Genomic DNA, 72,089 nt, shown 5'->3' with positions numbered 1-72,089 from the left:
AACTACATGCAGATTTTGTAAATAGCCAAAAAGTAGTAAACTCATTCAAAATGTAAATTTTTCAAAAGTGTAAGTTACCTTTGTGATTCGGTCCATATAGGGACAGGTTTACCAGAAAGAAATAGCAAATCTGCACCCATACCGAGTTCCTTTAATGGTGGGAAATGTACTACTTTTTGGAATTCACAAACATTGGCAGACGCAGAGTTGGAAATGTGCTCTAGGCTCAGATTTCCATTCTGAAGAATACTAGGGATGCTAAGGAGACAGGAAATAAACTATAGTAACAATCATATTTATGAAATTCAAAACAATGTTTTAACCTCATAGCTGCTATGGAACGTCCAGCTCCAGTGCTGGACGTTCCATTGCGCAGGTGCAGTTCGAACGTTCAACGGCCGACGGCAGCACTACGGCGGTAGTGGTGCCGCCGGCCGGTGAACGTGCGCAGCACCTAAGGGGTTAATATCCAAAGTTATAAATATGTTATCTACAAACATAAAATGCAATGGGAGGTGATCAAATGTGACATTAAGGCAAACAAGGTGATACATTTGACTTAAAAGTGCAATTGTTGTATCACAATCAAATCAGCTACAATACAGCCCAACACATTTACAATGGTTTAAATGCAAAGTAAGGTCTGTATGTAATGTTGACATTGCAATTATTTTTAATAAGTAGGATCATCATCATGATGAATATATATGTGCACCAGAGATGTTACTTGTAGGAAATTGGGTTATTGGTTGGGGGGGGGGGCGTGAAAGCCTACTCAAGCATCAACCACAATCCTTATCAGGGTGAAGTCACAAGCAAACCCCAAAAGTTCACCTATGCTCAATCCTCTGGTACCTTGGCACAGAGCAATCAGGCTCAACTTAGAGGCAATGTGTAAAGTATTTGTGCAACACTTCAAATAGTAATAAAATGAAAACACTACACAAAAAGTATTCCACACACATTTTAATAAATAATGCAATGCCAAAATGACCAAATCCAATCAATAGGTCCGGAGATATGCAACTTTAAAGATTTAAGTTGAAATAGCATCAAAAAGCCCAAAGCGCCACTCACGGCTTTCTGGTCGTGTAACACCGGTAAAAAGTCACAAGTTCAAGCAGACTACAATTGAGCATGGACCTATCGGTCCACCACAAAGAGTCTAATTCACTGTGAAGTCGGCTACGAGGATCAGGGAAGCATCATGGACAGTCGTCGATGTAGCACGAAGAGCAGGCCTCGCATTGAAGATGAACATCACTGAAGTGCTAAGATCCTGCTGTCTTCACAAGCAGTCGGGCCTCTGCTTTGTGAGTTTGTCCACTTGTTTCTCAAATGTGCAGAAAGCCGTGCAATGTTGTCTGAGGCATAGAAACTGGCCTACGGGGAGTTTTTATCTGAGAGAGCTAGGATGAAAGTTGTCAAATTGGAGGCAGCTGTTATTATCTGTATCTGTATAAAATACCTCTGTTCTTAAAGTGCCCCTCTCTGGGTAAATCCTTAGGTCTAGAGTAGCCAGATTAGGATGCCCAATTGTTGTAGTGAACTTCAAGTGAGGGTCGAGGGCATTCAGTTACTCGGAGAAAATTTGCACTTCACCTTCCGTGCCTTTCCAAATAAGAAGAATACCATTGATATAAGCCTCATCCATATGATTATATGCTCTTTGTAGATGAGCCCAGTCTCAAAAGAATGTATGTACAAGTGGTTAACAGACAAAATATTGACTACAAAATATCGAATGGACATAATATCGAGTACAAAATATAGGCTGGACAGAATTCTGAATGGACAGAATATAGACATCAAAAATTTCGTTTTGAAGGTAAGTAATGTAATATCGAATTTTAAAATATAAATAGTCAAAATATTGAAGTACATAATATAGGTTAATAAAAATATCAAACATTTAATAATATCGAATTTTTTATATTGTATTTTATGTGTTAAAAGTGTTTATTTATGTTATAATGTAATTTTAATAATTAATTTAATGTTATTTAAATTTTGCGTAATTTAATTCTGTAGCGGGTTGTGGGTTTATAGTGGAATAGGGTGGGAAGTAATTTAATTATAATTAATTAAATATGTAAATGTATTTCTTGGTATTTGTTTATAATTAATTGTTAATTACTTTTTATTTTGAAATTAATTAATTTTTAATTGCCAATTAATTTTACTTAATTGATTGATTGATAATTATGTCACTTTAACTAATTTAATTTCTGTAGCGGGTTGTAGGTTTATAGGGGAATAGGGTGGGAAGTAATTTAATTATAATTAATTAAATATGTTAATTTATGTAGTGTTATTTATTTATAATTAATTGTTAAATAATTGTTATTTGGTAATTAATTACATTTTAATTGAGAATTAATTTTATTAAATTGATTAATTGATAATTATGTTAATTTTACTAATTTATTTCTGTAGTGGGTTGTGGGTTTATAGGGGAATAGGGTGGGAAGTAATTTAATTATAACTAATTACTTATGTTCTTTTTTATGGTATTTATTAGATTTTAATTGTTAAGTAACTTTTATATTACTAGTTAATTAATTGTTAATTTGTAATTCATTAGTATTAATAGATGACTAATTGTAATGATTAAATTAAATTAGTATTTGTAATTAATTAATTATTATATTATATTACATTGGTAATTACTTTTAATAATTTTTTTATAGATATTAATATATATATATTTTTAAATAATATATGAAGTATCTACGTTCCCTACTGTTGCACTCACTGGAGTGGGAATAGTAATTTGTACCCCTACGCTATCCAACCCTTTCCCTACTGTTGCACTCTCTGGAGTGGGAATAGTAATTTTTACCCCTACGCTATCCAACGCTTTCCCTACTGTTGCACTCTCTGGAGTGGGAATAGTAATTTGTACCCCTACTCTATCCAACGCTTTCCCTACTGTTGCACTCTCTGGAGTGGGAATAGTAATTTTCACCCCTACGCTATCCAACGCTTTCCCTACTGTTGCACCCACTGGAGTGGGAATAGTAATTTTTACCCCTACGCTAGCCAACGCTTTCCTTACTGTTGCACTCGCTGGAGTGTGAATAGTAATTTTTACCCCTAGGCTATCCAACCCTTTACCTACTATTGCACTCTGGAGTGGGAATAGTAATTTTTACCTCTACGCTATTCAACGCCTTACCTACTGTTGCACTTTATGGAGTGGGAATAGTAATTTTTACCCCTACGCTATCCATCGCTTTCCCTACTGTTGCACTCTTTGGAGTGGGAATAGTAATTTTTACCCCTACGCTATCCAACACTTTCCCTACTGTTTCACTCTCTGGAGTGGGAATAGTAATTTTCACCCCTACGCTATCCAACGCTTTCCCTACTGTTGCACCCACTGGAGTGGGAATAGTAATTTTTACCCCTACGCTATCCAACGCTTTCCTTACTGTTGCACTCGCTGGAGTGGGAATAGTAATTTTTACCCCTACGCTATCCAACGCTTTCCCTACTGTTGCACTCTCTGGAGTGGGAATAGTATTTTTTACCCCTACGCTATCCAACGCTTTCCTTACTGTTTCACTCTCTGGAGTGAGAATAGTAATTTTTACCCCTACGCTATCCAACGCTTTCCCTACTGTTGCGCTCTCTGGAGTGGGAATAGTAATTTTTACCACTACGCTATCCAACCCTTTCCCTACTGTTGCACTCTCTGGAGTGGGAATAGTAATTTTTACCTCTACGCTATCCAATGCCTTACCTACTGTTGCTCTTTCTAGAGTGGGAATAGTGATTTTTACCCCTACGCTATCCAACGCTTTCCCTGTTGTTGCACTCTTTGGAGTGGGAATAGTAATTTTTACCCCTACGCTATCCAACGCTTTCCAAACTGTTTCACTCTGTGGAGTGGAAATAGTAATTTTTACCCCTACGCTATCCAATGCTTTCCCTACTGTTGCACTCTCTGGAGTGGGAATAGTAATTTTTACCACTACGCTATCCAACCCTTTCCTTACTGTTGCACTCTCTGGAGTGAGAATAGTAATTTTTACCCCTACGCTATCCAACGCTTTCCCTACTGTTGCACTCTCTGGAGTGGGAATAGTAATTTTTACCACTACGCTATCCAACCCTTTCCTTACTGTTGCACTCTCTGGAGTGAGAATAGTAATTTTTACCCCTACGCTATCCAACGCTTTCCCTACTGTTGCACTCTCTGGAGTGAGAATAGTAATTTTTACCCCTACGCTATCCAACGCTTTCCCTACTGTTGCACTCTCTGGAGTGAGAATAGTAATTTTTACCCCTACGCTATCCAACGCTTTCCCTACTGTTGCACTCTCTGGAGTGGGAATAGTAATTTTTACCACTACGCTATCCAACCCTTTCCCTACTGTTGCACTCTCTGGAGTGGGAATAGTAATTTTTACATCTACGCTATCCAACGCCTTATCTACTGTTGCACTCTCTGGAGTGGGAATAGTAATTTTTACACTTCTGCTATCCTACGGTAATAATATTGGATATTTTTTAATTATATTATGTTACTATATATATATATATATATATATATATATATATATGTTTTAACAGATATGATTGTAAAAAAATTTTTTTATAACTTTAAATAATTATTTAATTATTATAAGGTAATTCAAGTATTTTTAAGTATATTTTAGTAATTAAATTTTTATATTAATTTAATTTAACATTGTTTTTAATAAAGTCAATATTTTTACAAACTATATTTTTGTAAACGATAGTTTTCACTCGATATTTTTTAACTTACTTGTTTGTAGATACAAAGTCGATATTCTGTCTGTCGATATTTTTTTGCCAATATTTTTGCTAGTCGATATTATGTCCCTCGATATTATGTCAGTGATCCTGTACAAGCAGGTGAAGCTAGAAGTGAATGTACTATCTCATGGAAGTACTATGGTCTGTAAGAAGAATTCTCCCTCATATTCCAAGAAGTTCTGAGTTTGAGCCAAACTTGCGCAAATGAATTCTTGAATGGTAATGGAATTCCATGGAGCACCTCTGAGGAGTTTTCCAATACACAGTAAAGTAGATTCTTTCAGGATATTGATATATAAATAAAGACTCAACATCAGAGCTTACCAACATTTCTTAGTTGAGATTAAATTAAATATTCTTCGGAAGATTAGGTACCTCCCTTGTGTCTTTTATAAAAGACGACATTTGTTGTACTAAAGGTCTAAAAAAACGAAGTAAAAAAATGGTGACAATGGTTTCCATATACAATTTATACCAGAAACAATAAGATGCCGTGGAAGGAAATACATGCTCTTGTGTATATTCTGGAGTGTAGAAAAGTATGAGACCTTTGATTGATTATTGAGTAAGAACACTGCCTCCTCTTTAGTAATCCAGTAGTTATTAAGATTGCTGCTTACCAGGAAGGCAATTTCCTCCATGACATCTGGTGGAAGGTCCTTCTTAAGACATTTGTTATTGTGCTCATAATTAAGAGGTTGCAGACATTCCATATGATACATCTCCTTAGGAAGGTGAACCACAGCTCAGCCTTTGTCAGCAGGGTTGATATCAATTTAGGTATCAACTGACAGCTGTTGAAGGGCTTCGCTCTCTCCTCCCTACTGATATTTTTGGATATCTATTTATATATTTGGGCATATCATGTGTAAGGCTCATATGATGCTTTCCTATGTTAGCTGAATGTTGTAGGTCTGAAATGCAGTTCCACAGAAAATCTTGCTTTAGAATTAAAAGTTGAATTTCATTTGTGCTGTGGAATTTGTTCTTGCTCACGTTTTGTTTTGCAGGTGAAAGAAATTATCATGTTGGTTAGAATAATGCCTTTGTTTTACTAGTCAGGCAAGGAGAGAAATTACAATCATGTGGCTTAAGTCGATAAAGGAAGGTCATTGTGCCTCACACAGGAGAAGGTCTGGGAACCAAGGACAAAATGTATCAAGGAAAGAACACCAGTGTCCCGTGGAAAAACACCTTCAGGATTGTACCCGGAGCAGATGTCATGACTCAAACTGGATTCCGGGAATATTTCCTATGAATAATGTGTTGTTGCAAGTAGGGAAAATGCCCACTTTTCTTTTTGCCTTCAGCAAAAGAGCATCTTAGACCAAACTCTGTCTCTGTAGCTTTATGCTACACGACCCATTGATTGTGGAGAGACTTCTTAGACTCTAAATGCTGACACCTTTTATCTTTCTTCCTGAAAATGCTAAAGTAGGGATGTCATCTTAGCACTAGAGTAGGGATAGATGTAATGCTTTTTACTCACCAACCCTCGATATAAGGGAACTTGGACATTCTTATCTTCTGCAGCCTCCTTCTTGTACTAATAGTATTACTCATGTTGCATCGTCTAAATTGGATATGCAGATTTGGCTACATGCTAATTCCAATGTATTTCTACACCCTTATATTGAGGTTGTCTTTATGTTTAATTATTTTTGGCATTGTGATAAATCAACTAACCTTACGTAGTCACCTGTGGTTACTGTGTGTCCAAGAGGAATAATAATTTGTTGATTGGTCACCTAATAACTTTTCTCCCCTTTATACTTTCATGCTGTGAAAAAGAACTGTTGAATTGTGAATCTAGAGCAGGTTTAAAACATGTGCGCCAGACTCCTTCACAGCAAACAGTTGATGAATTGAAAACCACAACTCAGGAGGATTGTGGCTGCCTGGATGAGTAATTGGGGACCAGGGGTTGTGAAAGACAATGTGGGCTTGTGCACTTTTTGTTTTCCCTTCTATTTTGGTCCTCTGCTATATCCTAAGGGTGGGGGTAAAACCTGATGTGATACTGAAGGGCATGCATCAGATGTATTTCCACCTGTGATGTTAAAGTAACCCAGTCATGATGGGGAAATGTGATGTGAGAACAATTTAGACCAACCCCTAAACCCTACCGTCATACCAAGAGTAGGCGGTAGAGAACACAGGTATGTGCATGGTGACAGGACAGCTCTGAGTTGGCGTAAAAGAAACTTTAGGAAATAAAAAGGTCTGAAATACCGTAAACACAGATAGGAGAAACCCTGCCCAAACATCAGTTAGGGTGACTTTTTGGAAAATGTTATCATAATACTTAACTGGGCATTCTCTGTTTCCTGATAAGCATCTGTGGCAACATCCCACGGAACCTAGAAGAAAAAACAAAAACAAAGATATTGCAAGAGACAGTAACTTACCTTCACCCTGACTTGCATCCACGTAAAATGAGATTCAAGGATTTAATTTACCTACCGCCATTTAAATTGGGGTTTTCTATCTTACTAATGTATTTTCAATAAAAATCCATTGTTCTCATATCAGAAAAGTCTCCTAAGACTTACTTACAACTGTTCCTCCACAGTGTGATATGATAAGATCGCAAGATTTCTAATAGAGTGCAGAGTCACCTACTGCTCGTGCAAATGGTAGCTTCCTTCATCGTTCTTTTTGTTTTTTCAACTAGGCTATTGGTCTTTGCACAATAAAGTCATGTTTTAATATGTGGTATAGACAATCCATTTAAAAATTGTTCCACTTCATCTGACAAAACTGCACACCATTGTCAGTGTCAATGACAATAGTGCCTTGAATTCCCTCATTAGAAAATGTGTCCATCACGAATCCTAAAAGATTTTTTGGTGTTGAGGCTAACTTGGTAGTAATACAGTGAGAGTGGAAGTCTACTAATAAAACTATGTATTTGTTAGGAATTCTTGGCAGGGTAATGGGGGCCTACAATATCTAACAGTAACTTATCCCATAGCCTAGGGAGTACTTTTTTGCCTATTATGGATTAGAGCGCTGTTGAAGTATTGGTATTTGAGTAAAACAAACTAAGATAAGAGTGTATGTTGGATAGAAATAACACCCTGTGAAACACATGTTGGCTTGGCTTCATTAAAATAAAGACCTGATTGTACCGTTCCAGTCTATTCTATTGGCAATATTGATATGGAATGATTTTAAATGTATGTCTTAAAAAAATGTGATATCACTCGGGCAAACAAGTGATTTTGAATTTCATATTTGATTCCAGGAGTGGATATTGGAAGAATAAATCTGTAAGCCATGTGAAAAGATCTGTTTCTTTTTGTTGTTTTTAATAGATTTGCTCTCTCTAGATAGAAGGGAGATGCTTTATATCTATGTGAGTATTTATATATGTAATTAGAATATATTTTCTTTCATATTTTTTAGAACTAACATAGGTCATTTCTATTTTCTATTCATTTGTGATATTGATAAGAAAGTCTATTCCCCTTTTGTGTCTAATTAATTCTACAATGTAGGTAAGACAGATTACTGACCTCTGAGGGTTATAGCAGGCGTGCAGGGCCAACAAGCCAACTTAAACTGCTTATATTACAAGCCCATTCAAAATAGTTTCTTTGCTCCAATACAACGTAGGGTATTCTTCTAAACTCCTTTCCTACTCATCTGTATTGATTACATGGATATTAACAGTTAAAACAGCTTCTTCTGGCAAAATCATTCTCCATGCACAATCATCCACAGGCATGAAAGACAATCAATCAGCTGCATATTTTCTAGCGCCCAGAACATATTGTACTTCAGAATTATAACCCTGAAGGCCTAAACTCATATGGTGATCCAGGGAGTGGCATCAACACCCTATAATACCCTAGAATTTAAATAGTGGATTGTCCAGAACTGAGCTTTCATTTTCGCTGTGGTGCAGTTGCCTTCAGCACCTAATAGAGATCTGGTTGCAAAAGCTATTTTCCTCATTGCCCCTTCTACGTTTTAGGTTAACGAAGCTCCAAGGTCTTTGTTTCTGACATCAGTGGTGAGTATGGTTTTAAATTTAATACAGAATTTTCTAATGTTAGGGCATTGACGACAGTGTTTCTTGCACTCTTGGTTCCACCCAAAGGTAACACCTTTCATAAGTAATGATATGAAAGGATATATTTAGTCAGCAATATTCTTGACCTATTTAGATATATATTCCACGAGACCTAAATATGATTTAAGTTCTGCTTTGTAGGTGGAAGATGGTGCTAGCTTTGCAGAATCAACACAGTTGTATTTTGGTTTCTTCTCCTACAATAGTATGCCCAAGGATCACAACATTTCCCACAGTGTGCAGAGTCACCGACTGCCAGTGCGAACTGGATAGCTTCCTTTATCATTACGTTTGTTCTTTCAAGTAGGCTATTGTCCTTTGGGCAATAAAGTGATGCTTTAATATGTGTTATAGCCAATTCATTTAAAAATTGTTTTATTTCATCTGAAACAAACCCCACACCATTGTCAATGACAATATTGCTTTGAATTCCCTCATTAGAAAATGTGTCCATCAGGAATCCTAAAAGTGTTTTGGTGTTGAGGTTATTTGCTGACCTGATAGTGACACAGTGAGAATGGTAATCTACTAATAAAAACATATATTTGTTAGGAGTTCTTGGCGATTAATGGGGGCTAAAAGAACTAACAGTAACTTATCCCAAAGCTAAGGGAGTACTTTTACAGGAGAAAGTGGTGCTCTACGGATTGACTTGTTTTGTCACTCACACCACAAGAATAGCAATATCTCACTTTGTTTTCTAAATTAGAATCCATGTTGGAAGCCCAGTTTTCAGCTCTAACCTCGATTTTTGTAATATTTATTCTCATATGGCCTTCATGGGTGATATCCATGAAATAGTTGATTGCCTACAACTAACCACTGTTGCTTAGTTGCCCTCTGCAGATCTGGATGCAAAAGCTACTTTCCTCTCTGTCCATTCTATGTTTTAGGGTAAGAGAGCTGAAAAGTCTTTGGTACTGGCATCAGTTGTGAGTATGGTTTTAAAGTTAATACTCAATTTTCCGATAATAGGGCATTGACAATAGTGTTTCTTGCACAAATGTAATTTACTATTCTAACTCCCCTGGGGCGTTGCTTTGGGGGATGCATTGTAACAGTAAAAGATTTTGCATAGTAAAAAATACGGGGTAATGGCATGTGTTGTAACGCATTCGTGGTAAAAGATGTTTACCTTCTTGCACTCTTGGTTCCACTCAAAGGTCATACCTTTCATAAGTAATGATATTAAAGTGTATACATAGTCAACCTATTTAGACATTTATTCCACTAGACCTAATCATGATTTAAGTTCTTCTTTGTGGGTGGATTCAATTGATGTTACTAAAATTTTTCTCTTTTCCATCTTAGGGGTCAATTCCGATCTCGTTTGGAAAGCATACCGAACGACACGATTCGGACATGCTTTCTTTACGACTTGGAACGACGGTGTCCGACTGAACGAATATGATACATTTGTGTGCATCCGGATACGATTCGATCGGGCTCCCATTGGCTTCAATGGGAGCCTGTGTTCTGAAAGAGAACACAGGCTCCCAATGAAGAAAGGGATGGCTGGAGAAAACCTTTCACCCTATGAAGGGCACCCCATGGTGCCTGCCACACTGTGCATGGTTGGAAAGGGGGGCCCTTGGGTACCCACACGGCCTGATCCGCGCCCGATCTGGAGGCCCCTAGGTGAGGATGAGTCTGCTACGGGCCCCCAAAGACTGATTCTGGCAGGCTTTTAATTCCGGGCAAACTGAAATGGAAAGGCTGTCCGAATCGTTCATCATACTTGCTCACTCGAATACCAAGTCCATAGAGCTGTACGCATCGGCTCCGGAAAGGCTTGATCCCTCTGAATGCCTTTCAGAACTGATTCGGTCAGCGCTAAGGGTTTCCAGGCATCGTACTTGGTCATTCGGAACTGGGAACATTAGGTCCGAAACAAGGGGCTCCAGATCAGTTTAGGGAAAGCTGAATCCGATTTGGAGCCCTTCCGACCGAGATCGGATCGTCCCCTTAATGTTGAATCCTGCCTTCTTGAAAGAACTTCTCTCAAAGTGTTATTGTGTTCTTTCTCCAAGTCACCATATACCAGAATGTTGTTCTAGAAACACATCATATTTTCCAGGTCTTACAAACTATTTAGAATCACTCTTTGTAATATAGCAGCCACAGAAGCTTATCCAAAAAGCACTGTACAAAATCTGTATGCCCTAATAGGCTTGGTAACAGATGTGAGGAACTCAGTTTCAGGATGAAGCGCAACCTGGTGGTAGGCTGAAGAAAGGTCAAATACACAAAAATAATTGGCATCATGAATGAGACTACATTTTTCACTAATTTTGGTTAGTGGATATCTATCAACCCATCTAATGAAGTTTAAGTCACTGAGGTCACCGCAATTACTACCCTGTTGCTGTCAGAATACAAAGGTGATGGTAGCACGGCAAGAGAGCATTGTGTCAGATGTGGGGGCATAGAGCTGTCCCATGGACAGCATCCTATCCCCGTCACCAGTAAAGGAAGGTGTGAGAAGTGAACAAAGATGAGTGAACCCAGTTATGTTTATTCATAAATATACATACAATGTCTTCTCTTCAGCCTTTAACTATTGTCTGACCTTAGTTCATACCATCATTCTAAATGAGCTTCACTGGCCAATGATCATTCTAAGGGCAACAGAGGGAGGGGAAGAGGAGGGGACGCAGACAAATCTATGAATGGACTACTAATTACAACTGTAGCATATTGAGTATTGACCTTAAAAGAAACTTTGGGAACCCTCCCTCTGACTCACTTGCTGCTATTATGCACTGCTCTCACTTTATTTTCTTTTAGCTTTGACATTTTTAAACATTGTCACTTTGAACTGTGTATTGTGTACTGTGCCAGAATTTGGGGGTGTTGCTTTACGAATTGAACATTGCTGCTGGAGTGGGTGGGGGAATCGAACCCTGATATTTTAAAACACTTCTACCCACGCTGTCATCTTTGGGAAGCGTCTGGTGCTGGAGTTTCTGTCAGTTTAGCTCCAGAGCGGTCTACACATATCAAATATGACAGGGAAAACGTACTTAGTATTGGTAGGGGTATGAGTTGCAGGCCCCACTTCCCATGCCGTTGAGTGAGGAGGCTGTCTCCTGGAAAGATTGTAATTGGCAGGTCTCCCATGCACTCGGTAATTGTAGTGGGACACCGACTCCAGCTACTAACAAAGTCCGACTGGGAGGGGGCGTGTCTGCACCAACTAGTGTTATTACTTAATACACGCTCAGTTAAAAAACATGAGCTACAACTTCAGGAACTATTAGTGGACTCTAGCTCCTAACATGATGTTTTTAACAGAAACATGGTTGACTGAGGCCGCTAACCCCACTATTGCTGATGCGAACCCCTCAAGTACCAGATTCTGAGGAAAGATCGATGCGAAGGGAGGGGCGGTGTGGCCCTAATTTATAAAAGCATCCTCAGCTGTGTACCTTTAGTTCTTACAGAGATTGAGGGGGCTGAGTCCTTGGGTTTCCTCTTAACTATCTGGGCCCATCAGTCCATAGCTAGGGTGGTTATTTACCGCCCGCCAGGGCCGCTGGGAAGTTTCCGGAGTGATTAGCCACATTATCTCTCCCTTAGCTGCTAAATATAGTCGTTGTCTGGTCCTTGGTTACTTCAATTACATATGGATAATCTTTTAGAACCTGAGTCCCTCAAACTGCGTGAATACCTGGACATACTAAATCTGACCCCTTTTGTCCACCTACCTACGCACAATAAGGGCCATACATTAGACCAGATTTTCTCCTCCAAACTGATAGATGTTGAGGCCCCTCTCCCTCTTACCTGGTCTGACCACTGCCTGATAAATTTCAGAGTCCCTAGGTAACTTAATAAGTCCCGATCTCAGGAAAAGTTCTGTGCTAGAAGTATTAGGCCTTTTAATCTGATTACTCCTGAGGCGATGCAAAGTGCTTTGCAATACCACCCTATTCCAACTTGTGGGATTCTTGAAAGCGATGTGCACTCCTTGGAGCAATGGCTGCTTCTTAGAACCTTTGATCTGGCCCCCCTACTCTGAGAGTGGCGAAGGTCAATCTCGCTTCTGCCCCTTGGTATACGGAAGCTCTAAGAAAAAGTAAAAGTGCATGTAAACACTAAGAAAGAATATGGCGAGCAAACGACATGGCCCACGCCAAATGTATTTTTAAAGTGGCCCTAAGAGACCATTACCGGAAAGTTTGCGAGGGCAAGAAACTCTTCTTCTCCACGAAAATTAACCAGGCTGGCAATAAAAATAGAGAATTCTATAACATTGTCAAAAACTTTTCATCGCCTGCAGCTATTAGATGCCCGTTTCCACCAACTAGTGAATGGACTAATATGATGGCTTTTTTTTTTCCACGATAAAACTAGGAAAATACAGGACTCTTTCGAAATGCAGCCGTTCCAGTAGCCGATCTAGATTTCCCAAGTGTTGCTGTAAAGCTCAGAATTCTCCCTTATGCAGTTCCCTGCAATCTCTGTGGCCCAATCATTAACTCTCATGAAGTCATTGAAGTCAGGCTCTCCTGCCGACCCCTGTCCCTCTAAGGTGCTCTCAGTAATTGCAGAGGTGATTAAACCTACTGTGAATCAGATCTTAAACAACGCTTTGCGGGAAGGTTATATGCCTCCTTGTTGGAAATATGCCAGAATTATTCCACTGTTAAAAACGCCACGGCTGACCCTGAGGTAGCTGGTAATTATCACCCTATATCCCTGCTTCCTTTTTTCACCAAGGTCTTGTAGAAATATGTCAATTCCATTATTACTGAGTACATCATGACTAATCATTTTTTGCACCCAAGCCAGTCAGGTTTTAGGGAAAACTTTAGCACTGAATCAGCCCTATTAGAAGTGGCTGAAACTATAAAAGCCACGCTAGACAGGGGAGGCAATGCGGTCTTGGTACTGTTGGACCTCTCCACAGCTTTTGACACTGTGCCCCACAATAGACTTGTGCAAAGAATGGTGGAGGGCGGTGTCGGTGGCACAGCCTTGAGCTGGATCAGGTCATTTCTCAGTAACCACCTCCAAACTATATGGTCCCCCCCTTTTTCTGCTGTTATTCCTCCCATGAATGTCGGGGTCCCGCAGGGCTATATTCTGAGCCCAACTTTGTTTAGTCTATATATGGCCCCTATTTCCCTTCTTACTGAACAACATGGAGCAAAGATCGTATCATATGCAGATAATTCTCAGCTGTTGTTCACTGGTGAGAAGGGCACTGAGTTTGATGGTCATACAATACATGCATGTCTCTCAGAAGTTTTCTCATGGCTGAAAGATAATCAAATGAAATGTAATGCTGATAAGTCCGAGATTATCTTTTTCGTCCCTCGCCCCTATGAGACATGGCACAGCTGGAGGCCGCAGGATCTGTCCCCCCCAGTTCGTCTGTGACCTTGGTTAAGAACCTCGGAGTCAGACTAGATGATGCGCTTTCTATGAAGTACCAGATTCAATCTGTAGCCGGGACTTGTTTCGGGATCTTAAGAATGGCAAGGAGTTTTTTGCCCCTGCTTTCTGTCCCTCACAGAACAAGCATTTAAAATGCAACGGTCTCGCCTTTGCAAAAGTTAGAGCTATTGGCATTGTAAATGACAAATATAAATGTATGTATTGGTTTTGAAAACAGATAAATGGCATTGTCATTTGCAATGCCAATAGCTTAATCTCTCGCAAATGCGAGACCTATTGCATTTGCACCCACACAAACACAGAGCCACACACACAGAACCACACACACACACACATAGATGTGGTGGATGTGGGGGTTGTGGATCTGGTGGATGTGGTGGATGTGGTGGTGGTGGATGTGGTGGTGGTGGATGTGGTGATGGTGGATGTGGTGGTGATGGATGTGGTGGTAGTGGATCTGGGGTGGTGGTGGATGTGGTGGTGGTGGTGGATGTGGTGGTGGATGTGGTGGTGGTGGATGTGGTGGTGGATTTGATGGTGGTGGAGGTGGTGTTGGTGCATGTGGTGGGGGTGGATGTGGTGGTGGATGTGGTGGGTGTGGTGGATGGGGTGGTGGATGTGGTGGTGATGGGGGATGTGGTGGTGGATGTGGTGGTAGATGTGGTGGTGGAGGTGGTGGTGGAGGTGGATGTGGATGTGGAGATGGATGTGGATGTGGTGGTGGTGGTGGATGTGGTGGTGGTGGATGTTGTGGTGGTGGATGTGGTGGTGGTGGATGTGGTGGAAGTGGTGATGTGGTGGTGTATGTGGTGGTGGTGGATGTGGTGGTGGTGGATGTGGTGTTGGACGTGGTGGTGGATATGGTGGTGGATGTGGTGGTGGTGGTGGATGTGGTGGATGTGGTGGTGTTGGATGTGGTGGTGTTAGATGTGGTGGTGGATGTGGTGGGGTAGTTTGTAAGCTACAGCATATAATGTTACAAATCCAGAACATCTGAAACATACAGAAAAAATGCAAAGTAAAGGCTTAGGCGAGCGCGGGCATGTGACCGCCATTGTTTTAGTCGTGGATACTGCATTTTTTTCAATATGCCAGTATAAGGGTGCCACTGAGACACGGCATCGTGTATTCAACTGCTTTACCAAGTGATGCAAACCACTGTTGTAGAGTCCGAGCGCTTCAAAATTTACATAGGATCGTATGAGCCTAACGGGTAAAAAAAGGAAAAGCTGCCTTCAACGCCCCTTAAAAGAAATAAAGCTAGTACTAGCACAAATAACGACTTAGGTCATTTATGACTGCTGTGATGTTTACATGTTTCTCATACCTAACCAACCGAAACTATGCTTTATTATACTGACACCACTTAGGCCAACAAACTCGACATGCGACGGCTCTCACTCTATGCTAAAATCCATTGTGTGTCTGTCCTCGCATGCAGGCGTTCGAATTGCCTCTGTGCTAGCTGAATGGTGGACAGGAAGTTGGGGGTTTAACTTTCCTGGTACACCCGGTGCGAAGGACGACTGTAAGAAACATAACAGTCACTCTACCTCCAGCTGCGCACTGAGCTCATCCCTAAAGCTGTGCCTTCTCCACCCCCACTGACAAGACCAAAGACCGTTAAATAAAATGCACGCTCACAATACTCCCCATTTCACAGCCTGGTGGCACGCGCATTCAGTCCCTCCGCACACCCCTACCAAAGGTATGCATTAACTGTGGCCTCCAGCTGCACAGCAGAAGGGCACACCCACTCTTTCTCAAGCTGCAAGTCGGGAGGGAGCCCCTTCCCAAAACTCACGTTCACTATCTGCACAGTACCAACCGTGCAGACAACAACACCCCTTCTTAGTGGCTTGTACCTACTTAGCCACCAGTTTCACGCATCACCGCCAGCCCTTATATGCCTATGCATTTCACGTGTCCTCGCATTTACACACACTGCCGACCCCACTTTGTGAGCCCTTTATTCACCGGTACCCCTCCTCCGCTGCAAACACCGATCCCCCGGAGAGATTATTCACACCATCAATGCGTTGGTACCCCTTTCCAGATTATGCATTCACAGCTGCACACACTGCTGGCACCCCTCAAGGGATCCTGCATGAAACTGTACCCTCACAGGCTCTCCCTTGTCTAGCGCCACTTCATGGGCTCTAAACTTGCCACACAGCTGCCCTCTGCTGGCATCTCTCCATGGGCCCTGCATTCACTCGAACCCTTGCATTACTGAGACCTCATTCAGGCTTTCCCCACAGCTGCACTCACAATAGCTGCACTCTGCCACCCCACTCACTCTATTACCGCAGCTGCACACTGCTGGCACCACTTCTATCCCCCACAGCTGTAAACCTCGTTAGCTCCCCTCCCCAGATGATGTATTTGCGTTATCCTCGGGACTGCACTCTGCTGACACCTCTACATAGGACTTACATCAATCTCACTATCACTGCAGTCGCACACGGCAGTGGTACACCTTTCCTTGGCCCTAAAGTCACGGCTCAATACACTGGAGGCCCACACAGACCTTCCGGAGGCCTTTGTCATCACTCATCAAGGGCTACAGATGGGTACAGGACAGGACACTTCGGCTCGACCCCACCGAGCCTCACTCCCCTGAAGGACCAGCTTGTCAATATATCCGGATAAAAAAAACGACACTCAAGCACAAAATCTGCGAACTTCGTACAGCCCCATCCTGCATCGATCGACACGTCATGAGGAAAACTCGACCTGCTACACACTGTTGTTCACTCCCTGCACGTAAAAACACAAACCGCCATTCGCTGTGCACGATGATAATCTTTAACAAAAGCTGAAACCAATCGATCAACTACACACTGGAAAACAGATCGGAAATAATCACACCAAAGGACACACCCCAGAGTTCCCTTACTGCACCGGGCAGGTTAGAACTACTTGGCGTCTGGTATGTCCCATCGCATTCTACACTCGTTAGCCTACTGTACCCACACTCACAGTGCCGAGGCCTATTCAAATGGTGTCCAAAGGAAAGAGAAATGATGCGCTCTGTGTTCCCACAAAATTTCACTTTCAAAATAAAATGGAGAAGTGAAAGGAATTTTTCGAATTGTGTACGCACTACCTTCATGCTGCATGTTGACACCAAGTGTACTGAACTACTCAACACTGGAATCGGGACACAAAAGTGCAAACACAAGACTGCATACTAGCAAATAAGAGCTCGCCACACAGGAGCCAGCAGTCGCTGCACGGCCCTCTCCGCTTGCAGGCCAGAAATGGATCTCCAAAACGCCCCGTCATTTTCGGATTCGGGGGCGTGTTTTTCTTTCTCTCCTCTTCCCATTGGCTGGAATGTAAAATTCCAGCCAATGGGAAGAGGAGAGGAAGAAATGAAAAAACACACCCCTCAATCCCAAAAAGACGGGGCTTAAATGGATGGTTAAGCCCCCACTAAGAAAAACATAACATCTCGCTGGCGAGACTGCGCAAGCGCAGCCTATGCAAACTGAGACCTAAAAACAATTGTCCGAGCTTTGGTAACCTTGCGACTGGATTATGCCAACTTTTTGTACTTGGTTCTTCCCAGCTACTTAATTGCTCGTTTGCAGGTGATTCAAAATACGGCGGCTAGGGCCTTCTTTCTGGCAGGCCCCAGGACTCATATGTCCCCTCTTCTGTCATCCCTGCATTGGCTTCCTATTTAGAAAAGAATCCATTTTAAAGCTCTGATTTTGGTTTTCAAGGCCTTTAATCAGAGTGGAGCCCCCTACTTTAGACAAAGATTTCCCCACTACATCCCTCAACGCACTTTGAGGTCCTCTACTTAACTCCTGATTCCTGTTTCTATAGTCTCACTCGCTCGGGTTGGTGGTTGTTCTTTGCAGGTGGTTGCCTCCCTTCTATGGAACAGCTTCCCTTGGCCCTCAGACAGGTTCAGGATCTGCTCACCTTTAGGAAAAAGCTCAAGACATGGCTTTTCCAACTCTAACCTGTTTTGCTGGTTTCTGTCTTAGGTTCTTTTTTTTCTGAGGTTGTTATGTGGTCTTTTGCTCAGTGCCGGGACACTCCTGGGAGTAAATACCAAATTAACATATAACGTCTTATTGGCTATGCTCTAACCTGATTCGGTTTGATATCATTGCAACGTTGCAACTTCAAGCCATTGCCAACCAGATTTGATACCAGCTCCAATGGTCTCCTCTGCCAATTAATGCAAAGGTTAAAACTGAGAACTCTTGTAGCTGAATAGTTAAGTGTTTCCCTACTCTATATCGACTATTCCCCAGCCTCTGTTAGCTAGCTTCCCTTTGGTGCTGACTCCAATTAAGACATCATTATGGGACCATTTGCTCTTTTTGACATTTCTATGTCTTTCCCAATGGATTTCCTTTGAGATCTTTTTTTTGGTATTTTGCAGGGTTTTTTAGGAAATTGTAGGAAAAATGGTTACTTGTGTAAATGGAACTTCGGGGCATACTGTGCTGTGCCAGTTGTATATTTGTGAAGTGCCTGCTTCGAAGAGAAATCCATCTGGTAATTACCCTATTTTTACCAGGTTCTTTGTGGGTTTTGACAGAGTTGTCCTGCTATATTCAGACCTAGCAGGAAAGTCTGCTTATTGTCAGTAACTTTCCATCAATGTGAATAAGTCCCACCTATTTATATTGACAAGTCTGTACAGCAATATACACAATTTACTAAATAATTTATGCAATAGTTAACTCCGAGTGCCATATATCACTGATACTGTGTGGTGCAGCAGAACTGTACATTCATTGCTTTTACTAACCTCAGTTAAGCTGTTTCCTACTTCACCAGTCTTTATGATATGTTTGGGTATTCTAAATAGAATGTCTTGGAAGAATTATAATTAATAGCCATTTCACATCGGCTTAAATCAGTTGTACTACAGGGTTTAACGTATATATTAAATCCTCTATGATTGCACCCTATTCATCTTGAACTAAGGAGTGAAATATGGTGAAAGAGAAAAATGTTTTGTTTACTCTTCATTGCTCCTCAATTTGTACTCAACAGCTCTGTCCTACTAAGGATTTGCCAAGTGTGTACCTAAAGAGACCCAAAGCTGTGCATGGTATTTACCATCCAGTGTAAGAGATGTTTTGTGCTGGAAAGATACCATGTCCTCTGTGCAAAAAACTGAGTTTGCATTGCTTTCCGACCCTTTGCAGGGTATTACTGAAGTAGATCAGAAAAAACACCTCTAGTTTTCATCAAAAGCCCAATCTGCTAAAATAGCCACACTGGGCTTTACTTCAACTAATGCGTACTTGAAGCAGATGTTAATAGTTGAATAGTGTCTGTTTAGAGAACATTTTGCATTGCATGTGTGCTGCAGTGCACATCTGACATGTAATGCGGAGTCTGTATGAGTTTGTATTTCTGAGTTTGTCAAGGCATAAGGTCAGGAGATGACAGCAGTGGGCCAATCTTAGTATGAATGGCTCTTTGCTATGTTTTTCCCTGTTTTCTCTTCGCAGTGCAGCAACTTTGGTTGTCGCGTTGGGTTATGTGAACAATGTGTAAATCTTGGCACAGATTATTTGTCTTTTAATGAATGTTTCATTACGTATTTTAATGCAGCCCTCCAATGTGACATAAATATTGCTGAAACTGAAGAATTCCAAAAAAGATTGCACTCTTATCCTACTGAGCCATGCATCTGGACAATAAATCAAAAGAATTGACAAATATGGCCAGAATTCTCCCCAACCCTGTCGTGGACACAGTTTTGTGGCCACACCCTAACATCCGCTTTTAAACTTTTGCCTTGGTCAGATTCCAGATGACCTTCCCATTGTGCAACCGCAAGAAATACTGGTCATCTGGTCTGTAACTAATAGATCTGAAAGTGCATCAATGAGTTCCCGCAAGAAGAGGCAAAGCTTGCAGAATCGTGTGGCAATCTCGGGCGGTTGACTAAGATTATATAAAACACACACAAGAGTAGGTTCTTCGTAATCTACAATTCCCTTCTAATGCAAGCAAACTTTGACTTCCAGGGTTCTGGCTTGATCCATTGCACCACTGGTCAAGATTCCTTTGACCTTGGGACTTCTAGATATTGATTAGACTCAGCCAAAATCACTGTTGATGCCGAATTATGATTGTTATGTGCATTTCCTGAGATTAGGCTGCTATGCCATGTTGCGTAATTATGAGCTGTTTACAGTAAAAAAAAAAAAAAACTTTCGAGCTTTTCTTACCATGGAATGCATCCTCATCTCCCAAATGGTTGAAGGGATGTAATTTGCTCTAAAATATAGCCCCAAAAGGCATACCAGTTTTGTTTTCTATGCAATTATTTCACATCAGTTGTGTGAAATTTCTCATATTTACATGAAAGCACATTCTGTGACTTTCGCATACCCCTAGTATTGATCTTAAAGATTTAGCAACATGAAAAACGAAAATAAAACTATAAAAAAATAGGTAGATAAAGGTTAGTGTTACGCTTCCAGTTACTAGTTAAGCATATTATTACTATTGCCTGTGAGATTTGTTAAATGCCTAGGCTTTTTAAAAGAGAACTGCAATTCAGAATTGAGGATTCCTCATAAAATGGCTGCAAGGAAAAGCAAAATCATTGAACTTATACTTTTGATTGGCATTACTAGAATATTCAACATTTTGGGCCTAATGTATATGTTGGCAGCATGTTTACTCCATTACAACAGCAGCAGAGTATTCATACCACAACATAATAGTCCGCCCGCCTGATTTAGATGCAGACGGACCATAGGTCTGTCACTGCCATAGCCAAACCTCTCCGACAGCCCAGAGGAGTAAGGACTGTTCGAACAAAATGGCTATATGTCTTCCCAACTGGTTAACAGCAAAGGGTATGCAGTCCCTAAAGAAACAAAGGACAGAAACACAAACAGTTTGGTGCTGAAAACCTGAGGACCCACATAGGGGCATCTAAGTGCTGGGGACCAAGAGCCCTCACACACCCAAATGGGTATTATGCTTCATCATAGGGTGTTGCTCCTCATTGGGCTGGGTCTGCAATGCCCCGTTGGGCAAACACAAAGGGGCTCTGTAGTAGTCTTTGGAAGCTGTGAAGATGAACAGACATTAAACGTAGTATTTCCACACTTACCTGCCTCAGTGTGATCACAACAGGATCTTTGCAGGAGATCTTTTGATTGTTGCCATATGTGAAGCTAGGGTATACTAGGTCGCTCCCCAGCACTCCACCCGCAAAACGGAAGCCTTCTCCTCGCTGCCTGCCTTGCCTGCCCTGATACCTGCTGCCTGCCGCCCTGTTTTAGCGCTTAGCACATTTCACAGCGCTTGGTATCGTTTTTGCCCGCATTGATTTATTCTCATTATATGCATAGCGGATGAGCGCTTAGTATCGTTTTTACACGCATTGATTTATTCTCATTAAATGCATAGCGGATAAGCGCTTAGTATCGTTTTTGCTCGCATTGTTTTAGTGTGATTAACTGCATAACGGCGGATATAACTGTTGATGAAGCGTCTCTTTGTATACTTTGTATCAAGATTCATTGACTGAAGCTCCGGCTGTGCCCCAGTTTCGATTTCTTACCGGGCGGCCATTTCAGTTTGTTTTCTTTTACCGTGACTCCTCCCAGACCCCACCTCCCAGCTGACCCTCCCACACACTGTTAGACTACACTCGCCCCGTCCTCTCTTTCCCTGTGACCGTCTGGATTCCCTCCATTACGGTCGCTCCCCAGCACTCCACCTGCAACACGGAAGCTTTCTCCTCGCTGTCTGCCTTGCCTGCCCTGATACCTGCTGCCTGCCGCCCTGTTTCAACGCTTATCACATTTCACAGCGCTTGGTATAGTTTTTGCCCGCATTGATTTATTCTCATTATATGCATAGCGGATGAGCGCTTAGTATCGTTTTTACACGCATTGATTTATTCTCATTAAATGCATAGCGGATAAGCGCTTAGTATCGTTTTTGCTCGCATTGTTTCAGTGTGATTAACTGCATAACGGCGGATATAACTGTTGATGAAGCGTCTCTTTGTATACTTTGTATCAAGATTCATTGACTGAAGCTCCGGCTGTTCCCCAGTTTCGATTTCTTACCGGGCGGCCATTTCAGTTTGTTTTCTTTTACCGTGACTCCTCCCAGACCCCGCCTCCCAGCTGACCCTCCCACACACTGTTACACTACACTCGCCCCGTCCTCTCTTTCCCTGTGACCGTCTGGATTCCCTCTATTACGGTCGCTCCCCAGCACTCCACCCGCAAAACGGAAGCCTTCTCCTCGCTGCCTGCCTTGCCTGCCCTGATACCTGCTGCCTGCCGCCCTGTTTCAGCGCTTAGCACATTTCACAGCGCTTGGTATCGTTTTTGCCAGCATTGATTTATTCTCATTATATGCATAGCGGATGAGCGCTTAGTATCGTTTTTACACGCATTGATTTATTCTCATTAAATGCATAGCGGATAAGCGCTTAGTATCGTTTTTGCTCGCATTGTTTCAGTGTGATTAACTGCATAATGGCGGATATAACTGTTGATGAAGCGTCTCTTTGTATACTTTGTATCACGATTCATTGACTGAAGCTCCGGCTGTGCCCCAGTTTCGATTTCTTACCTGGCGGCCATTTCAGTTTGTTTTCTTTTACCGTGACTCCTCCCAGACACCGCCTCCCAGCTGACCCTCCCACACACTGTTACACTACACTCGCCCCGTCCTCTCTTTCCCTGTGACCGTCTGGATTCCCTCCATTACGGTCGCTCCCCAGCACTCCACCCGCAAAACGGAAGCCTTCTCCTCGCTGCCTGCCTTGCCTGCCCTGATACCTGCTGCCTGCCGCCCTGTTTCAGCGCTTAGCACATTTCACAGCACTTGGTATCGTTTTTGCCCGCATTGTTTTATTCTCATTATATGCATAGCGGATGAGCGCTTAGTATTGTTTTTACACGCATTGATTTATTCTCATTAAATGCATAGCGGATAAGCGCTTAGTATCGTTTTTGCTCGCATTGTTTCAGTGTGATTAACTGCATAACGGCGGATATAACTGTTGATGAAGCGTCTCTTTGTATACTTTGTATCAAGATTCATTGACTGAAGCTCCGGCTGTGCCCCAGTTTCGATTTCTTACCGGGCGGCCATTTCAGTTTGTTTTCTTTTACCGTGACTCCTCCCAGAACCCGCCTCCCAGCTGACCCTCCCACACACTGTTACACTACACTCGCCCCGTCCTCTCTTTCCCTGTGACCGTCTGGATTCCCTCCATTACGGTCGCTCCCCAGCACTCCACCTGCAAAACGGAAGCCTTCTCCTCGCTGCCTGCCTTGCCTGCCCTGATACCTGCTGCCTGCCGCCCTGTTTCAGCGCTTAGCACATTTCACAGCGCTTGGTATCGTTTTTGCCCGCATTGATTTATTCTCATTATATGCATAGCGGATGAGCGCTTAGTATCGTTTTTACACGCATGGTGTTTTTCTCATTAAATGCAGTGCGGATAAGCGCTTAGTATCGTTTTTGCTCGCATTGTTTCAGTGTGATTAACTGCATAACGGCGGATATAACTGTTGATGAAGCGTCTCTTTGTATACTTTGTATCAAGATTCATTGACTGAAGCTCCGGCTGTGCCCCAGTTTCGATTTCTTACCGGGCGGCCATTTCAGTTTGTTTTCTTTTACCGTGACTCCTCCCAGACCCCGCCTCCCAGCTGACCCTCCCACACACTGTTACACTACACTCGCCCCGTCCTCTCTTTCCCTGTGACCGTCTGGATTCCCTCCATTACGGTCGCTCCCCAGCACTCCACCTGCAAAACGGAAGCCTTCTCCTCGCTGCCTGCCTTGCCTGCCCTGATACCTGCTGCCTGCCGCCCTGTTTCAGCGCTTAGCACATTTCACAGCGCTTGGTATCGTTTTTGCCCGCATTGATTTATTCTCATTATATGCATAGCGGATGAGCGCTTAGTATCGTTTTTACACGCATGGTGTTTTTCTCATTAAATGCAGTGCGGATAAGCGCTTAGTATCGTTTTTGCTCGCATTGTTTCAGTGTGATTAACTGCATAACGGCGGATATAACTGTTGATGAAGCGTCTCTTTGTATACTTTGTATCAAGATTCATTGACTGAAGCTCCGGCTGTGCCCCAGTTTCGATTTCTTACCGGGCGGCCATTTCAGTTTGTTTTCTTTTACCGTGACTCCTCCCAGACCCCGCCTCCAAGCTGACCCTCCCACACACTGTTACACTACACTCGCCCCGTCCTCTCTTTCCCTGTGACCGTCTGGATTCCCTCCATTAATGTCGCTCCCCAGCACTCCACCTGCAAAACGGAAGCCTTCTCCTCGCTGCCTGCCTTGCCTGCCCTGATACCTGCTGCCTGCCGCCCTGTTTCAGCGCTTAGCACATTTCACAGCGCTTGGTATCGTTTTTGCCCGCATTGATTTATTCTCATTATATGCATAGCGGATGAGCGCTTAGTATCGTTTTTACACGCATGGTGTTTTTCTCATTAAATGCAGTGCGGATAAGCGCTTAGTATCGTTTTTGCTCGCATTGTTTCAGTGTGATTAACTGCATAACGGCGGATATAACTGTTGATGAAGCGTCTCTTTGTATACTTTGTATCAAGATTCATTGACTGAAGCTCCGGCTGTGCCCCAGTTTCGATTTCTTACCGGGCGGCCATTTCAGTTTGTTTTCTTTTACCGTGACTCCTCCCAGACCCCGCCTCCCAGCTGACCCTCCCACACACTGTTACACTACACTCGCCCGTCCTCTCTTTCCCTGTGACCGTCTGGATTCCCTCCATTACGGTCGCTCCCCAGCACTCCACCCGCAAAACGGAAGCCTTCTCCTCGCTGCCTGCCTTGCCTGCCCTGATACCTGCTGCCTGCCGCCCTGTTTCAGCGCTTAGCACATTTCACAGCGCTTGGTATCGTTTTTGCCCGCATTGATTTATTCTCATTATATGCATAGCGGATAAGCGCTTAGTATCGTTTTTACACGCATTGATTTATTCTCATTAAATGCATAGTGGATAAGCGCTTAGTATCGTTTTTGCTCGCATTGTTTCAATGTGATTAACTGCATAACGGCGGATATAACTGTTGATGAAGCGTCTCTTTGTATACTTTGTATCAAGATTCATTGACTGAAGCTCCGGCTGTGCCCCAGTTTCGATTTCTTACCGGGCGGCCATTTCAGTTTGTTTTCTTTTACCGTGACTCCTCCCAGGCCCCGCCTCCCAGCTGACCCTCCCACGCTCCGCCCCCTCCAAACTTCATTTATGCCTGATGTCCCAACGCGCAGCGTCCACGCGCTGCGACTGCGCCGAAGGTGCGCCAAAGGTAAGCCCGTCTACGCCCGTCCGCGCCAAGCCCGCGCCCTGCGCCAGACCCCATGGCCCTCGTACCACCCACCCCACTCGCACTACATATGACGCCTCCACCCTCTTAGCCCTTAATCCCGGCGCCTCCCCAACTGCATCCAAGCCGCCCCGGGACACACCCATGGACCCTTCACATGTTACTCCTGCAAATTTGACGGCACCAAGAACAACTCCACATCCACGAACACCGAACAGAAATCTGACACCAACCACCTTAAATGCATCCTGCTCAACACCCGCTCGGTCCACAGACACGCCATCGACCTTTGGAATCTACTAGACACCATCTCTCCGGACGTCGCCTTCCTAACAGAAACATGGATGAACGCCTCATCAGCCCCAGACATCTCCATTGCCATCCCGGAAGGCTACAAGATCATCCGAAAGGACCGCATCAAGCAAACAGGAGGAGGTATCGCCATTGTTCATAAGAATTCCATCCGCATCTCAACCAGCTCAGACGTCAACCTTGCCAGCGCTGAACACCTTCACTTCCAGATCCACACCAACCCCAAGACCACACTCAGAGGCACCCTCCTCTATCGACCTCCAGGTTCCCGTGCACAATTCAGTGATGACATCACTGACTTTATCACCCCACATGCCCTCCCCTCCGAGGACTACATTCTATTGGGAGACCTCAATTTTCACCTGGAAAATCGCAATGACAGTAACGCCACCACCCTTCTGGACAATCTCGCCAACCTCGGACTCAAACAGCTCACCAATACCCCCACCCACAATGCAGGTCACACACTCGACCCTATCTTCACCTCCAGCAAACATGTCTCCTTCAGTCACACCACAGTTCTCCATTGGACGGACCACAGCTGCGTTCACTTCATCTACAATAAGACCACAACCCACAACCATCCTCAACCTACTCTGCGAAGAAACTGGAACAAAATCACCACCGACCAGATCTCCTCATCGCTTCTTCAAAACCCCCCTGCCCACTCATCGAACGCCAACCAAGCAGCCACTAACCTCACTCAATGGCTAACCAACAGCACCGTTGAAAAAACGCCAAATCAAACTAGGCAGAAAAAACGCCTCCTGGTTCAACGACGATCTTAAGAAATCTAAGAAACTCTGCCGCTTCCTCGAGAAGGCCTGGAAAAAAGAACCAAACACCAGCACCAAGGACGCCTTCAAAAACGCTACCCGCATTCACCACCAACTAATACGGTCTGCCAAGAAAACCGCATTTAAAGACCGACTAGATAACAACGCCCACAACAGCAAGAAATTATTCAACATCGTCAAAGAATTTACCAACCCCTCAGCCAACTCCAACGACATCACCCCCTCTCAAGCCCTTTGCGACTCCCTAGCTTCGTTCTTCCACGACAAACTCGCAGACATCCACAACAGCTTCGACAACCAACCCGGAGACCAACCCACCCAACCTTCTGCCATACCTTCACCCCCCCTTGTACATCCTCAACGACTGGAACCCAATCTCCACTGAAGACACCATCCGCCTGATGAACTCCATCCACTCAGGATCCCCCACAGACCCTTGCCCTCACCACATCTTCAACAAAGCAGACTCCATCATAGCACCACACCTCCGAGACGTCATCAAGTGCTCCCTCAACTCCGCCACCTTCCCGGAAAGCTGGAAACACGCAGAACTCAGCGCCCTGCTGAAAAAACCCACAGCTGACCCCACCGAACTCAAAAACTACCGCCCCATCTCGCTCCTTCCATTCCCGGCCAAAGTCATCGAGAAAGCTATCAACAACCAGCTCGCCGCCTTCCTCGAATCCAACAAATCCCTCGACTCCTCACAGTCCGGCTTCCGAGCCAAACACAGTACTGAGACCGCACTCATCGCAGCAACAGACGACATTCGTACTCTACTGGACAATGGTGACACCGTCGCCCTCATCCTCCTCGACCTCTCCGCAGCCTTCGACACAGTCTGTCATAGCACCCTGCTACAACGCCTCAGAAACATCGGAATCCAAGGAAAAGCACTGGAATGGATTACCTCGTTCCTTACCGGAAGAACTCAGAGAGTCCGCCTTCCACCATTCAAGTCAGAGGCCACTGAAGTCATTTGCGGCGTGCCACAAGGATCTTCACTAAGCCCCACCCTCTTCAACATATACATGAGCCCCCTCGCGACCATCGCACGCCAACACAATCTCAACATCATCTCCTACGCTGATGACACTCAACTGATCCTCTCACTCACCAACGACCCGAACACCGCCAAAACCAACCTACATGAAGGAATGAAAGAAGTAGCCGAGTGGATGAAGCACAGCCGTCTGAAACTGAACTCAGATAAAACAGAAGTCCTTATCCTAGGTACCTCCCCCTCCACCTGGGACGACTCTTGGTGGCCAAAGGCCCTTGGAAAAGCACCCATCACGACGGACCACGCACGGAACCTGGGCGTCATCCTGGACTCCTCACTCTCAATGAACAGACAAGTCAACGCCGTCTCATCATCTTGCTTCAACATTCTTCGCATGCTCAAAAAAACATTTCGCTGGATCCCAACCGAAACTAGAAAAACGGTCACCCACGCACTGGTCACGAGCCGCCTGGACTACCGAAACACCCTATACGCCGGTACCACCGCAAAACTCCAGAAAAAACTCCAACGCATCCAGAGCGCTTCAGCCAGGCTCATACTAGACATCCCGCGTAAAGAATACATTTCCGCTCACCTGAAAAACCTCCATTGGCTCCCCGTCAATAAGAGGATTACATTCCGCCTCCTAACCCACGCACACAAAGCACTCTACGAACTCGGACCCGAATGCCTCAACACACGACTTTCCTTCTACACCCCCTCCCGTCAGCTACGATCCTCCAACCAAGCCATTGCTACTGTACCTCGCATCAACAAAACCACCATGGGAGGAAGATCCTTCTCCTACCTGGCAGCTAAAACCTGGAACACACTTCCCACTCACCTTCGCCTCACTCAGAACCACCTAGCAATCAGAAAGCAACTTAAAACTTGGATATTCGACAAATAATTCCCCTCCCTTCTTCAAGCGCCTTGAGACCCTCTGGGTATGTAGCGCGCTATACAAATTATTTGACTTGACTTGACTAGTGTAGATTGATGTGAATTAACATAGACTAAGGGGTACCCTAATAGTATTTCATTCTGTAGGTCCCCTTGTCTAGGTTACAGTCAGAAGTGAAGGCTGTAAGCAGAAGTAATGGTCAGTATCAGCTCATAGGAAAGTGCATGAGCTGGTCGACATGTTTCCTGATCAAGGGCAATTCATTATTCCTAATATTTCTGCCCACTGAATTTGGAAGGGCAGACATTTAGCCATTTGGAAAGTAAAATGGCACAAATGCTCCTCTCACACAGGAGATGACATCCATGGTGAGGAAATAATTTTTTATTTATTTCAATAAGTAAACCCCATTTTGAGATTTAGATTTTTGAAAATCAAAAAAAGAAACTTTTTGGTGCAGGACTGTTTTAGCATGATGCACTCCTACACCATACTGCGAAATGCATTGGCAGGAACCGCTGTGACGGCAGTTCCTGCCAATACATTGTTACATTATAAATTACCTCCTGCTTGGTGGTCATTTTTAAATTGGGCGGGCAGTCCCGCCACCAGGGGGAGGGAGTAATTAAAAGGCTTCAGGAACCCCGTCACCGAGGCCGCTTACCATAATTAAGGAGCCTATTGTGGCCCCAGGGACCTCATCCCCTGAGGCCTGTGTTAATTATTGGTGGGTGCCCCAGTGTTAACTCAGGGCACCAAGCAATAAGCATCTTGTGAGCAGTGATTGGAGCCCCATTGGCCCCAGGTGTGCCTAGCTGACTCCACGCATGGTCCCGGAGCCAGCATTGCTCCCACCAGGAGGGATGAGCTGTCTTTGCTTGCTCCCCCCAGGCAGGAGCAACAAGTCTGCTCCCACCTAGCAGGAGCATGTTTACATTTGCCGCCAGCAGGGAGTAGACTTGCCTTCCCTGTCCACCCTGCTACAGGCAAAAAGGGCATGTTTGCTCACCCCTGGTGGGAGATTTAAAAATTCTCCAGCCAGGAGGGAGCAAACATATGTTTTGCTCGAAACTACCTCGTTGTCCCATCAATGAGCTCCATGGGACAGAGTAATTAAGTCAACCCCGGGGGATGGGATCCTCAGGGCCTTTTAAGGCTTAGGTAAGGGGGCTGAGCAGGCCCCCTCCCTTTGGAGCCCATGGTGGTCCCAGAGGATGGGTTCCCCGGGGGCTTGTAATGCTGTATGACCCCCTTCCCATTTTTTGCACTAATTGGCACCAGGGAACATAGTCCCTGGATCCGTATGAGGCTCGGGAAAGGGGCCACACAGCTCCTTCCCCCCTTTTTTTTTTAGAGCAATTGGCCCCAGATAATGGGGTCCCTGGGCTCTTTTAAGGCTGAGGGAGGAGGGCCCATGCAGCCCCTCCCCTCCAGTAACAAAATCAACACTGAGTGATCGGGTCCCGAGAACCTGTAAAGGTTTGTGGAGGAAGGCCATGTGCCCTCTCCCCTTTTTGTAAGAGTTGGCCCCAGGATGATGGGGTCCCTGAGGCAATACTAATTCACTCACCCCCTCCCCAAATATAAAAAAAAATGGCAGGCCACCATTTTCTTTTTTTTGTTTTTTAAAAATATGGGCCTGGGGGAAGTCCCTCTGGATCCCTCCACAATGCATAGGGGCAGGGACTTAGTTATATTTTGGAGTACGGTATACCTCTGTTACTTTGCAGTATATCGTGGTACATGGCAATGACAAGCCAGTATATAATTGGATTATGGCAGTTTTTTGAAAATGAAAAGGCAGCCATATTGTTTTTACTATCCTGTTTTAGCGCCTTAGATATAGGCAGGTGGTAGGTTTTATTGTACTTCCCTACCTATTCCACTTTATTAAAGTGATAATAGGTATAGGTAATAGGACATAGACCTCTGTTGAGTCATTCAGATAGTCCTTCACCATCGACTCAAGGTCCTCATCCAAGGTTCCTCCACTTTGCTTAGCTGTTGCTGTGCCTGTGACCTTTTGAGAACCAAACCCAAGCCGAGCTAGCCAATCCTCTTCAGCCTCCAATGTTTCTGTTGTGTCTGGTGCAGATGATCCGGTTGCCGGTGTCTTTAACGGCTGAGAGGTCACTTGTGCCACAGCCACAGGTGCAGAAGTGGATTGTTTTGACTGGGGATGGCCTGCTGATGCTGATGTACTGCCTTTTCCTTCAAATTTCTGTCGTTCTCTTTCAAACCTCTTGGCTGACAAGGCTAGCCAACGTTTGTACTTTGGAACATGTTCATCATCAAAAGGAAAGAATGCTTGGCCTGCCAGCGCCTTTTTGTAGCGTGGATCCAGAATAGTAGCACAAATGTAATGCTGTTCTGAGTGGATCATTTTAAGACGTTCATCACCACGTAGGCGCTCTAATAATTTCTCTGCCAAAACAAAAGGGTCTTTGTTTTTTTCATCTTTTTGAAACACAGAACACACCTCCTTCAGTTGGTGCTCCAGCTTGTACAACAATGGGATAGCTTTTCCCAAATGACAGTCCTCCTTGCTGACTGCACGCGTGAAGACCTCAAAAGGACAAAGCATGCGTGTCAGGCTTTTAACTATGGGCCATTGCTCCGCACCCATCCTCAGGTCCTTCTGAGCTGTACCCTGTGTTAAGAAATATTGATCGAGTACCGTATACTGCTCATACAGACGCTCAAGCATGTAGAAGCTAGAGTTTCAACGTGTTGCCACCTCCTGGATGAGTGCTTTCACTGGCATTCGACGGTCATGTAGCAGGCTCCTCAGATGCTTCCGGGCCTTAAAAGATTGGCTGAAATGGTTGCACATTTTTCGGCAGGTCTCCACTACCTCGTACGCTGGACTCTCTTTATCCCTCAAGAATTTTTTGACAACCAGGTTTATACAGTGCGCCAAACACGGCACTCTGAAATACTGACCCAGCTCCATTACCTTAACTACATTGGCGCCATTATCCGTGGAAACATAACCAATCTGGCGTTTTTTTGGGGACAGCCAGTCAAGGACCTTTGTGTTAAACTCATCCAAGATGTTTTGTGCTGTGTGACGTTTCTCCAAACCAAACATGGCTAGTGTTGCATGTTTCCGAGCAGCTTTGAAAACTTGGTCCGGGTCAACACCTGCGTTTAGCTTTGCTTTAACCCCTGAAAAAGAGACCCAGTGTGCAGTGATGCACATGTAATCAGCGCCTGCGCCACTGGTCCACATGTCTGTTGTCAGATGTATAGTGTGAACAGCACTCTTCTGCAAAGCTGCCCCAATCACCTCCAGCACATCTTCATGTAGTGCTGGAACCGCAACTCTGGCAAAATCGAACCGGCTAGGAACCTTCCATTTAGGGCAGAGCGCTGCCACTAATTCTAGAAAACCAACCCCTTCTACAAAAGAAAAAGGGAGAAGGTCCAGAGCTAGCATTTTAGCCAGCTTAGTGTTATACAGACGCGTCAGTGGGTGGGTGCGTTCATATTGCGCTTCTGTAAACAACATCTTTTTAATGTTGCCCTGGACCAAGCATTTACGGGATGATGATGATACATTCAACCCAGTTGCGCTCGCTGATGAACTTTTGCGCATTGGTGTCTCACTCTCTCACTCTCACATGGGGTGTGCTTCTGACAGGGGTACTGGGTGTAAGTGAAGTGTTTGACACGTCTTCTTCCTCCTCGTCATCATCAGATGAAACATCATTACGTGCAATTCGGCTTCCTTGATCGCCTGTAGGTGCGCAAACCATTGGACAGCGTGCTTTCTTTCAAGATGACCTCTCTGGCCTCCGGTACCATAGTTGGAACCAAACTTACCACGACTAACTGCCAACTTACAAATGCTACAAATGGCGAGGTTTTCCTTTTTTGTGGAAACACTAAAGAAGTCCCAAACTGCGGACTTGAAATGTCTTTGGGGGCCGGAGGAGGCGGCGATACTGGTGGCGGTGGTCCTGCTGCTAATGCCAGATGAAGTGGAGGATGTGGATTGCCGAACTTCAGTACGTTTTGCACTTTCACCACCACTAATTGAGGTCGAGGTGGATGGAGGTCCCTTCTGGCGAGTAAGAAATATGGAAGCGGTAGGTGTTGGTGTACTAGTTAACTCCAATGATTGTGGTGTTTCTTCCATTGCCTCCTCGTTGACAACATCATCACGCTCAGCAGCTTCTCGGGCTAGGGTCAAAATGTCTTATTGCTGCATGCCCGCTGGGGCTGCAGTGACCTTTATGATGACTGCGTCGTCGTCGTGAGAGTCTTCATCAGCAGGAGTATCCGCCACTTCTTGTTGAGCCTCATCACACTCCATAAGTATGAGACTTGGGACGCGCTTCTTTTTACGCTTAAGTACCTTTGTGAGATCATGGTGTGCCTCACTCTCAGACGGCCGTGATGGTTCCCAATCTTCATCCAGATCATCAGAAGGAGGTGGGCTTGAAGAAGATGTAGACACCAAACGTGATCTTTTCATTGCTAGGGATGTGGAAGACAATGAATGATCATTAGGAGGAGTGGCTTCCAATGATACCTCGGCTTGATTGTCTATTTCCTGATGTGACCCTACTTCGGGAGGAACAACTAATGTGGGCACTTGTTGTGACCCTCCATGCACCGCTGCTTGCGCATCTCCTTGCGCTGCCTCTCCTTCCACATGTACTTGGGCTTGTACTTGCACATGTGGTTGTTGTTGCGGCTGTGGTTGTTCAACACTTGTCAGATGAGTTACAACAACCTGTGTTGATTCAGGGACATTGCTGCTACTTTCTTGCGATGAGCCAACATCACTGGTCGATGGTGATTGAAGAAGTACACTGACTGCCTCTGCAGCACTCAAGGGCTTGTACTTAGGTTGGCGTGGTGGTGGTGGTGGAGGCACTGAGCCCAATGGAGCGGGGGTGCTGCTCCCAGCTTGGTCCCCAGCAGATCCCGCTGCTGCTGCAGGCATACTTTTTTTTTCACTCCCAAAAAACGCGGCGGCCGGCACACCAGCCTCCTTGGTAACTTGCTTCTTCTGCTCCTTACTGGCAACTTTCTTGCTAGAGGAGCTACGGAGAACTTTTTTTGGGGCCATCTTCTTCAGAGCAGGTCAGAACAGCAGGCCGCAGTTGCACGAGTTGCAGAGTTGTCTGTGGCCAGATGTGACGTCGCGTGACATTATGCTGCACACACACACCACTGCAGGACTTCTTCCTGGCACTGGTAGTTCTCTTGAGTCTTGTGCACCTAAAAGCAATGGAAGACAGAGGAACATCAGTTAAGTTATACACCCCAAAAAAATCGAAAAAAAAACAGAAAAATCAGCACAATCCCAAGCCATCCAGCCCCTCCATGATGTTTAAATTCAAGACAACCCACAGAAAGACTAGGCACATGCACCACTCACTACCCCTGGTGAAAAGGCCACAACAGCCAAAAAACTAAAATCACAGAAAAATCAGCACAATCCCAAGCCATCCAGCCCCTCCATGATGTTTAAATTCAAGACAACCCACTGAAAGTCTAGGCACATGCACCACTCACTACCCCTAGTGAAAAGGCCACAACAGGCCAAAAAAACGAAAATCACAGAAAAGTCAGCACAATCCCAAGCCATCCAGCCCCTCCATGATGTTTAAATTCAAGACAACCCACAGAAAGACTAGGCACATGCGCCACTCACTACCCCTGGGCATAATGGATGAAAGCTAGGCAAAATGGGTGCAGGCCTGAGAACACTGCCTGCATTCAAAATGGCCCCTCCCTCCCAGCACCTGGCCAGGGCCTGTAGCAGCATTCAAAATGCCCCCCACACACATGGCCTGTCCCCATGAACACCCCAAAAAATCGAAAAACACAGAAAAATCAGCACAATCCCAAGCCATCCAGCCCCTCCATGATGTTTAAATTCAAGAAAACCCACAGAAAGACTAGGCCCATGCAACACTCACTACCCCTGGTGAAAAGGCCACAACAGGCCAAAAAAATGAAAATCACAGAAAAATCACCACAATCCCAAGCCATCCAGCCCCTCCATGATGTTTAAATTCAAGACAACCCACAGAAAGACTAGGCCCATGCACCACTCACTACCCCTGGGCATAATGGATGAAAGCTAGGCAAAATAGGTGCAGGCCTGAGAACACTGCCTGCATTCAAAATGGCCACCTCCCTCCCAGCACATGGCCAGGGCCTGTAGCAGCACTCAAAATGGCCCCCACCCACATGGCCTGTCCCCATGAACACCCCAAAAAATCGAAAAACACAGAAAAATCAGCACAATCCCAAGCCATCCAGCCCCTCCATAATGTTTAAATACAAGACAACCCACAGAAAGACTAGGCACATGCACCACTCACTACCCCAGGTGAAAAGGCCACAACAGCCCAAAAAAACGAAAATCACAGAAAAATCAGCACAATCCCAAGCCATCCAGCCCCTCCATGATGTTTAAATTCAAGACAACCCAGAGAAAGACTAGGCACATGCACCACTCACTACCCCTGGGCATAATGGATGAAAGCTAGGCAAAATGGGTGCAGGCCTGAGAACACTGCCTGCATTAAAAATGGCCTCTCCCTCCAAGCACATAGCCAGGGCCTGTAGCAGCATTCAAAATGGCCCCCACCCACATGGCCTGTCCCCATGAACACCCCAAAAAATCGAAAAACACAGAAAAATCAGCACAATCCCAAGCCATCCAGCCCCTCTATGATGTTTAAATTCAAGACAACCCACAGAAAGACTAGGCACATGCACCACTCACTACCCCTGGTGAAAAGGCCACAACAGGCCAAAAAAACGAAAATCACAGAAAAATCAGCACAATCCCAAGCCATCCAGCCCCTCCATGATGTTTAAATTCAAGACAACCCACAGAAAGACTAGTCACATGCACCACTCACTACCCCTGGTGAAAAGGCCACAACAGGCCAAAAAAACGAAAATCACAGAAAAATCAGCACGATCCCAAGCCATCCAGCCCCTCCATGATGTTTAAATTCAAGACAACCCACGGAAAGACTAGGCACATGCACCACTCACTACCCCTGGGCATAATGGATGAAAGCTAGGCAAAATGGGTGCAGGCCTGAGAACACTGCCTGCATTCAAAATGGCCCCTCCCTCCCAGCACATGGCCAGGGCCTGTAGCAGCATTCAAAATGGCCCCCACCCACATGGCCTGTCCCCATGAACACCCCAAAAAATCGAAGAACACAGAAAAATCAGCACAATCCCAAGCCATCCAGCCCCTCCATGATGTTTAAATTCAAGAAAACCCACAGAAAGACTAGGCCCATGCAACACTCACTACCCCTGGTGAAAAGGCCACAACAGGCCAAAAAAATGAAAATCACAGAAAAATCACCACAATCCCAAGCCATCCAGCCCCTCCATGATGTTTAAATTCAAGACAACCCACAGAAAGACTAGGCCCATGCACCACTCACTACCCCTGGGCATAATGGATGAAAGCTAGGCAAAATGGGTGCAGGCCTGAGAACACTGCCTGCATTCAAAATGGCCACCTCCCTCCCAGCACATGGCCAGGGCCTGTAGCAGCACTCAAAATGGCCCCCACCCACATGGCCTGTCCCCATGAACACCCCAAAAAATCGAAAAACACAGAAAAATCAGCACAATCCCAAGCCATCCAGCCCCTCCATAATGTTTAAATTCAAGACAACCCACAGAAAGACTAGGCACATGCACCACTCACTACCCCTGGTGAAAAGGCCACAACAGGCCAAAAAAACGAAAATCACAGAAAAATCAGCACAATCCCAAGCCATCCAGCCCCTCCATGATGTTTAAATTCAAGACAACCCACAGAAAGACTAGGCACATGCACCACTCACTACCCCTGGTGAAAAGGCCACAACAGGCCAAAAAAACGAAAATCACAGAAAAATCAGCACAATCCCAAGCCATCCAGCCCCTCCATGATGTTTAAATTCAAGACAACCCACAGAAAGACTAGGCACATGCACCACTCACTACCCCTGGGCATAATGGATGAAAGCTAGGCAAAATGGGTGCAGGCCTGAGAACACTGCCTGCATTCAAAATGGCCCCTCCCTCCCAGCACATGGCCAGGGCCTGTAGCAGCATTCAAAATGGCCCCCACCCACATGGCCTGTCCCCATGAACACCCCAAAAAATCAAAGAACACAGAAAAATCAGCACAATCCCAAGCCATCCAGCCCCTCCGTGATGTTTAAATTCAAGAAAACCCACAGAAAGACTAGCCCCATGCTCCACTCACTACCCCTGGTGAAAAGGCCACAACAGGCAAAAAAAATGAAAATCACAGAAAAATCAGAACAATCCCAAGCCATCCAGCCCCTCCATGATGTTTAAATTCAAAACACCCCACAGAAAGACTCAGTGCACCCATCACTGAGTACCCCTGGGCAAAAGGCCCCAAAACAGCCCAAAAATCGAAAATTCCAAAATTGTCGTTGCAGCAACTGTAATGCCCCAAACAAACTTACTTGTGAAATTTCTAATCCAAAAGTGATCCAAAGAAAGTCAAAAAGGCCTCAAATCCAAATATCCAGCAGCATCCACAAAAAGTAATCCTTCCAGCTCCAGATCCAAATGAAAAGTGACCAGATGGACAAAGCACTGGGAGGAGCCTGCTGGACAGGAACAGGAAGTTGAAGACTGTGGGGCACTTCCTTCCTCCCACCCCCCCCTCCCCAAAATGGACTCCTCGCAAAAAAAGTGCAGGCAAATGTCAACCTGAGGAGTTATTCAGATAAAAATCATCATTTCCAGAAGGTTTATGCTGCTTGCTGGTGGATTTCTTGTGCTGAATTGCAAATTTTGTATTTTCGCGAGTGCAAGATTGTTGCTGCTCGCCGCATCTACAAGCTCGCAATTGCGAAGTACCGCGATACGGGATCACGGCGTACTCGCGTTGACAAACTCTCGCTGTGCAAGTTGACAAGGCGCAATGACGTAATCGCGCTCGCCAAATTCCCGCGGGATCTCGCAGCAAGATCCAAAATGGCGCAGCACTCGCAAAATATCGAGAAAAACAACTCGGCAAACGCTGAATGACGGTAAGTAAACGCTGCGCGCCGCAAAATTGTATCACCAAGAAATAAAATCCGCTGCGTGCGAATTTGCGGATTTTCGGTAAATTCGCGAGCGTTCGCGGATTGCGAATTTACCGAAAATCCGCAAAATCCGCGAGCGAAACGGATTTTCCGCCCATGCTTACTCCAGACCATGATCTCGGTTTTCTCTGCATTAACAAAGTAGCCTGAGATCTTGCTGAAATTTTCCGATATCTGCAATATGACTGGAAGGGCTCATGATAAATCGGATGTTAACACCAAAAGATCATCAGCATTGAGGGACACTTTTATCTCTTAACCAAGGCAGCGAAAGGGGATAATTAAGACATTATGCCTAAGCCTAGTGGCTAGGGGTTTCATATAGAAATTGAACAATAAAGGAGATAAGGGACAACCTTGTCTTGTACCCATGGCTATTTAAGCAGCTGAAGTTAAGTTCCCATTTACCAAAATTCTCGCTGGAGGGTCCTGATAGATCAAACGTACTGCTCTGCAAAAGATTTCAACCCGGTTATGTTATTTGAAAATGGTACCAAGTCCAATTTACTCTATCAAAGGCTTTTGTTGCATCATGCGTTAAGACTGCAAGGTGGATATTAGAAGTTGTGGCCAAATCAATAAGACCTGTTAGTTCCCGAAGGTATCTTCCTCTTGCAAAACCCTTCTGATCACAATGTAATAACCTCACAACAACCCCACCCAGCCTCTCCGCCAACACCTTCGCAAGTATTTTATTATCCTTATTAAGGAGTGAGATTGGCCTATAAGACTCACAACAAGTTGGGCTATTTCCTGGTTTCAAGATCAGGATTTCAGGATTCCATGATCTCCCCAAACAGAATTGTAAAAAAGGGTAGAATGGACCCACCCAGGATCTGGTACAACTCCACTGGTAGCCCATCAGGGCCTACCTCTTTCCCTCCTTTACTAGAGCTTATTACTGCCCTAATGTCTGCTTGCGTAATATGCTGGTTCAAAAGAGCCTGATCACTAGCTGCAAGTGTAGGCACAGCATCCTCCCCCAAGCAATGCTTGACCTCCTTCTCCATGATGACCACATCCTCAGAATACAGACCTTCAAAAAGACCTGAAATGCATTCTCTATGTCTAAACTATTTGTCAACTTGACAGCCATCTGTCCACAGTAAATATCCTTGATCACATTTCTAGCTTGGTCTGCCTTGATCTTCCAGTCTAAAAGCCTTGCACTCTCTCCATATTCAAAACGAACAAGTTTACTGGCATCCCATTTCTTCTTAATCCTAGGTTGTAGCAGCTCATCTAACTGGACCCTCAGCGTACTCAACCTTTTTTTTATAGGGGGCCTTCACTCAGTATGTAAATTTACAACATGATAAGTTGGGAGCAGAGTAGGCAATGTTACTTGGGATCAATGAATCGTCTGGAGGACCAACTGGCGGTAAAACCCCCAGTGAAAAAGGAAGTTTCAATCTGGCATTGGGAACTTTTAGAGACTCTGGGTGGGGATTTGAAGCTGGCCGAGGAACTCTGGGGAGTATGCTTGCCGAGGCAGCAGTAACAAGACTTGTGGAAAGTATCGATATGCACTTTATTTTCTGTTGTCAAGCCTGCTTTTTAAGAAAAAAACAATTTTTTTCTCCTCCACAGACCTTAGTTATTTCCGTACAGAATATCAAAGATGTAGAAAGGGGGTGTTGCCAAATGCACTAAATGTGGGTCAGTGAAAGCAACAAATATCCATATGTGCATGGAATGCTCAGACATCTGGATGTTTTGAGAAGAAGTGGGTGAGACCGTTTCAAGCATTGTAGGGTTGGATATTAAGATAAGCCTCTCCTTGATTATTTTTGGGGTATCAGAGAAGCTGCAGGAGCGGAGTAGGAATATGAGAAACATAGTCCTGTATCTCATTGTGCTTGCAGGAAGGGAAATCTGTCGAAAAAAAAGGGTGGGTGATATGCCTTTCCTCCACTCAGAGTGGCTTGATGCACTTCTTTATATATCAAGAATTATTGTGACTACTGGAGTCTCTAAGGGCAAGATGTTTTGGCGGCCATTGATGAAGTGGATAAAAGGGACAAGAGGAGATGCAAAGAGCATATATCATGTCCTATGATGACACCTTTACAGCTCTCTGTACTGCTTATAACATGGCTCCCGAAGTCGGGTATTATTAGAGAGACGCATCCTCCGTGGTCAAATGTATTTCCCATGTAATCCAAGGGTACGAATCGGAAAAGGTTGGGAGATGAATTGAAGTCTGAGGTGAATGAGGACTGAAAAATGATTTACTTAGCTGTGAGAAAACATTTAGGACACAACCAATCATACCAAATGACAGTAAGTGAAAAAATATTCTGCATAACAGAGTGATTGTCAATTTCTTTTATGTAGATAGCAATGACAAAAGTGGATCCAAAGCTAAAATCAGAGACATTTTATGGCATGTGCGAAGTGGGCAATTGCACAGGGCCAACATCTTCCAAAGGACCCCCTGGGAACGTAAATGGGAAAGTTGAACATTCTTGCCATCATAAAATTGCTCATAAGAACCAGCTTCTCTTTCTAATTTGACAGTGCGGCATGCTTATCTGAAACTTATGGGACAGATTAACTGCAGGTTTTGGCAAGCACAAAGTCACACAAAGTGATACACATAAGCACACAATCTTGCACGGGTATTTACTTTACACTGTAAAAAGAATTTTGAGCTGAAATGGTGTTTTTTCTCAGCATAAATAGCATTTTTCTCTGCTGTGCACCACTTTGAATCACAGGGCTTTACTTGGGTATAAATAGTGCAAATTAGTACAAGGCCCAATAGCTTTTGACACAAAGCATAATCAACTAAGATATGCAGACTGGGCTTTGGTTAAAAAATAATGCCTCCATGAAGCAGCTTCTAACATGGAGACATGTTTTTATTTCTCCAAACATTCGATACAGTGCATGTATGTTGCACTGTACAACACATATAAAGTGCATGGAATGTTTGAGAATAGTCTAGGTATAGGATTTCATACTGGAAGACTATACTTCCAACACAAATCTTTTGCTAGACAGCACCATGGTTCAAAGGGTGTGTGTGGCACTAGGTGACCTGTTTCTGCACGAGTGCAAGGCTGTGAGCAGCAGCAGGCTATTTATCATAACTAATGCTCTGCGTGCATTCTCTACCTTGCACAATGCAGCTCTGCAACTTTGTTTGCTACTCTGTGTTGTACTAGTGTGCATGCCTGGCCTGATAAGCTTTAACCTTCACACTCCTAGGCAGCTGATGACAATTACATTGAAAAATAATCTTTGTTTCAGACCTCTCTCCTTGCTTCATCTCACCTCTTCTACCTTAGTAAAGAGGGCTATTTTAACCACTCTCTCTCTCTTCTCCTCCTCTATGAACATTCATCCTCTCTCTCGTTTTCTCTATTTCACCTCTCTCAACTAACCTTTGTCTAGATCACCTCTCTCAGTATATCCAATGTACCTCACTTGACTTCATCTACCTTTCTTTCTAGCACTTTCTTTGTTTACAAACTCACCCCCTTTCTCTCTCTATTCCTCACTGCTGTTTTTGACATCAGATTTTCCAGTTTCTCTTCTTCATCTACTTCACTCCGACAGAACCTCAACTCTATATTTACCTCACCTCTCAACCTCTCTCTTCTTGATTCTAGTACCTCACCTCTATTTGAGCCCTTTCTTTACCGCAATACTAACACTCACCTGTCTATCTCATTTCTCTCTTCACAGCACATCTCCCTCACTACCTCACCTCTTTCTACCCCACAACTCACCCCCTCACTATCTAACCTCACAATTTGCCTTGTCATTAGCTCACTACCTCGCCTATCCACCTTCCCTTTCTGTTGTTCTGCCTCTATTCTCTTTACTTTACCTCTTTAAATATATTATTCAACAACATATTTTTTTCTATGATCAACTTCTCTCACTCTCTTTCTCTCGCACACAAACCTGTCTTTCTCTGTACCTCCTTCTACATTTCAACTCACCCTCTCCACCTGAACTTTCTCTCTCAACTTCTTTCTTTCTAGATCTTTCTTCCACACCATCTCTTCCTCGTACAACTCTTTACCTCAAGCTCAGTGAGCATATGTATTAATTTAATATACACTTGTCCACTAAACATGTAACAAACCACCCTTAGCTTGTTTTTTCTGATAGTGGGGGTAAGAAGCTGGTTAGATACAGAATTCTACATAACATTTTGTTGTTGGAAGCAAACAAAATCTGTGTCCAATCAAAAAACCAAATGGCCTTATCAAGGCTTGTAGAAGCTTTCTTTCGGTACCGAATGGCTGTCCAACACCAGAAAGCTTGAACTTTTGGCTGTTTCTGTGCATATCCAAAAGCTTAACATATAATTGTATATTGCTAGCCATCACAGGGGATTAAATGAGACAAAAAGGAGTAATACATTTAAAGTTGCTCCAAACAGGAGGCATCAAAACATATATTGTCTATGGCCCAACAAGTCCTTATGAAGTCACTGGCTAAAAAAATGAACAAAATGCAGCTTGTTGTACTCATTTCTATTACACAATATTGAAAACATGTTTTTGGGTGGAGCAAGTGAAAAGAGACCAGTAGCCTCATTTAAACTTTAGAGAATGGAGTTTGCACGTCTCAATGGCAGAGTACTTTACTCCCGCCATGGTGAGACTACTATGCCCATCAAAGTTAAAGATGTCCGCTGTCACGGTGGTTCCTAGAAATGCATTCAAAGTTTAATAGATGGCTCAGTCAACAAGATGCAAGACGTATGCTTAACTTTCAATATTTTTTTTATTTTCAAAATCAAAACCCTAGAGCGGAATTTTCTTGATGTAAATAAAACAAAATCAAACAAAAAAAGAGTGTATCCATAAGAAGAAGAGTTCATGGAAAGAGTCATTCTAGTTAGGTAGAAGAACCCTCACTCACCAACCTACTTGCTTCATCATAGGGTTCCCAACAGCGATGCCGACTGCATCTCTGGTGTGCTACGACGCCTGATTACAGCGGAGCAGGTTGTTTCTGTGTGCCTTCAAAGAGTGTGATAATAGCAAAGAGTGATTTTAAAAGTGCCTTTGTTTTACCCAGAAAAAATTGTTATGGCGGAAAACAGGGCACTATTAAAAACAGGTGAAACAGATGTCCCTAACTGGTTTTAATTGACCAGATACATCCTGAAAAATGAACGTTTGGTCAACATGTTTCTGCTTCTGGGCGTTATTACTTGAAGCTTTCGTCAGGACCTGTTCTACCATGGCAGTATAAGCATGCTAAGGCTTACCCTAACCTGTGGTGGAATCAACCAAAAAAAAAACAAAAAAACCTTACGGTTATCTAGCAGCCTTCAAGCATTTCTCAAAAGCCGTGAATGTGTTAAAGTTCGAGTAACAACACCCCTTAAGTTCTGGTGGGTGGCGAGACTCTAAATCAACATTTAGCAAGAATCAACCACCCACAGGATACCTATATGGTCCCAACAGACCTGGAGATAAATAAAAAAAAGCAAATACCCCCTCATCATGGTAGTTTTGTCCCATGACGTGGAGGTAATTTTGCAGTTTTTACTGCCCCTTAATTCCAGAGTTTGCTTGGCGGAGACGGACAGATTAGTTGCGGTCAGATTATTTACTATTTGTCTGCCTGCACTAATTAAAGTAGGCAAACAAACAAAAACAAATGGAAAATGTGCAAGATTGCCATCTATTTTCCCACTCTAAATAGTGCAGGTGAACAAATGGCAAAACGTACGACAGCAATAACTCTATTGGGCTGTTGGAGGTGTATGTCAATGGTGAAGATGGAGTAATCCCCACTGTCGAAATACTGAGGGTCCCGCCAACTGCAAACGAGACTGGCACGCCTTCAGTTTGGCAGAGAGGGTACTCCCTCGCCTTTGGATGGAATATTCAGTTTCATGAAGCTTAATTTATTTAAGGGGCAAATACCCTCTTTGAAATATAGGATTTAATTTGGCAAATTCCTTGTTGAATAAATTATACCACTCCAAAGCTCTACTATAAAACAGAAGACTAATGCAAAATAATATAATACGATGAGCCTACGAGCAGTTGTTGTCTTGACTTGGCTTTACAGAGGAGGCAGTTCTAGGGCAGAATGACAAGGTGCCTATAGGACCTGGAAGCTATTTAAAGGGAGCGCAGCAGAGCTCAGGTCTCCACTCAATGAAGAGAGCAGCGAACAATCCAATCAATAACAAAGACTATTGTGTGCACTCGTGTCAGGAAGTCAAAAGAGAACTGGGGACATTTCAACTCCTGCTTCAGCTCTGCAAAATTCTCGCAGTCCGTTAAATCATGGATCCACTTAAGCGGCCAGGCGGCGGGTCAATAAGCAGAGACTCATTTTCACGGCCTCGCCAACTGCTCCCATTGACCCATCCCATCAAGGAGAAAAGGCATTCGCGTTATTAGGCGATCAGTCCCAGCTAACAATACCTGACACCGCTGTCACCGCACATCCTGGAGAGCGATCTCCCACTAATTGAACACATTTTAGACTCCGCAGCCCTTCTGCGCGTCATATGTTTTAAGATTCTTTTTGCTCGTCTTTGGAACTCAGCATTGGTCGCATTTATCAACATTGATCAGCTCAAAAGCCCACACCTTCACATAAGCTTGATTTCACTCGAAGAGCTGAATGTGTACACCGAGAATGCAAACTGGGATTCACACACTCAAGAGGAGGAAAGAGACCTCATTTGGGGATTTTACTTATTTCTGGTTGTTTAAAATAAGAGTAATACCATGAGAGGTCTGTGAGTGTAGGAGGGTTGGTCTGATCAGTGTACAGCAATCCCTACCTTTTGGCTTAGCATGTGCTTTACAAATCCCATTTACATACAAGCATTTTATTTATTTCTGGAGATGTGTAAATCACAGCATAAACTCCTGGTGTAGTCTCTCTGCCCTATAAGATCCATTGATAACCAACTGCAGGTCTAAGGGGCAGAGGGGTCAGCACCGACATTATATAGTAAATAGAATGTTTTTCCTGCTTTGAGCAAGGGTGTTCTTTCCAGGTTTCTAGTGGCAGGTTGTTCCTTAAATCGAGGGAGTCGAGCCAAAAAATTAACATAGAGCATCGAGCCAGAGTCGGGTCAGTGGTCTGGCTTGGCTCTAAGAGCCTGTGCAGGAGCCAAGTCTTGAAAATAATTCGGCATGGAAATCGAGCAAAAGATATCATGTAAAAATATAATAAAGTTTCTTCAAATGTCAAAAAGTGTATTTCTACAACATACAGAAGATATTTATCAAAAGGGATAGTTTTCAGACATGAACTTAGAAACATTCACCCTCCCTGACCCCACAACCACAATGACACCAGTGACATGAGGCAAGTCGGTTGTAATGTGTACCCTATATGTGCCTAGATTATTTTAATGCATGAAGCAATGTTATAGTCTATTAAATCAAACATGAGAGGTTTTTAAGCAGCCCACATCCTGAACCCACATATTTGAAGTTACTTTCATGTGTAATAAAGAAAGAAAAGGAGGTTTAGAGAAAGAAAATATTTGCCTAGGATCACACAAATTGTTCAAGTAGGGAAGCTGTGATTGATCCCATTATGTCCGTTTTACACTGTGCTATTCAGCTACCAGAATGGTGTCTCTCTTTCTCCTTGTTTCACATCTGATGTCACTGCTGTGTTTTTAATGCTTTGTGCATGTTAGAGCGTGGGTGGTGGGCAGTGTCCCCTGAAAGCTCGGCTCGTTTTGGGCTCAAATGTGCAAGAAGGCTTCGAGCTGAGCTAGAGCCAAGCATCTGGCTGGAGCGTGGCAAAAGCTTTCAGCGGCTCGCCCACCTCTATCCATACTATAGCACAGTTTACACCCCATTTCAGATAATTGACATGGGGGTCTCCGAAAATGGCCTTATTCCAAGATTTCGGATTGATTGGGAACGTATCTTTTGAATTTCTTTCTCAGCAACTGTATCCGTGCTACGTCGAAAAAATTGCATCTTGTGCAGATCGATTTAAATTTTTTTTTAAACGAATTAGGGTCAAACTTTTTAAAATTGAAGACCCACACTTACATGCATATATACATACATAACATGGAAAGAACATCATTAAACTAAATATCTTCTGTCATGAGCTGTTTGTGCCCTAAAATGGATATGTATTTCATGATTGGTTTCCATTACGAACCTTCATAATTACGCCCTCGTGGATTGGTCATTAGGGGAAGCAAAACATATTTTGAACTCCTCACTTAGGAAAGCAAATTACACTGGTTTTCAACTACTGATTACCCCTTCCTAAATAAGGGGAGTGGTAAACAGATTTCTCATGCCTTCAGCGCGTCTACAGATAGAGCAGTAATCTCGTGGAGCATATGTTTATTCAAATTTGTTATTTGATGAGAAACACAAATGACGCATCAATTTCCTTAGGTGACAAGTGTACATTATCAGTTTCACTACATGTTGGTACTTGTAAGATCTCTTCTGGCACACCAAGCATGCCCTCGATGTGCAGGCTTCAGGGTGCCTGCCGTGTTTGGTGGCTGGATCTTCTCCACCTTTTGGAAAATGCGCTGGTTTCTGTTTTTAAACGTAGTTCTGGGCTTGGAATTTGCAGATATGCAATTAAACCCTTCAGAAGCCTAGGGAGAGACATTGCACGCGATACAAAACCACGAAGGCTTCCTGTGAGACTGGGAGCTTCACTTTCAGATGTGCTGATAGATTGATGTGTTTCAATTCAAAGGCTCTCTGCATAAAATGGCTGCCTCCCACAGTGCCTTTTACAATTACCACCGGCCGGAGTGTCAATATTGTGGGAGCTATAGGTGGCCTTATTTTCCCGCAATTCTAACCCAGTTCGACTCTAAGCAAAGTACTGGTCTTTAATCTGCTTCTTCTTCTTATTCACTATTACAGTGTGTAGATTACTCTCTGTTTCACGCATGTCAGGAGTTGCCAGCAGGTAAGTAAGTCCTCAACCGGACCAGCAAAAGGACATCCATTGCCAAGGGTGAGCCCGCAGCATGTATGCAACAAAAAGCTTGACGGCAACACAAATAATCCCCTGTAAAATGAAAGTATTCATTGCTAAACTGCAACCTTGAATAATGACCCAAGTAAGCAATCAGTGAGCTGAAAGAGAATAAACATTGTAGAAAAGCCTTAATCCCTCTTGTCAAAGATATGTTGGTACGATTTTAGATATTTATTAAGACATTATGCATTATATATGAATATCTAATGAAATGCTGATCTCTGGCCTCTTGCATTTAATGAGGCACAACACTCTACTTTTGCTGTACTCAACAGTCTTCACACACCGCGTGGGAAGCAGACCACATGGAACATTTCTTCATTAACAAATAACGAAATATGATTTACGCAAGTTTTCAAGTGTTTATATTTTTTGCATAATTAGACAAAAATACACACACACCCACACACAGACACATACACTCCCCACCAGGTGCATGTATTATTTAGGCACAAACAACAACTAGGGGCATATGTACAAGCCCCTATCGGCACCACAATGTCTTTTTTTACTACGTTGTGATGGCGATAGGGACATTGCCTTAATTACAAGGCAGCGTTAAGCCACTTAATGTGGCTTAACGCTGCTTTGTAAATAAGGCCCCCTTTCCCGCTATGCTTAGTGTGAAAGTGGTGGGCTGTGGGTGTTGCAGTGGGCGTTCCACCGCAACACCCATTGATTTTGACGCGTCCCCTATTTACAAGGACAGTGTAAATATGAGGCAGCGCGAAAAGTTGGCGAAACGAGAAGAAATGCATTATTTCTCCTTGTTTCTGCTTTTTCCATGTGTGCTGCCTTGTGCAGCACACGTGGAAAAAGCAAAATGCCTTGAATTGTTTATGTGCAGGATGGCCCCCCTTCCTATACACAAACAATCTTAAAAATAAATTCCATTTTGTGACTTCCTTGTGTGCGGCATTAAGCAGAACATATAGAAGTGACAAAATGGCTTTTAAAGATTGTTTATGTGCAGGAATGCTGACCTTCCTGTACATAAACAGCTATTCCCCTGCACACAGACTCCCTTGCACTATGGTGCAAGGGTGCCTGCTTTGGCGCTACACTAATAAGTGTAGCGCCAGCGCACGGAGAAACACAAGGCTGCACCATATTGTTGTACATATGGTGCAGCCTTGCGTTTCTGAAGTGGCGGAGTGAGGTGTTAAGTCATGACGGCTAACGCCTCACTCCGCCACTTTCTTGATATATGCCCCTAAGTGAACCCACACCTAATGAAAAAATACAGGGGCATATTTACTAGCCCCTATTGCCACAGGAATGTCACTTTTGTTTTTAGTTTAGAATGCTTTACTGAGGTAATAAACAAAGTAAAACATCAGTATATGCATTGAAGTTAGAGGATGAGAGTTACAACAAGATACGTAAGGCAATGGGAACATAAAAGCATGCTCAACAGATACGATCTCTACTAAGAGTAAATGCAATTTTTAAGTTTTAAATAAAGAGAGAGTAAGAAAGAAGAAAGGAAGAGAAAGGGGAGAGAGAGGGAGGGGAACAGCAAAGGAAAGAATAAGGAAGAGGAGCAATAAACAGAGAGAACTATAAATGTTTTTTTTTAAAGAAAATCCTGAACAACACATTGGTATCCTATGTGATTACAATCAAATGGCACAACTTGAGAGAAAAGATGTTAATGGTAACCACAACAAGTCCTTTTTTATCAACAAAGACATAGAGGAGGCGTAAGCTTGATCAAGTCTATGATGGTGACAAAGCAAATTCCACCAAGCTTGAAAATACATTTTCGAAGTACCCTTCCAATTAGTAGTAATAATCTGAAAGAAAATGGCTAAAAACAAATCAATACATTTACCCACATTACTGTGCACATTCCAGACCTTAAAGGCACTACCTAAGAAAACATGCAAAACATCAAAACGTACATTCGTAGTTAAAATTTCGTTCAATTTGAACCATATACGTAGCCACAAAGCTTTAACATTAGGACAGTGAAAAAACATGTGCAGAAAATCACTGCGTTCGTGGGAACAAGACCAACACTTTGGGGAATCCAGCAACTTGAATCCATGTAAGTCAGTGGGTGTGAAAAAGAGTCTGTTATAAAAGTAATATAAGGCCTGGGTTGTACTAGCAGAGCGTGAGGAAGTGTTAATTTTAGACCAAATGAAGTCCCATATTGGAAAGGAGAAATTTTGTGACAGGTCCTTTTCTCACAAAGTTCTACTTGAGAATCAGTTCGGATGTTGGCAGGACGGGAAAGTGACTTATATATAACAGCAGCTTTAAATTGAGTTGAGAAGTCCAAAGGAGAAGAAATGGAGTGATCATGTGTGGTAGCTGGAATATTTTGATAGAGAAGAAGTGTTGTGTAATATTTGAGGAAGGGGTATTGGTGGGCTCGTATGGGTGAAATACCATAGGAGCTTTGTATCTCAGGGAATTCCATAGGGGCATCATCTTTTAGTAAATGGTCGAGTGTGATGATGCCTTTATCGTTCCATTCCTTTCAAGATAAAGCTCTGTTATTAAATTTGAGATGTTTGTTATACCAGACAGGTGAGTAGTAAGCAGGCAGTTAGCTATAGTTTTAGAGTGAATGAAGGTAGGTGAAAAAAGACGTTTAGGAGGTTGGGTGAGACGGGTGGCTGAAAGAAAAGAAAAAGGTGTGTTTTGCTCTTGTTCTATGGGGCTCCATGCTGTTACTGGAGGATGAACCGATTCAGATAAAAGAGACCATATTTGTTTCAAAGAAAACGCAGAGTGATCATGTTTAAGATTAGGGAAGTTTACTCCTCCCAGTTTTTTGGGGAGTTGTAAACGAGAAAGTGAAACCCTGGCCTTGCGATTATTCCAAGGAAATTTAGTCAAAGAGTGGTAAATAGTGCAAAAAAAGGAGTTGGGAAGAGAAACTGGGAACATAGAAAAGACACAGATAATGATTGGAAGAAACATCATTTTAATCGTAGCTAATCTGCCCCACCAGGGAAGAAAAAGCAGAGACCAACTTTCCGTAAGATTTTCTGAGGATTTCTGCGAGGTTAATTTTAATAGTTTACTTTATATAATTAGCATAGAGAGTCCCTAGACATTTAGGGCCAGCTGTAGGTAGCCTAATACCCGTAGGTAACGGCCGAAATTACTGAATTTTGGCCGTTACCGATCGGTATTAGGTATTTGAGATGTAGGGGCCTAATTCAAGGATTCGGTAATTTACTGAATCGGTAATTTAAGGAATCGGTAAATTACCGAATTCTAAAATACTGATTCTGTAAATTACTGAATCCCTAATGTAGAGAGCACTCAAGTGAGTGCATTCCTCATTTAAGGATTCGTTATTGTGGTATATATCAAAAACCGTTAAAAAAGCAATTTTAGGCTTTTTTAACAGTGCCATGTGGCAGACATACATGCCATTAGGGCATGTATATGTGCCACATGTACACCCATGCACTATTCAGGGTTGCAACAGGGTGTCAATGTGAAAACCTGCCACCCTTCTAAGTCTTCCCCTTATTACCGCTTTGGTATTTACCGAATCAGTAATTCCCATTCATTCCTATGGGCCTCCAGGCCCATAGGAATGAATGGGGAATACCGAATCGGTAAATACCGAATCGGTATTTACCGAATATTACCAATTAGGTAAAAATCACCAAATCAATACCTACATACCATTTATCGATTCTAAAATACCGAATCAGTAAAATTCGTTTTTTTAGAATCGGTAAATAGTATTTACCTACATGTGGTCCTTAATGCTTTAGGAGTTCCATTCAAATCCAGTGTCTTGAAACATATATGGAAAACAATATTTATTTAAGGGCAGGACCTCGAATTTATCAATATTTAACTTATATCCAGAGACAGAAGAGTATTCTTGTAGAAGGGAAAAAAATGCTGGGAAGGAGGTTGATGGGTTGGAGATATATAGGAGGATATCATCAGCCTAGGCAGTGAATTTGATGTCATTATTATTAAATTTAAAGCCTGTCTATTGAATTGAACATCTACGTTTTTCTGGAAGAGCTCTAAGGCAAGAATAAATAGGAGAGAGGAAAGTGGACACCCCTGTCTTGTCCGTCTAAGAAGTGGGAAATAAGCAGATTGACATCCATTCACCCAAATAGAAGTAGTAGGAGCCGAGTATAGCAGATGAATATATTTAATAATGGGTGGGCTAAAGCCATGCCACTTAAGTGCACCAAAAATAAAGTCCCAGTTAACCCGATCAAATGCTTTTTCAGCATCCAGCGTGATGGCGGCAATGGGAGAATTTAATTTAGAGGCCACGTTGATAATATTAAGAATTTTTCTAGAGTTGTCGGTGATAGAGCGTCCTTTAACGAAGCCAGATTGATATATATTGATGAGGTCTGGGAATACTTTATTTATATGAAGGGCAAGCAATTTAGCACAGATTTTGCAGTCGGTATTAATCAAGGAAATCGGTCTGTAATTTTTACATAGGAAGGGATCCTTATCTTTCTTAGGTATTAAGCATAACATTGCCTGAGTGAAGGATCCATGTGATTCACCAGTAGTGAGAAAATGAGTAATTAGTGTAAGTAACTTGGGGACCAGAAGTTGATTAAAATAAAGAAAAAAGTTAACAGTGTTTTGTCTTTGGGTAAAAGAGTAATGGCTTCAGTGATTTCCTGTTCTAGAATGGGTGCATTTAAAGATGAGAGGTCAAAGGGACCTGTAGGAGATTTGGGAATATTCTGGAAAAAGGAGTCTATTTGGTCAGGAGTGGGATTGGATTCTGGAGTGTAGAGAGTAGTATAGTAATCAGTAAAGCAGTCGAGTATTTTAGCGTCCAAAATATGTCGAGTTCCAGAATTATCTGTAATGGCCACAATTTTAGATTTTTGTTTTTAAATTTTTAAATAGTTAGCCAAAGATTTGCCTGCTTTATTCCATCCACCTTAATTTTTCGCATTACATTTCAGGAGATTATTGCAAGCAGAATCTATCATCTGTTTATTGTATTGCAGTTTGGCTTTAATAAGAGCTGAAAGTGTATCAGGACTATTAGTAGTAAAGTACTTATGTTCTAAGGCCTTAATTTGGGTCAGGATGTGTGTAGAATTAAAGATAGCTTTTTTCTATATCTGGGAAACAAAATTAATAATAAAACCCCTGGCGGCAACCTTAAAGGCGTCCCATATAAAATGATACTGAGAAGTAGAGGAGAGGTTATTTAGAAAGAATTCCTGGGTGAATATCTTGAACTGATCTGTGAATTGCGTATCTAGTAAGAGGGAGTTGTTGAAACGCCAGCGTCAGGAGGAGGGGTGAGTTGAGGGGTAATCCATATCTAATATGACGCGAGAATGGTCTGAGATAAAAATGGAGCCATTCGCTCCGTTGGTCATATATTGTAGGGCGGGTTGGGTGAGAAAGATGTAGTCAGTACGTGAGTGTGATTTATGCACAGGGGAGAAAAAGGAAAATTCTAGAGCATCAGGGTGGAAAGTTCTCCAAGAATCCATCAAGCCTCTGGAAGTGATAGCTTTAAAAAAGTCTTTTGCACCTTATTGGGGATATACTTCACCTGGGATTTTCTATCTATAAAAGGGTCCATAAGTTGATTACAATCACCACCTACAATTAGATTTTTAGAAGCATGTGAGTAGAGCAGTCATTCCAAAAGGTTAAATCAATACTGTTAGGACTATAAACATTGCAAAAAGATAATTGAGCATCATTAAATATAACATTTAAGAAAAACCATCTACCATTAACGTTTTTCTGTTCATTCTGGAGGAAGGCATTCGAGGATTTATGAAAAAGTATAACCACTCCATATTTGTTATTCACAGCAGGAAAACAAAAAACATTTCCCACCCATTGCTTACGGAGAGAAGATAAATCCTGTTCCCTGAGATGTGATTCTTGCAACAGTGCAACCTGACATTGTAATTTAGCAAGGTGAGACAAAACATGTTGTTTTTGACAGGGTTAAAAATACCCTTAACATTCCATGAAACTATATGAAGGCCTTTCATCAAAGTGGTTTATACAAAGATCGATAATAGAAAAGATAACATCCAGAGAATGAGAGATAAACAACAGAGAAGTGAATATCTGAGCAGGAAAGGGGTACTTAAGGGAAGTTAAAGGATCAATATAAAAGAGAAAGAAAATTGTGAGGAGATGAAGTAATGCCGAGGAAGGAGGATAAGAGAACATGTATGGTGGGAACTCCACCATGAACTGATAAAAGATTCAAAAGATACCAAAACTATAGAATGAAGAGCGATACATATAATGAGAAAAAAGACAGGACAATAATGAATGAGAGAAGATAGGAAAAAGAAAAGATTACAGAAAAGAAAAAGGAAAGGGGAACATTTTCGCCCTAAAGAAGATAGCAGAAAAAAGATGACCAAAAGCCAAAGAGCTTTAGTCATATTGAACAGCTATAAGGAGAACAATAATGCAGGGGGGGGGAGGGGGGGCGTGAAAAAGACAAGACGGCTCACTCCAAATGGGGAACACGGAGGAGAAGCAAGTTGACTACTACAAATAAAAAGGAGGAACACAGGAGGTAAGTCGCAAACAAATAGCAACATACAGGAACAATGAGGAGGGAAACTTACCAAATGTTAGGGTATATTGCTGCGAAGTGGATATAACAACACATACATAACAGTGACTTGGATTTGAACATCAACCACAGGGGTACACAGGGAACGTCTAGAAGAAATGAAAGAAGATAAACAAAAATTCAATTAAGGTTTGCTTAGGTCCATGGCGTCTTGTCTATGAACGTGAATAAATTTACCAAGTCTAGCTGGATCTTCAAAAGTAAAAGTACGATCTTTGTAGGTTACTTTAAAGAAGAAAGGGTGGATGAGACCATAGCGAGCATTCATGGATCTAAGCAATGGTCGAAGATCTAAATATTCCTTGCGAAGGTTGGCATTTGGTTTTGAAACATCCTGGCTGAAGAAAATGTTGTGTCCAGACCATATCATTTGTTTGTGTTGTTTTGCAGCATTGAGAATTGCCATAAGGTCAGAATATAATAAAAAGTACGCAATGATGCCTCTGGGTTTAGCTGCTGAAGATGTATCTGATGGGTCCAGTCTGTGCGCTATTTGAATGTTGAGGTCTGCAGATTTTGGCAGTCCTACAATTTGTAGAACTTGGGTTTTCAAGAAAGAGATCATGTCTGACCCTTTGAAACCTTCTGGAACACAATAGATGCGTAGGTTGTTGCACCAATTTCGATTTTCTAACTCTTCTGTAACTTTTTTAAGTTGAGTTACTTCTTTTGTCCGAAAATCTACTTTGGCAACAACGTCTTGTGCATCACTAATTTTCTGTTCCACATCTGAAATACGTGACTCGAGGCCAGACCATTTTTCTTCAATACGTTGAAGTGAGGCTGCGTTCTCAGACATGAAGGGTCTTATATTGCACAGTTCATCCATAATGTCCTCTAACCTCGGAGGAAGAGGAGACTTTGATGGGGAGGATGGGTCTTTCTTAACTCGCTTGTTAGCGTTAGCATATAGGCCGGGATGCCCGCCACCCCTCCCAACACCAATTCTCCATGGGGGGAGACAGACACCGATTTGAACTTTTGGAAGGCGGGGGGGCCTCACGACCCCCCCGGCCGTATTTATTAAAATATGAAACAAAATTTAAAACTTTAAATTAAAACCTTTCATGAATCATGTACAAATTCAACTTCAATTACATCTTGATGAAGACAGGTTTTTCAGGCTAACCTTAACAAATCTCTAATACAAAGGTCTCCTAGCCGAGTCTAGCATCCTGATCAATGCATTACATTTGAATTTGTACAACCTAACATTAAGGGCCAACGGCAAGGTCTTAACCGGTGTCAGATCCCTATCACCAACTTCCCGCCCTCACGGTGTGAGTGGCGCATGCGCAGAGGACTTTACCCTCGCCGCCAATTGTAACTTCCCTTGTAGTGGGGGCCCCCTTTCACTCGATGCCATCTTAAGGTCGTCTGAGTTCGTGTGCGAGGTCTCCATAAGAAGGACAGCGTGGACTCCCCCCCTTCCCCACACTCTCTTCCGCCGGAGCGGATATCCGGCCCCCGGGAAATTCGTGGGAGGGGCATATAGCCGTCTCCCTCTGGGAGGGGACTATGGCCGTCTCCCCCTAGGCGGCCCATCCGTAGTGGGTGTCGCCCCCCGTGGGAGGGGCCAATGGCCGCCTCCCCCCAGGCGCTCCCATCCATAATGGGTGGCGCCCCTCCAGGGACCTTGAAATCACTGCTCACCGATCATGACTTTACCGCCCCAGGCCAGATAGTTGACCGACTATCTGGCCCCCCCACAGCTCCTATAGGTCATGTCTCCTCAAGCCCACTAGCCAAGCTATGATGTCTCCTATCAGTAAGTCATTACCAGTCCTGGACAGGTGCACCCCATCATTCGAATAACAGTGATCGCCCCTGATACACCCATGAGAAATGCTTTGGAGATGAGCAGAGCGAAACAGTTTCTCAATTTTATTGTTGACCCTCCTTACCGAATGGTTCATCGCTGTCATAGACAAACCCCCCCCGCCATATCCTCCTGGGAATCATGTGGGACCAGGCAATTGTACAACCCGGGAGCCTTTTGGCTAACCAGGTAACTACAGACAGTACGTGCTCAACTAACACCCGTCTTCCCAGTCTCACCAAGTCATTGCCCCCTACGTGCACTATGACTACAGATGGCGGTGACCTGTGCCGCCCTAATAGTTCCTCCATAAAACTTTGCAATCGGTCAATACAGAGGCCACCCTTCCCATGGAAGGCCACTCTGAATCCATATTCCTCAGATGTGTGGATCGCATCACCTGCTTTGAATATGTCCCCGGCACGCCTCACGTATGAGTGGCCCACGACCCAGACCACTTGATCTCCATTCCGTGATCCTTTCCAGCTGGTCAGCTGATGCTGGGTCGATCCCAATTTCCCCCCCGCGTCACAGGCTCGCGAAACTGTAATCCAAACAAAAGACAATAAGCGTGAGTGCATTTCATCAGTCTTTTACAACATGTGCAGTCGCACATATCCCTTGAAGCAATTCGAGGACCAACGGCCTAATTGTTTCACCTCGTTTGCCTGCAGACCCCGAGCCGTAGCTTCTGTAGCGGCCCCTATTCTAAATGAATGGGTCCCAAAATCACACGGGTTCAAGCCCGCTGCTGCAATCGTAATTGCCAGCACCCTCTGAAATTGAAATCTTGTCAAAGGGGTGCCGTCCATATGTCTCAACAGGGCCCCCCCCATGTTGTCAACCTTTGTTTCAGGTAGGCCTCCACATGCCTCACTGGACAACCTGGATTCTCCAGAGCGCGCTGCAACACCACACTATTCCCCAGGGCCTCCTGGTCCGTTTTTGACCTGGCTATCGAGATCAGCAGAGAATCCCCCCTTACCTGGATGTGATCCCTGCGTAGACCTCCTTCCCCATCTTTCTTATTCCCTGCCACCAGTTCACTCACCCGCAGGGCCCCATAGAATGCCAATGTGAAAGCTGCTCGGAATAGTATCACCTCACTGGGCGAGTAGCATGTCTCGTCCAGTTTCGCCAGTAAGGTGGTCAATTTATCAAACCCAATCGGGTGCCTGTTATCCTGTCTGCGACCATCCAGGCGCCACCAGCCGCGGAGAGCCTTCCTGACTAAGAAGGAGTTCGTCGGGTCCTTTATCCCGTGGAGCTGTGCCATAAATGATATGGCGGCCTTATACCTATTGGCGGTTGCCGCTGACCGGCCTTCCTTATGAAGTGCCACCAAAAATTGAAGCAAGGACTCATCCTGCCCCCATCTATGCTCCCCTACCGGCCCCAGAAAGGCGCAGTATGAACGGAACGCTCCTTCGTAAGTTTCCTCATCCTGGGCGCTAAACTGGCTGCCACGAGGTTTTGTAGTCTGGGGCACCGATCTGCCATAGTGCTTCGGGGAAAGGTGCCGCCACTAGCTCCGCTGAGGGTAGACAATCCCTGAAAGCCTGCATTTTGGAACGAGAGAGCGCATCAGCCGCATTATTTAGTACACCCGGCACATGTTTTACCCTGAACTGTACGTTCAATCTCATGCATCGTAATAGAATCTCTTTCAACAGTCGTAAGATCCATTTGCAGCGTGCTGCCTGCTGGTTAATGCACTCAACCACTGTCATGTTATCTGACCAAAACACCACAGAGCGGTCCCTAAAGTCTTCTGGCCATGCCACCAGAGCCACCCAGATGGGGAATAGTTCCAGGAAACCAATGTTACTCGTCAGGCCGCTTGTTCGACACCACGCCGGCCATGTTTGTGCCGACCACCGGTTTCCGAAGATTGCACCAAACCCCACGCTGCCCGCCGAGTCGGTGCATAAGCTGAGTTCCACCGACGAGGCTGGGGGTTTGCTCCATACCACTCGGCCGTTGAGTCCGCCAGAAATGCCAGCCAGATGAGCATATCCTGGCGAACCTCTGCCGACAGTCTTGTGCGGTGGTGCCCTTCCCTAAGGCCCACCATGGATTGCGCAAAGGATCGAGAGAAAGGGCGAGCCATCGGTATCACTCTCAATGCAAAGTTAAGCTGGCCCACTGTCTGTTGTAACTGGTGCAGGGTCACCTTCTCCATCCGGAGACACTGAAACAGGGAAGCCCTAAACTTGGCAACCTTCTCCGTCGGCAAACGGAAGCACCCCTCCTCCGAGTCTAGTTCTATACCCAGAAACTCGAGGGAGGTAGTCGGCCCTACCGTCTTACCCGGCGCCAACGGAACCCCGAAACACCGCATGAGCACGCAGAAGTCCTGCAATGCCCGCACGCAGTCCTGAGTGCCTGCTGGGCCAAGTAAGAGGAAATTATCAAGATAATGCATCACATGTTTGTGCCCTGTGGCCTTCGTGAACACCCATTCTAAAACCAAGCGAAACATTTCAAAATAGGCACACAAAAGTGAACAACCCATTGGCATGCACATATCCATGTAGTATTTCAACTGAAACATGAAACCCAGCAGGCGCGGGTCTTGAGGATGTACTGGGAGCAACCTGAATGCAGATTCAATGTCTGATTTAGCTAACAATGCACCGGGGCCCAGGCGATTCAACAGTACTACTGCGTCATCGAACGATGCATACTTTACTGAGCATACCTCGGGGTCAATCGCCTCGTTTACTGAAGCCCCCCTCGGGGCTGATAGATTGTGAATGAGTCTATACTCCCCCGGTTCCTTCTTCGGAACCACTCCTAATGGGGAACACACAAAATCAGCCACTGGTGGGTCGCCAAACGGTCCTGCCACTCGCCCCAAGCTAACCTCTTTCGCTATCTTTTTGGCGGCAACTGTTGTGTTGTGTTGAATGGACAGCTGATTTTTACAGGAAGTGCTCCCACGAAAATTGCCCGCCGGGATCCTGAAACCATGTGAGAAGCCATCCCTCAGAGTCCCGGCGGACGCATGATCTGGGTAACCGTTTAGCCAAGGGGTCAAAGCCAAGATATCTACGGGCGAAGACGTTTTCTTTCGAGGCACCGTATCAATCCTGCTTGGGCCCCCCCTTCCCTCCTGTGCCATTGGCCTTAGATCGGCAACTCGTTTCCGGGTGTGAGGAGTTTCCACAGCCCAAGCATGCGTGCCGGAACCTACACGTTCCATGGGGCCTGTTACATGTGCCTTTATTGAAGCCCCAAAACACCCCTCGCCTGCTTCCATTCCCGCCCGATCTAGGCTGGGACTCCCCCCCCGGCGTTCGCACGAAAGGGCTGTGATTGTCTCTGAGGGAATACCCCGGAGCCGTTCGTGCTCGACCCTGAACCACTCGCTGATCCTGGCAAGAGCTGTGCATGCCATGATACTGTATCCAGACAATCCCATGTCAAGGCCTCGTTAAACTCCTTCGCTTTTCTAAATTCCATATCATAGCCTTTCCATTCATCACCTCCATACTTCGCATGGAAGTTCGTGATCCTGCTCTGATAACATGCCAAGTCACTCAACACATCTGGTGTCCGTTCTGCGATAATCGCCACAAAGATAGAAAAGGCCCTGATCCAGTTCATCATTGTCTCCTCGACCCTGAATTCCGCCACCTTGGCCCGCCATTCACTGCCATAAATCCTTCTTGGTCTTTGCATACTCTAACTCTCGATGATCAGTCAACAGTGAAAACATATTAATGTACTTGTTGGCCCACACCATCTCTTTCGTAACCATGGGAACATGTTGAGCCAAACTTTCCCGCCTTGAGGGTACCGCGCCCTCCCCCACCATTGGTAACGATCTCTTACCGGCTTCCGCCGTGCTTCCAGCCACGTCCGTTGCTTTCTCTTGGTTGACAGCTGTGACCACCTTCGCCACCTGCGGGGAAATAGAAGGCACATTCGCTGTCCCGGCATCCCTTGCCTGCTGAAACTGCTCGATAATTATTCTGGCCTCTTCGGCTGGGTCTCCCGCAGCCGCAGATCCCCCCGCTCCCTTTTTTAGCCACGGTAACACTGCCGCTAACTGAAGCGCTAATTCCGGGGGCATCTGGTCATCCACCAGCGGTGTGATAACCACAGGAATAGGCAACCCCCAAGCCGGTCCCGGTACCGGGCTGGCCGCTGGCGCTACTGGAATTGGCGGAGTCTCTACCGGAACTGGGGCCTCGCTAGGACCCGTTCTCCCCTTCCTCTTCTTACCCTTCTTCCCTGGGGTGACGTTCGGCAAAGCTGGTCCTATGACCCTTTTAGGTCGTCCCGAGGGGGCACTCTGGGCCTCTACCTGTTTCCTGAGGGCCGCCTAGCCGCGATCTAGCCGGTCTACTTTACCGAATTTTTGGTCCATCACTGCCACTTGGTTCACCAATGTGCGCAGCATTCTTTCCATTTCGGAGCTCTTTCGGGACTTCTTGCCAGGCATGTCTGTGTTCGATCCGCACGACTTGTCTCACGGAAGCGACCCAATTTCCAGCTACGCCTTGATGCCTGAAAGAGAAAAACACAGATTACAAGTTCTCAAAAAGTGCAGCTTGTTCCCTTGAGGGCTCACGAGCGACGAGTGGTGCAGCCTTCAGAGCGCAGGAACAAGAGGAAGCTTCGTTGGATTCCCGCGCTTTTATCCAGCTGCGGGAGGGCGGGGCCCCGCCTCAAGCACGCCCATCAGTGCATGGACATCCGGGGGGGGGAGCGTGTTCCGGCCACGCCGCTTCGGGCATACCAGCCGGGACACGCCCCCCGCCCACAATGGTTTCCCAGGGGATCTGGGCACCCATCCATATGTTCGGGGGGACCGAGTGGTCTCCCCTTTCCAGAGTCTTTGCATGCACCAACATTAGAACCTGATGCGCCTTTGCAAAGTACCTATAACCGTCCAGCCAACCGTAAAAATTATCAGCACAAGAGGTTTGGGGACACACCAACAAAATAAAAAAAAAAATAAAAAACAATAAAAAGTAAAGTCAGCTATCCATGTGAGGAAAATAAGTTTAGGAGTCACTAATTACTCTTGATGACGCCATGAATAACAGCAAAAGTTGAAATATGTAAAGGTGCCACCACTAGAGTAACTGATGCAGAAGATATTGGTATCCACCTCAAATAGGATCAAAAGTGGAAAAAAGTGCAATAGTTGGCAATGAGGCAGCATAGAAGGCGCAGAACTGAAGAGAGAATGTGTGGAGGAAAAAATCAAAATGGTGGCCACCGCAGGCTGGGAATCCTTAATGCTAAAAAAGTGGAAGAAGGCTCAATTTATAAAAAAAAGCTTGCCTCAGCGCGCAGCATGTCCTCTGCAGCCGGAATCCGTGGTTTTCTGCATAATTTGGGCGCAAATTGAAGTTCCTCAATTCCTGGCTTTCCTCCGTGTCTCGCAGCCGAGTTAAGGAGCGACCATCTTGGATTGCCGCCGCACGCGCTCCTAGGAATGTCACTTTTAATGACATTCCTTTGGCGATAGGGGCATACAGGGCCAGACTGGATACTAGGCGTTTTGGAATGCTGCTGAGCTGGGGGCTGATTTCCTTGATGGAGACCTGCATGGGCTGAACGAAATTCGTTTTGCTTTGTTTATTTCAAAGCATACACAGGTCTACATTAACAAAATCAGCCCCCACCACAGTGAAATCAGCCCCCAGCTCGGCAGCATTCCAAATCGCCTGGTAGTCAGTCCAGCCCCGGGGGAAAAGCCTTATTTACTAGGTGACGTTAAACCACTGCATATGGCTTAACATTGCCTTGTAAATAAGGCACCCTTTCACGCTATACCTAGCGTGAAAGGGGTGGGCAATGGGTGTTGCCTTGGGCATTCTGTAGCAACATCCATTGATTTTGAATCTGCCCTCTATTTACAAGGGTGGCGTAAATAGGCGGCAGCACCAGAATTAAGACCAGGGAAAACCTGGTCCTAACATGGCAAATGAGGAGAAATACTTTACTTCCCCTATTTTATTTATTTACTGGCTTGTATAGCGCTGGTATCGACTCCCATGGGAGCATCTCCGCGCTTTTGACATCTGCCACAGTGCGATAGGGAGAACGTGAGCTGTCTAGGAGCTAAAAAGGAAGGTCTTTAGCATCTTCCTAAAAGGAAGGTATTCTGTGCAGAGCCTTAAGGAATTAGGAAGGCTGTTCCAAAGAGACGGTCCAGCTATTGAGAGAGCTTTACTACCCTGTCTTGCCTTCCTTGCCCTAGGCACTACTAGAAGGCCTTGTTCGCTCGAGCGAAGAGGGCGGGAGGGCTGATAGGGGACAAATTTGGTGGCCAGGTATGTCGGACCCATACCATTGAGACTCTTATGTATGGTACAGCATACCTTGAATTTAGCCCTCTGTCTGATGGGTAGCCAATGAAGCTTTTCCAGTAGGGGCTTAGAAGGGGAGCGAGGGGGCGCATTTAGGACTAGCCGGGCAGCCGTATTCTGGACTACCTGCAGTCTTGCCATGACTCCCTCATTGGCAGCTAGCAACAGGCCGTTACAGTAGTCAAGGCGACTTATGACTAGTGCCTGTACCAATGTTCTTCTGCTGGCATCTGGCAGGAGGGGGAAGATTTTGCGTAGCATACCAATTATGTGGAGGCAGGATCCCACCACCTGGTTGGCGTGTTGCTTGAGGGAAAGTTCCTGGTCCAGCCGGACCCCCAGATTTTTTACAGATGGTTTCGGTTCTGGTACTGGGCCAAGGTCTTGTGGCCACCAGTCCGGAGTCCAGAGTTGTCTTACCCCCCCAAACAACATGACTTCCGTCTTTCCAACATTGCATTGTAAAAAGTTGGAAGACATCCAGTGCGCTACCGCTTTCATTCCCAGGGAGAAGGAGTTCCTGACTTCGGGTGTTAAGGTTTTAAAGGGAAAGAGGAGTTGAGTGTCATCAGCATAGGATATAGGAACAAATCCATATGCTCTCAAGATGTTAGCCAGGGGTGCCACATATATGTTAAAAAGAGTTGGGCTCAGGCATGAGCCCTGTGGCACCCCCTTGGTGATCTCAACTTCCTCTGACCGAAAATTGCCCATGATTACCTGTTGGGTCCGATTGGTTAGGAAACTCCTTACCCATTCGAGGGCTTCATCTTTTAGGCCGATGTTTTCCAGCCTAGTCATGAGAATGGGGTGAGATACGGTGTCAAACGCCGCAGACAGATCTAGTAGTACCAGGATGACGGAGAACCGCCCATCCTGGTACATATGCAAATCGTCTGCGACTGACATTAAAGCGGTCTCCGTACTGTATTTGGGCCTGAAGCCCGATTGCGATGGATCCAGTACTCCTGCAGACTCAATGTATCTCGACAGATGTTTATTCACATGTTTTTCTGTGATTTTGCCCAAGAAGGGGAGTAAGGATATTGGTCTGAGATTGTTAAGCTCACTCCAGGAAATGGTGGTATTTTTCCTGAGAGGTTTAACCAGTGCCTTTTTCCATCCGAGTGGGACCTGCCCCGTACCAAGTGAGAGATTTATTAGTCTCTGGATGGTAGGTCCTAGGGCTTTGGCTAGAGTGGGCATGATCCGTGCTGGGATGGTGTCTGTGGGGGAGCCACTCTTTATCTGGGACGTAAGCGCCAGTACTTCCTCAATCTGGATAGGGGGGAATACAGAGAGGGAGTTCTCAGAAGGGGGAGGGCCAGCAGGGTTTGTTATGAGGTTGTTTGTAGTGCTGTATATCAAGTTGGAAAGTAGAATTTTGTCATAAATGGCATCGATTTTATTTGTAAAGAAGTGGGAAATATTATCGCATAATTGTTGCGATGCCACTTCCGGACTTTCACAAGCAGTAGGTTTAGTGAAGGTCAGTAAGATCTGATACAGAGTCTTAGAGTTGTTACCAGCCGCCAGAAGCTGTGAGGCTATATGGCTCTTCCGTGCTGATCGGATTTCTTTGTGGTAGGCTTTCAAAGACTCTTTGTAAATATGTTTGTCGCTGTCTAGGCGAGAGACCCTCCATTTCTTTTCTAACTTCCGTGTGGCTTGTTTGGATAGTCTCAGGCTTTCTGAGAACCATATCTCCTGTTTAGGAGTGGGTTTAGGTTTAAAAGTTCTCAGAGGGATGGTCTTATCAATTGTATGTGACAGCATTTCTTCATATTCTTGTAAGGCTTTATCTATGTTGTCATTTCCACTCATTGTGGGCTTCCCAAATGCTTTACAGAAGTTTTCCTGAGTTAATCTGTGCCAGGGTCTTCTTTTACAGGGTAAAGTCTGATGTTTTTGGGTATGAGGGGTGGGAAATGGGGTGGAGAATTCCAGAACGTAGTGATCTGTCCAGTCTACTTGGTAAGGGAGGGAGCATTCAATAGATAACGAATTAGTAAAAATTAGGTCCAACGTGTGTCCCGCCGTGTGGGTGGGCCCGTTGTTGATCTGTTTTAAACCTATTGAGCTTAGATCACTAATAAAAGTTTTAACTTCGGAGTTGGTTACGACCTCACTGTGAATGTTGAAGTCCCCTAAGAGAAGGAAGTCTGAGTTGTCACATACATAGGGCACCAGAGCTTCCATTAATGTCACAGAGATGTTTTTACATGGACCAGGGGGGCGGTATATTAACGCTCCTTTCCTGCTAGATTTTGTAGAAAAGTTAAGATTGAAAATCATAAGTTCTAACTCAGGGGTACATATTTCATCCAAAATGTTTACACTGATTTCCTCCTTATGTACTATCGCTATCCCGCCACCGATTTTCAATGGCCGATCCATCCTGGCTATTTTGTAGCCTATAGGGATTCCCAGTGTTATAACAGGTGTTAAATGGGGTTTAAGCCAGGTTTCTGTCAAGAAGCATAGGTCCGGCTCCCTACTGGAGATCAGATCCCATACTTCGACGGAATGTTTTGATAGTGACCTGATGTTGCAAAGTATGTTTTTACTGGTGGTCTTAGTCTTAATATTGGTTGAGTCATCAGATGGATCCCTTGTATCGCGAGGATTGGAAATATGTACAATGCTCGTGGGGGCCTCGAATTGAGTTTTACAGTGACGACAGGAAAATGGACCCTCAATATTGTCCATCATCCTGTTAGAGCAGTCGCTGGCGGAGTTACGCAATATATTTAGTAGTACCTGTGAGGTATAACGCAGTCGGTGTGCTCGTTGATCGGACATGGTTGCCGGCCCCCGGCCACGTCCTGTCGTGGACGGGCGCAGACGGGCCTCTCTCTGGCTTGTCTCAGGCGCGTCACTGGCGCTACCCTGCGCGCGATCGCTGCGCGCTCAGGGCGACGAGAGGGCTAAGTAGCCCCTCCTAACAGCAGGCTAGAGCGCTAACCACTCCGCTAATGTGGAAAGCGGAAGTGGTGTAGTGCCGGTAGAACGCGACCCAGTGTTCCCCAACAAATGTGTGCAGGTAGCAGCAAAACAGGCTGATTTAGTTCAGGTAGTGTGCAGCAGGTAAACAGAAATTTAAAAATGAGCGAGTACAATTTTATCAAGTACGATTTTTAAAAGTGAAAATTTCACAATTCTCTTTTAAAATTTACAACTATGCTTGGAGCACTGGCAGGCGTCAAGTAGCTCGGTCGACACTGCCACTGTCTCCCTTACCACCGTCGGCGGCCGGCTCCTCGCTGCCTAAGTAGCCCCTCCTAACAGCAGGCTAGAGCGCTAACCACTCCGCTAATGTGGAAAGCGGAAGTGGTGTAGTGCCGGTAGAACGCGACCCAGTTTTGCTGTTTCTAAGTGTGCTGCATTGTTCAGCACACATAGAAACAGCAAAACGCCATGAATTATTGTTTACGTCTAGGAAGGTACACCTTCCTGCACATAAACAATCATTACAAAAATTATGATTTGCAACTTCTTTGTGTGTTGCACAATGCAGCACACATAGAAACAGCAAAAACTAGGAGAAATAGCGCTAGCAGTAGTGGAAACGCAGGGGTGCACTGTATGTAAATGCATAGCCTCCCTGCATTTTCAGAATGGTCGAGCGTGTCGTTAACATTTTGTGGGTAATGCCACCCTCTGCCATTTCCTTGTAAATATGCCCCGCAGTTTTTGATCCAACAAACCCGACATATACATAGCTTTAAGGCTCCAGCACGAGGCACTAAACTGATGTTCACATCCTATTAAACAGAATACATTTATGCAAATGTATGCAGACTCTGCGTACTATTCCAGCATTGTGGAAAAGCACATTTCACTCAGCAAACAGTATTACTTGGTCACACCAGTGGTGGATGTGTGCTATTCAAGGACTGGTAAAGAATTTTCCTTTCCTAAAGGGTGTAAAACCACAGAGAAATGTCACACACAGTGGTCACACCAGACCGAGTCGCATTGTTGGTTAGCACGGGGGCACAGCTCGAGGACCATTTAGTCTACATGTTGCTTAATGTTTGAATATGTCACGGTGAAGAGAACACGTCAACAGAGCCTGAAGAGGATATTATTTTCTTTATGTAAATTCAAGAATCCGAAAGAGCTTTTCTGGAGCTACCGGAAGTGGTGTTAATCCCTGATGGAATCTCATGCTCCACACCTGTGCCTGGTCAACAAATCAACGCCTAATATTAAAGAAAGCACATTAGGCTCCACAAAAAAAATCTGAGAATATCTTAGTAACAATCTATGAAGGTCTACTAAAAGTTAATGGTTTACAGAAGGTAACATTCAGGTTAGCAGCAATTTATAATTAATATTGAATCAATTAAATTAAATCTTGTAAAGCAGATGACGTACCAGCATGCAGTCAGCTCAAAGGGAAGGATAAAACAAAAAGAATTCCTCTCTCTGGGAGAACATTCTAAAATGTCCCTACTCTCTTCTGGTCCGTTCAGTTCTCATCTTCTCTAAAACACACACACTCTAAGATTTTAATCCAACTACATGCAGTTCTCAAAAAGACAATATACAATCAGGTTAGAGTTAAATGATACAATGACATACTCGATAGGTCTAAAGGTTTCTCACAATACAAGCTTCTCTCACTGCCCTTAAAACTTACACTCTCTGTAGCAAGATGAGATACATGGACTAGACTGGGCTCTGCAGGTGTCCCTTGAATGCCCTATTCATTAAAACGTTTGACAATCATTACAGAGGAAAGAAAACATTTCTTTATATGGGAGAGAAGGACATAAACACTGAATTTGACTGCATTAATACTCCAGCTTGCCTAGAAATAAAATGTTCACGTGTCACAAAACAGTATGGCAAACAACATTAGACATTTTGAAATTAGCTAAAGTCAATCTAAATGTGAATAAATATAATTTCTCTCGACAAATAGCATTAGCTGCTCTATGCATTAATGCTGTGTAAACTGAAACATTTTTAATATATAAAAAACTTCCCCAAATTCTTTTCAACCTCCACCAGGTAACAAAAACGTGTCAGGCACAACAGCTAACTGAGGGCCAATGTGAAGAGACAAGTGTGAAGACCTGATGGTCAACTTCGAAGCGTGTGCCCTCCCGAAAAACTCAAGGGCACTTTGTTGAATTCTAATTCTAGCGTATCAAATTAAAGATGGAGAACTGTATGCAAATTGTATTTCAGTCTATAGTGGTGCTTTTTGTTGCCTGGTGGAGGTTGAAAAGAATTTGGAGAAGTTATATATATATACCACTAGCCTGCTCAAACTCTACGTAGGAAAATGTCAAAGTAAAGAAAACACCTTTCCTCAAAAATGAGGAAATATGATAAAGATATAAAAGGAATATTAACAGCAGCTAGGAAACAGCTATATATATATATATATATATATATATATATATCCCACAAACGTTGCCCCGGTGAATGAGCCACAGACTCTGCAGGGCGGGTCAGTGCAACGGTTCCAGGGCTCCCTCGTAGAAAATGTTCACAAAACCAAACTTGTCTTTCAAGTAGGGAACACTGACACCCTGCTGCTGGTTCAAAAAGTCCTTTTCCTGCCAGACGCGTTTTGGGCCAACGCCCTCTTCAGTGGCAGACCATGTGATAAGACGGCAAGCGCAAACACCAGTAAATACCCACAGTAATTATACGCAGGTGTAGCACCTGAAGCAATGCTTTCTGGGACTGGTAGTTTATAAGTAGAACCCAAGTGGGTCGCCGCCGCCATTCACATGTAAAAAAGTATTAAAAGGATTGCCAATGTCCTAGCAAGAATCCCGCAAGTAAAAGGCACCTCCCGTACCACAATACGCTGCCCAAATGAGGCAGCTGTGGACCCGCAATTTATCCGCGGTAGTGCAAACCCGCGACCGGGCTGGCCGCTAACAAATGGAAGAAAGAGTTGCCCCATGGTGGGAATGCACTTACGGGTAGGAATTAATGCCACCGCAAGGGCGCGAGCCGCGAACAAAGTCCTTTTCCTGCCAGACGTGTTTCGGGCCAACGCCCTCTTCAGTGGCAGACCATGTGATAAGACGGCAAGCGGCAAACACCAGTAAATACCCACAGTAATTATACGCAGGTGTAGCACCTGAAGCAATGCTTTCTGGGACTGGTAGTTTATAGGTAGAACCCAAGTGGGTCGCCGCCGCCATTCACATGTAAAAAAGTATTAAAAGGATTGCCAATGTCCTCGCAAGCACCCCGCAAGTAAAAGGCACCTCCCGTACCACAATACGCTTGCCGTCTTGTCACATGGTCTGCCACTGAAGAGGGCGTTGGCCCGAAATGCGTCTGGCAGGAAAAGGACTTTGTTCGCGGCTCGCGCCCTTGCGGTGGCATTAATTCCTACCCGTAAGTGCATTCCCACCATGGGCCAACTCTTTCTTCCATTTGTTAGCGGCCAGCCCGGTCGCGGGTTTGCACTACCACGGAAAAACTGCGGGTCCACAGCTGCCTCATTTGGGCAGCGTATTGTGGTACGGGAGGTGCCTTTTACTTGCGGGGTGCTTGCGGGGACATTGGCAATCCTTTTAATACTTTTTTACATGTGAATGGCGGCGGCGACCCACTTGGGTTCTACTTATAAACTACCAGTCCCAGAAAGCATTGCTTCAGGTGCTACACCTGCGTATAATTACTGTGGGTATTTACTGGTGTTTGCCGCTTACCGTCTTGTCACATGGTCTGCCACTGAAGAGGGCGTTGGCCCGAAACGCGTCTGGCAGGAAAAGGACTTTGCTCGCGGCTCGCGCCCTTGCGGTGTTATTAATTCCTACCCATAAGTGCATTCCCACCATGGGGCAACTCTTTCTTCCATTTGTTAGCGGCCAGCCCGGTCGCGGGTTTGCACTACCGCGGACAAACTGCGGGTCCACAGCTGCCTCATTTGGGCAGAGTATTGTGGTACGGGAGGTGCCTTTTACTTGCGGGGTGCTTGCGGGGACATTGGCAATCCTTTTAATACTTTTTTACATGTGAATGGCGGCGGCGACCCACTTTGGTTCTACTTATAAACTACCAGTCCCAGAAAGCATTGCTTCAGGTGCTACACCTGCGTATAATTACTGTGGGTATTTACTGGTGTTTGCCGCTTGCCGTCTTGTCACATGGTCTGCCACTGAAGAGGGCGTTGGCCCGAAACGCGTCTGGCAGGAAAAGGACTTTGTTCGCGGCTCGCGCCCTTGTGGTGGCATTAATTCCTACCCGTAAGTGCATTCCCACCATGAGGCAACTCTTTCTTCCATTTGTTAGCGGCCAGCCCGGTCGCGGGTTTGCACTACCGCGGACAAACTGCGGGTCCACAGCTGCCTCATTTGGGCAGCGTATTGTGGTACGGGAGGTGCCTTTTACTTGCGGGGTGCTTGCGGGGACATTGGCAATCCTTTTATTACTTTTTTACATGTGAATGGCGGCGGCGACCCACTTGGGTTCTACTTATAAACTACCAGTCCCAGAAAGCATTGCTTCAGGTGCTACACCTGCGTATAATTACTGTGGGTATTTACTGGTGTTTGCCACTTGCCGTCTTGTCACATGGTCTGCCACTGAAGAGGGCCTTGGCCCGAAACGCGTCTGGCAGGAAAAGGACTTTGTTCGCGCCTCGCGCCCTTGCGGTGGCATTAATTCCTACCTGTAAGTGCATTCCCACCATGGGGCAACTCTTTCTTCCATTTGTTAGCGGCCAGCCCGGTCGCGGGTTTGCACTACCGCGGACAAACTGCGGGTCCACAGCTGCCTCATTTGGGCAGCGTATTGTGGTACGGGAGGTGCCTTTTACTTGCGGGGTGCTTGCGGGGACATTGGCAATCCTTTTAATACTTTTTTACATGTGAATGGCGGCGGCGACCCACTTGGGTTCTACTTATAAACTACCAGTCCCAGAAAGCATTGCTTCAGGTGCTACACCTGCGTATAATTACTGTGGGTATTTACTGGTGTTTGCCGCTTGCCGTCTTGTCACATGGTCTGCCACTGAAGAGGGCGTTGGCCCGAAACGCGTCTGGCAGGAAAAGGACTTTGTTCGCGGCTCGCGCCCTTGTGGTGGCATTAATTCCTACCCGTAAGTGCATTCCCACCATGAGGCAACTCTTTCTTCCATTTGTTAGCGGCCAGCCCGGTCGCGGGTTTGCACTACCGCGGACAAACTGCGGGTCCACAGCTGCCTCATTTGGGCAGCGTATTGTGGTACGGGAGGTGCCTTTTACTTGCGGGGTGCTTGCGGGGACATTGGCAATCCTTTTATTACTTTTTTACATGTGAATGGCGGCGGCGACCCACTTGGGTTCTACTTATAAACTACCAGTCCCAGAAAGCATTGCTTCAGGTGCTACACCTGCGTATAATTACTGTGGGTATTTACTGGTGTTTGCCACTTGCCGTCTTGTCACATGGTCTGCCACTGAAGAGGGCCTTGGCCCGAAACGCGTCTGGCAGGAAAAGGACTTTGTTCGCGCCTCGCGCCCTTGCGGTGGCATTAATTCCTACCTGTAAGTGCATTCCCACCATGGGGCAACTCTTTCTTCCATTTGTTAGCGGCCAGCCCGGTCGCGGGTTTGCACTACCGCGGACAAACTGCGGGTCCACAGCTGCCTCATTTGGGCAGCGTATTGTGGTACGGGAGGTGCCTTTTACTTGCGGGGTGCTTGCGGGGACATTGGCAATCCTTTTAATACTTTTTTACATGTGAATGGCGGCGGCGACCCACTTGGGTTCTACTTATAAACTACCAGTCCCAGAAAGCATTGCTTCAGGTGCTACACCTGCGTATCATTACTGTGGGTATTTACTGGTGTTTGCCGCTTGCCGTCTTGTCACATGGTCTGCCACTGAAGAGGGCGTTGGCCCGAAACGCGTCTGGCAGGAAAAGGACTTTGTTCGTGGCTCGCGCCCTTGCGGTGGCATTAATTCCTACCCGTAAGTGCATTCCCACCCTGGGGCAACTCTTTCTTCCATATATATATATATATATATATATATTACCTACTGGCGGTCACCAGTAGGTAGGTATAGTTAGGACCTTGTTTCTATTCAAAAAGCATTTTTTGTTTTCCTAATAACTTTGACGCCAGACACAAAATCTTCGTGAAATTTTCAAAAGTTGTGGGGCACTCCGGTCAGCTCCTATCTTTAAAGTTTCGGGTTGATTCGGCAAGTGGGGGCCGAGACAAAAAGAGGTTCCCAAAACGTGTTTCTCCATGTTAATTCCCATAGGAAACTTTAGACACGCCTACAGCCCGAACTGCTGAACGGAACTACACCAAATTTGGCGAAAAGGTAGCCCTTGTTTCAGAAAGAACTCATTTTGTTAAATGGTGTAAATTTGTTCAGTAGTTCCTGAAAAATTCAAGAAAAATAGGTGAAAAAATCAATTTCCCATAGGAAACTTTAGACACGCTACAGCTCAAACTGCTGAACGAAATTGTACCAAATTTGGCAAAAAGATAGTGCTATGTTCAGAAAGAACTCTTTTTCTTAAATGGTGTAAATCCGTTCAGTAGTTGCTGAGAAAATCAAAACATAAAAGTTTCGATTTGTAGAGGCACGGAGGACCTGCGCACCCTGCTGCATTCTAATTGGCTATGAACACTTCAAACCAGGAAGTGTTGGCAGCCATCTTGTGCCTCGATAGAACAGAAAAACAAATGCATAAAACAAGAAAATGGGGCAGGTTATAAAAACCTTGACCCCCTAGGCCTGCTAGGTCTGCTCAGGGGGATCCAAAAAAGCATTTTTTGTAAAATAAAATTGGCCGAATTCGCGCTGGTTGCACGAATCAGGCCAAGAAAAAAAAAAGTGCTGGCTCCCTTGCTTCTTTTAATTGAAGCCCCCGGGTGGGCCAGGTCCCGGGGAAGTAAAAAAAAGTGTGGGGGCCCCAATCCCCCCCACACTGCCCCGGGGACCACCACCCCCGGGGCTTTTCATAAATATTTGCGGGGGCACATGGCCCCTGCCAAGCCCCGGGGATCGCCACACCTGGGGCATTTTAAAAAAAATAAAAAACCCGCGTGGGGGGGCTCGCCCCCCACACGCTTTGGGGACGCCACCTCTTTAAATGTGGGGGTCCGTAACAGACCCCCGAGCTCCGGGGACCACCACCCCCGTGGCTTTGTCAATGTTGGGAGGGGGGCCACTGTAGTGTAGTTCCTATATTCCCAATAGGCTCTGCGCAATGGAATAGTGTATCCAGTAGTTTAGACGTAGGTCTCTTGGGTCCAACGAGCCCATCTGGTACCTCCAGTAAACGCCACTGCCCTGCATTGCAGAGAGGTGGCCCAGGCCACACCCCTTTTCACACATCTCTGCAATGCAGCTCTGTGGCGCTTACTGGAGGTACAGGGTGGAAGAAACATCCTTTACAAAGCAGCCATTACATCGCACTACATTTACAACGCAGTCATTACATCGCAACATCCTTTACAACGCATGTCACTACAACACAGGCATTACAACGCATGACACTACATCACATGACACTACATTGCATGTCACTACAATGCAGGCATTACAACACATACCATTACAACGCATACCATGTAAATGTGTAAATGTAAATGTGTGTGTCTTGTAAAGTGCACTGCTACCAGGAGGCGTCCTGGCGCTATAGACCCCTGGGGAACCCG

The sequence above is a fragment of the Lissotriton vulgaris genome, chromosome 3_1 (genome assembly GCF_964263255.1).
Source record: "Lissotriton vulgaris chromosome 3_1, aLisVul1.2, whole genome shotgun sequence".
NCBI lineage: Eukaryota > Metazoa > Chordata > Amphibia > Caudata > Salamandridae > Lissotriton > Lissotriton vulgaris.
The sequence above is the reverse complement of the archived record's forward strand: the minus strand, read 5'-3'. Positions refer to the sequence as shown.